Here is a 71,133-nt window from a genome sequence, read left to right as displayed (position 1 = left end):
TGTAGGGTACGAAACCACCTCAAAGTTATCCTTTCTGATCGATCTATTCAAGAGACCGTAGTAAAATAACACGAAGCTATTCTTTTCGTTCGATCTATCCTAGAGTTCGTACTAGAATAACACCTTAAGACACAAATCAACCAAAACCCTAATGTCACCTAGATACTCCAATGTCACCTCAAGTATCCGTGGGTATGATTATACGATATGCATCACACAATCTCAGATTCATCTATTCAACCAACACAAAGAACTTCAAAGAGTGCCCCAAAGTTTCTACCGGAGAGTCAAGACGAAAACGTGTGCCAGCTCCTATGCATAAGTTCACAAGGTCACTGAACCCGCAAGTTGATCACCAAAACATACATCAAGTAGATCACGTGAATATCCCATTGTCACCACAGATAAGCACATGCAAGACATACATCAAGTGTTCTCAAATCCTTAAAGACTCAATCCGATAAGATAACTCCGAAGGGAAAACTCAATCCATTACAAGAGAGTAGAGGGGGAGAAACATCATAAGATCCAACTATAATAGCAAAGCTCGCGATACATCAAGATCGTGCCAATTCAAGAACACGAGAGAGAGAGAGAGAAAGTGAGAGATCAAACATATAGCTACTGGTACATACCCTCAGCCCCGAGGGTGAACTACTCCCTCCTCGTCATGGAGACGGGATGATGAAGATGGCCACCGGTGAGGGATCCCCCCTCCGGCAGGGTGCCGGAACAGGGTCCCGATTGGTTTTTGGTGGCTACAGAGGCTTGCGGCGGCGGAACTCCCGATCTAGGTTTCTTTTCAGGGGTTTCTATATTTATAGGGATTTTTGGCGTCGGGAACAAGTCAGGGGGGTCTCCGAGGCGGCCACGAGGTAGGGGCACGCCCAGGGGGTAGGGCGCGCCCCCACCCTCGTGGGTGCCTCGGGACTCTTCTGGTCCATCTCCGATACTTCGTGGGCTTCTTCTGGTCCAAAAATAATCTCCGTGAAATTTCAGGTCAATTGGACTCCATTTGATATTCCTTTTCTGCGATACTCAAAAACAAGGAAAAACATAAACTAGCTGTGGGCTCTAGGTTAATAGGTTAGTCCCAAAAATCATATAAAATAGCATATAAATGCATATAAAACATCCTAGATGGATAATATAATAGCATGGAATAATCAAAAATTATAGATACGTTGGAGACGTATCAGAAGGTTATATTCGGACACCGGAATGGTTCCGAAGTGTATCGGGTATTTTCCGGAGTACCGTGGGGTCACCGGAACCCCCCGAGGGATTAATGGGCCATAATGGGCATTAGTGGAGAAGAGAGAGGGCCGGCCAGAGGTGGCGCCCCCCCTTGCCCAGTCCGAATTGGACAAGGGGAGGGGGCGGCGCCCCCCTCCTTCCTTCTCTTCTCTCCTCTTTCCCTTCTTCTCCTACTTGGACTAGGAAAGGGGGTGATTCCTACTTGGAGTAGGACTCCCCCTCCTTGTGCACGCCCCCTAGGGCCGACCGGCCTCCTCCTCCCCCCCTTTATATACGGGGGAGGGGGGCACCCCATAGACACACAAGTTGATCTTTAGCCATGTGCGGTGCCCCCGTCCACAGTTTTACACCTCGGTCATATTGTCGTAGTGCTTAGGCGAAGCCCTGCGCCGGTAACTTCATCATCACCGTCACCACGCCATCGTGCTGAAGAAACTCTCCCTTGGCCTCAGCTGGATCAAGAGTTCGAGGGACGTCACCGAGCTGAATGTGTGCAGATCACGGAGGTGCCGTGCGTTCGGTACTTGGATCGGTTGGATCGCGAAGACATTCGACTACATCAACCGCGTTACTAAACACTTCCGCCTTCGGTCTACGAGGGTATGTGGACACACTCTCCCCGCTCGTTGCTATGCTTCTCCTAGATAGATCTTGCGTGATCGTAGGAAAATTTTGAAATACTACGTTCCCCAACAATTGGTTCCTACATATTCTACGAAGATTGATACGTCTCCAATGTATCTACTTTACCTAACGCTTTTCCCTCTTGTTTTGGACTCTAATTTGCATGATTTGAATGAAAGTAACCCGGACTGACGTTGTTTTTGTGCAGAAATAAAAGTTCTTGGAATGGAACGAAACTTTGCGAGGAATTTTTATTTGATAAATAAGAATTTCTGGAGCCAAGACCTACCGGAGAGGGGCCCCTGGGTGGGCACAACCCACCAGGGCGCGCCCCCCTCTCCTGGCGCGCCCAGGTAGGTTGTCCCCACCTGGTGGCCACGCAGACCCTGAAACCGATGCTATAAAATCCTATTTTCCAGAAAAAAATCAGTGAGAAAGAATTATCACGATTCATGAGACGGAGCTGCTGTCACCTCCTGTTCTTCATCGGGAGGCCAGATCTGGAGTCCGTTTGGGGCTCCGGAGAGGGGGATCTTCGTTCTTCATCATCACCAACCCTTCTCCATCGCCAATTCCATGATGCTCCCCACCGAGAGTGAGTAATTCCTTCGTAGGCTCGCTGGTCGGTGAGGAGTTGGATGAGATTCATCATGTAATCGAGTTAGTTTTGTTAGGGCTTGATCCCTAGTATCCACTATGTTCTTAGATTGATGTTGCTATGACTTTGCTATGCTTAATGCTTGTCACTTTGGGCCCGGGTGCCATGAACTCAGATCTGAACCGTTTATGTTATCATAATTATATCCATGTTTTAGATCTGATCTTGCAAGTTATAGTCACCTACTACGTGTTATGATTCGGCAACCCTGGAGTGACAATAACCGGGCCCACTCCCGGTGATGACCATAGTTTGAGGAGTTCATGTATTCCCTATTTGTTAATGCTTTGTTCTGGTTCTCTATTAAAAGGAGGCCTTAATATCCCTTAGTTTCCAATATGGACCCCGCTGCCACGGGAGGGTAGGACAAAAGATGTCAGGCAAGTTCTTTCCATAAGCACGTATGACTATTTACGGAATACATGCCTACATTATATTGACGAAGTGGAGCTAGTGCCGCATCGCCCTAGGTTATAACTGTTGAAAGATCGTGGATGTCGCCTAGAGGGGGGGTGAATAGGCGCTTTAAAATAATTACGGTTGAGGCTTGAACAAATGCGGAATAAACCTAGCGGTTAATTTGTCAAGCACAAAACCTACAACAACTAGGCTCACCTATGTGCACCAACAACTTATGCTAAGCAAGAAAAACTACTTAGGTGATAGCAAGATATATGACAAGAAAAAATATGGCTATCACAAAGTAAAGTGCATAAGTAAAGGGCTCGGGTAAGAGATAACCGAGGCACGCAGAGACGACGATGTATCCCGAAGTTCACACCCTTGCAGATGCTAATCTCCGTTTGGAGCGGTGTGGAGGCACAATGCTCCCCAAGAAGCCACTAGGGCCACCGTAATCTCCTCATGCCCTCGCACAATGCAAGATGCCGTGATTCCACTAAGGGACCCTTGAGGGCGGTCACCGAACCCGTACAAATGGCAACCCTTGGGGCGGTCACCGAACCCGTACACTTTGGCAACCCTTGGGGGCGGTCACCGGAACCCGTCAAATTGCTCGGGGCGATCCCACAACCTAATTGGAGACCCCGACGCTTGCCTAGAGTTTTACACCACAATGATTGAGCTCCGAACACCACCAACCGTCTAGGGCGCCCAAGCACCCAAGAGTAACAAGCTCAAGGGTACCAAGCACCCAAGAGTAATAAGCTTCTCAACTTGTAACTTCCATGTATCACCGTGGAGAACTCAAACCGATGCACCAAATGCAATGGCAAGGGCACACGGAGTGCCCAAGTCCTTCTCTCTCAAATCCCACCGAAGCAACTAATGCTAGGGAGGAAAATGAGAGGAAGAACAAGAAGGAGAACACCAATAACTCCAAGATCTAGATCCAAGGGGTTCCCCTCACATAGAGGAGAAAGTGATTGGTGGAAATGTGGATCTAGATCTCCTCTCTCTTTTCCCTCAAAAACTAGCAAGAATCCATGGAGGGATTGAGAGTTAGCAAGCTCGAAGAAGGTCAACAATGGGGGAAGAACACGAGCTCAAAGGATAAGGTTCATTGGGGAAGAAGACCCCCTTTTATAGGAGGGGGAAAATCCAACCGTTAAGTGCTCAGCCCGCACACGAGCGGTACTACCGCTCCACGAGCGGTACCACCGCTCGGGCGGAAGAAGCAGTGAAAAGGAGCAACAAAACAAGAACCTTGGGGCGGTAGTACCGCCGATAAGCGGTACTACCGCTCACCCCAGCGGTACTACCACTGGAGGAGCAGAACACGGGACAAAAGGAGGCAAGACAGAGCAGAGTACGGTGGCAGTAGTGCAGTAGCGGTACTACCGCTCGACCGGAGCGGTACTACCGCTTATAGGCGGAACTACCATGCCTTACTGCCGCGCGACTATCGCTGAACCCGACACGAAAAGAGCAGACCCAAAATCGAGGCGGTAGTAGAGCGGTACTGGAGCGATACAACCGCTTGACGCTACAAGCGGTACTACCGCTGCCACCGCGGTACTACCGCAGGGAGAAAAACAGAACTGCCAAAACTTCTTCATATGAGCTCCGAATTGAGCAAACTCAAGCTTGTTGGATACAAGACAACCGAGTAGCATCAAAACATCAAAACAACAAACTCAAGGTTATAGTAAGAAGAGGCAGGGGAGGTATGCCAACAAATAGAGGAGTGAAACCTCCAACCGAGAAGAACCGGCATAACCTCCAACATCGAAAACATCATAGAAGATGCGAGTGAACTCCGTTTTCGATGAACTCGAGCTTGTCATCAAGATGACCATAAGCTCCAAAACTCACAAAGAGAAGAACCAAACAAGAACCAATAAAGATGATGCAAGGATGCAATGGTTTGAGCTCTCTATGAATGATACGATCAAGCTACTCATCGAGAGCCCCCCTTGATAGTACGGCAATCGATCCTATAACCCGGTCTCCCAACTACCATCATGAGACCGGTAAAATAGAAAACCTATCAAGAGCAAACCTTTGCCTTGCACATGGTCCACTTGAGCTAGATGATGACGATCTTGACTCCCTCAAGATGGACCACCTTTCTTGATTGTGTTGGCTCGATGAAGACTAGTTGATTGCTCCCCCATACTCCACTATGGGTGAGCCACCCTTCCGCACATCTTCACAAGTCCATTGTCACCACAATGGCTTCAAGCATTTGATCTCTTCGTGATGCTTTACTTGAACTTGCCCGCTTCACTTGAACTTGCACACCACAACCTAACCCCACAAATAACTCTCACGAAGACCATGGGTTAGTACACAAAGCGTAATTGACAATGCTTACCATACCATGGGATCGCTTGATCCCTCGGTACATCTTGTGCACTTTGTGTGTTGATCAACTTGATTCACTCTTGACTTAGTCTTGATCAACCTTGACTCTTTCCAACTCTCTTCATTTGGATGATGTCTTGAAGGTAAACATGAATGATCACACAATCTTCTTCTTCAAGACATTCTCACATGACCAATCTTTGGATAATTCCTTAATAACACCTTGGTCACCACATAAACTCCTTGAAACCAACACATGGACTCAAGAAATGCCTATGGACAGATCCTTCAAATATAACTCAAGGCAACCATTAGTCCATAGAGATTGTCATCAATTACCAAAACCAAACATGGGGGCACCGCATGTTCTTTCAACTGTCTCATGATGAATATCATCCAACAAGTCACCGATCCAATGCCTATGAATTTATCTTATATTGTTTCTGCTAAGTTACTACTGCTATCATCACTGTTACACTTGCTACAAAATTATTGCTATCACTGTTACTGTTACCGTTGCTACTGTTACTATTATCAAAACTATCAAACTACTTTGCTACTGATCACTTTGTTGTAGATAATTAATCTCCATGTGTGGTTGAATTGACAACTCGGCTGCTAATACCTTCAAATATTCTTTGGATCCCCTTGTGTCGAATATATAAATTTGGGTTGAATACTCTACCCTTGAAAACTGTTGCGATCCCCTATACTTGTGGGTTATCAAAGATCTTTATCGGTCGAACCTTTATGACAACATACGTAATTCCCTTTGTCTGTTGGCATGTTACTTGCCCGAGATTCGATCATCGGTATCTTCATACCTAGTTCAATCTTATTACTGGCAAGTCTCTTTACTCGTACCATAATACATCATCTCGTAACTAACTCCTTAGTCACTTTGCTTGCAAGCTTCTTGTGATGTGTATTACCGAGAGGGCCCAGAGATACCTCTCCGGTACAGGAGTGACAAATCCCAATCTCAATCCATGCCAACTCAGCAGACACCTTCGGAAATACGTGTAAGCATCTTTATAATCACCTAGTTACGTTGTGATGTTTGATAGCACACAAGGTATTCCTCCGGTATCCGGGAGTTGCATGATCTCATGGTCGAAGGAGTATGTATTTGACATTATGAAAGCAGTAGCAATAAACTGAACGATCATGTGCCAAGCTAACAGATGGGTCTTGTCCATCACATCATTCTCCTAGTGATGTGATCCCGTTATCAAGTGACAACACATGTCCATGGTTAGGAAACCTTAAACATCTTTGATCAACGAGCTAGTCTAGTAGAGGCTCACTAGGGACATGGTATATGTTTATGTATCCACACATGTATTTAAGTTTCCAATCAATACAACTGTAGCATGAATAATAAAACTTTATCATGAATAAGGAAATATAATAATAACAACTTTATATTATTGCCTCTAGGGCATATTTCCACCACTTCCTCCAACTCCCGCCACTCTGCCTCCAACAGGTACTGCGTGGCCTCCTCGTCGGCCGCGCCCACTCACACGGTCGGGCATGACACGTACACGGGCACCATGGCCGTCCACGATCACGACTGCCCTAGCGCACTCGACGGTGCTAGTGGCGGTGGGGGCGCGTTGGCTTCCACTCCGCGGTCGACTCGGCCATCGCCTGCGCAAGGTCAGGCCACCTGGCCATCTCATGGAGCTCGGACTCCTCGTAGGCCCTTCTTGTGGCCTCCTCGAGGGCACCAATGTAGGAGGACTCCTCTCCTGGCCCTCCTCCTTCACCACCACCGGCGGTGGTGGAGCGCGTGCACTGGGCGCACCCAAAGCTCGACTGGCGGCGCAAGTCGTGCTCGGTGAGTCCACCACGTAGTCTGGGTGGCGGCGGCTAGGGTTGGTGTAAGGCGGCTAGGGGCGAGAGGAAGAAGAGAAGTGGACAGGATGGCCCCGCACAGCACGTGTGGCATTAAAAAGGACGTGTGTGCACTGTTCTTCGTGGCTAACATGCGGGCCCGAGCGCACACATGCAATTTAATATAACTGGTGGGCGGTGGACACCAAGCGGACGAGTGGTGCTTCCATCTCATGTCCGTGTGCATGCAAATCGGGCCCAAATTTAGGGCAGAAAATGTGTCACACGGACACCGAGCAGACAAAATTTGGGTATGCATTCGCGCATTGGGCCATGGTCTTTGGCCTCAGGGACCCAAACGGACCAAAGCAAAAGAAATGGGTCGTTGCGCTGGAGTTTCCTAAGGACGCATTTGGTTGCCTGCATCCACCCCAACTAGGCCCGCGCAAGAAAATTTGGACATGTTTGGTTGGATGTGAAAGCACAAGTGCTCCCCGGGTGGTTTTGGTAATTAATGTCAACATATCTCTTGTTGGACTAATGTTTTCATCTAGTGTATCTCAAACAAGTTCAACAGATGGAGTGGCGTGGACAAGAGGATGTGGAACCCCCTCAAGATGCTAAGGACAAAGGATTGGCTCAAGCTCAAAAGCTCAAGACTCTACATTTTACTTTTAGTGATCCAAGATCACATTGAGTCCATAGGAAAGCCAATACTATTAAAAGGGGATGAGTCCATAGGAAACCCCCTCAATATCGCTTAATGGCTTGCTTGCTCAAAGTGCTTAGTGATATGCTCCAAAGCCCTCAACCACTTTCTCATATCCACATATGTCCCAAACCAAAAGTCAAACTCGGCCCTACCGAAACTTTCTATCCGGCGCCACCGAGTTCAGTTGACATAGCCACTGCCAGAAACCCTAATCAATTCGGTCTCACTGATGGGATCCCGGTCTCACCGAGATGGGCTTGCAAACTCTCTGGATCCTGTTGCATTAAATTCGGTCTTACCGAGTTCTGTAATCGGTCTCACCGAGTTTGCTTGACCAACTCTCTGTTTCGCTTATTACCCAAATCGGTCCCACCGAGTTTGTGTAATCGGTCAAACCGAGATGAGGTTTTTCCCTAACCCTAGCACATCGGTCCCACCGAGTTGATCATGTCGGTCCCACCGAAATTCCTAATGGTCACATTATGAACTGAATCGGTCCGACCGAGTTTCATTATTCGGTCCCACCGAGTTTGGTGATTTGTGTGTAACGGTTAGATTTTGTGTGGAGGCTATATATACCCCTCCACCCACTCTTCATTCGTAGAGAGAGCCATCAGAACATGCCTACACTTCCAACATACATTTTCTGAGAGAGAACCACCTACACTTGTGTTGAGGTCAAGATATTCCATTCCAACCACATAAATCTTGATCTCTAGCCTTCCCCAAGTTGCTTTCCACTCAAATCATATTTCCACCAAATCCAATCCTATGAGAGAGAGTTGAGTGTTGGGGAGACTATCATTTGAAGCACAAGAGCAAGGAGTTCATCATCATCACACCATCTATTACCTTTTGGAGAGTGGTGTCTCCTAGATTGGTTAGGTGTCACTTGGGAGCCTCCGTCAAGATTGTGGAGTTGAACCAAGGAGTTTGTACGGGCAAGGAGATCGCCTACTTCGTGAAGATCTACCCTAGTGAGGCAAGTCCTTCGTGGGCGATGGCCATGATGGGATAGACAAGGTTGCTTCTTCGTGGACCCTTCGTGGGTGGAGCCCTCCGTGGACTCGCGCAGCCGTTACCCTCCATGGGTTGAAGTCTCCATCAACGTGGATGTACGATAGCACCACCTATCGGAACCACGCCAAAAATCTCCGTGTCTCCAATTGCGTTTGCACACTCCAATCCCATCCCTTTACATTCTTGCAACTTGCATGCTTTACTTTCTGCTGCTCATATACTCTTGTCATGCTTGCTTGATATGTATTGTGAATGTTTAAACTTGTGCTAAAACTCCACCTCAACTCAAAGAAATTAAAAAATGTAACTTTTCTTGATTAGAGTCTATTCACCCCCCCCCCCCTCTAGACACCTCTTCTCGATCCTTTCAGGATGGGTCGCATCAAAATGTTGGCCCACACAAACCTTAAAGCACCTCTGGGGCTGGCTCTAGGGGAACGACTGAATCGGACATTTTTTCAGAGCCAAAACCGAATGATGTAACTCGTGGCATGTGGGGCGGCGGAGGCTGCACACGAGGAGGCGGTCTCGAGAAGTCATGTTGTTTCCCGAAGCGGCAACATAATTACCTTCACCTTCCCTCACCTCTCTCTCTCCACTCTCCCCACTCTAACACCGGCGATGACGAGCAGCGGAGCGACGAACTGCATGGTAAGCACCGACATCGATCACCGGCTTCACCAGTGCACCGGTAGGACTTCGCAATCTCGGTAAGCCCTTGCCCTCTCTTTGGATTTACCACATTTGATTCGCGCTTTAGATTGGATTTCCAGACTCAATTTGAGCGTTAGGGAGAGGATTGAATACAAGGGTGTTGGGGGATTGGATTTGCGCGCTCGATTCGACATAGCACGAATGGATTCTAGGGTTCATACGATGATTGTGAGTGCAAGGGGGTTGGGGAATGGGGGTAAATCAACCTTAGAAGCACCTAAACATCCTAGACACGGCGACCTTGGTGGCTCTTCGAGCGGCAAGGATCCATAGCCTTCTTGTTGTCGTCCACCACTAGCTCCACCATATCATCCACAGTCTCCTCCTCATCATCTTCGTCCAGGGCAATGGGCCTTGCACGGTCACCTGGCGCTGACACCCTGACCACCAGCTCCACCGCCTTGTGGTCGTCCTCCAGCACCAGCACGGTGGCCGGCTGATCTTGACGAGCCTTGTACTTGGCCCATCTGGCTCTCTGACGAGCATTGCCGGACTCGGCCTGATCCATGGCCCAGTGTAGTATGTCCACTAACATAGCGCCTTTGATTGGGCCAGATACCATTGTCTTCAACTCCTCCGCCGCCTTCAACACCACTGCGTCTGCCTCCTTATGCATGTCCTCGATGTTGGTGAACTTAGAGCACACCTCCATGGCATTGGCGAACTTAGTGCGGTCATCGAGCGAGCAACCAAGGAAGAAATACCTTCATCCAATGCCCAAGGGGAAGGGGTTCATGGCGATGAAGAGGTGGTGAGACAGAGATGTGGAAGATGAGTGACAGTGAGAGACATAGAGGGTTAACTGAGTGCGGTGGTGGGCAAATATAAGCGCTTTGGACTATGTGGGTGGGACGAATGAGTGGTGAACATCCTTTGAAGTTCGTGTTGTTCATAATGCAGATCGAGACGGAGAACTTGAAGGACAAGGAGGTGGTGGCGCTCGGAGACAAGGGCAAGGAGGTGGTGCTGGCCTTAGACAAGGGGCAAGGAGTTGGTGTCGCCCTTAGACTATGACGTGGTGGTGGAGGAGCCCCCAACGTCAAGCACAGGAACTATGCCCATTACCATGAGGAGGTAGGACCAACCCACTTTTGCAAGGTGATCCTTGCACCGAAGCTCGAGTGCCTGCCGATGCCTCTGGGCTTCACGAAGCACTTCCCCACCGTCCCTTGGGGGTTCAAGCTCAACGAGCACCGGCTGCACCTAGAGGGTGATGGTCCGGGTGATCAACGACCGGGTCACCTTGATCAGGGTTGGGCCCCCTTCGCCACTGTTCACCAGATCAAGATCGGCTACATGATCACGTTCAAGCTGCTGACTCCTGACACCCTGAAGGTGATCGTCTTCAGCAAAGACAGTGTTGACGTGGTGACCAAGCGCAAGAAGCACAACCACGCCTTCGCCGTGAGTGTCTAGAAAGCTCTCTGTTGCCTGGATTGTTGTGTTTATCGTTGAACAGTTTTACTTATGTTCCGCTTGTTAAAGACTAGTTGTTTAAGATTCGTACTAAGTTAAACTGGTTGGTATGCTATCTATTTTGGTTATGTCCTTCCTGCCGTGCTAATAACCTCGCCACCTCCACGAGGAGATTACTAGACAATATGTGTTGCATGTAACCAAACAACTTGACTTGCGTTTCCGCCTAAACAAGCCCGCAACCAAACAGCTTGCCTTACGATTCGTCGCACTCAGGCTAGAGAGTATGCAGGCAACCAAACAATGTGTAGATGCTGTTTTTTAGCCTGTTTTTTATCAACCAAGCCCAACTGAAACAAGCAAAAAAGACACCCTAAGAGACTCAACTACAGCACCATAGCGTTGGTCCAAGCCACCATAGCGTTGATCCAAGCTCCCCAACCCCTCCAGAGTGGCATGCGGAGAAGGGGACCCGTGGCCTCATCGGCAGGAGCGGTGGCGGCTGCCTAGGGTTTGAGAGGGAGGCCGCTGGGTCTAGTTACTATTCTATGCATCTCTGATAGCAGTAATCTCAGGTTTTCTTTAATCTAGAGCTTTGTTGGACCAAAACTTTTCTGGAACATAAGCCATCTCAGGTGAGTTCTTCAGCCATACATGACGAGATTAAAGTATAAGAGATGTGATATATGTATATACGAGGCATCAAGCCCATTTGAGTCAAGAAAAACCAACAAAAATGAAACTGAGGATTAGCAAAAGGTGCAAAGGTACGTGGAGGAAAAGCAAGAAAAAAGAGAGGCTATTCAAACTTGCAATTTGGCACTTCATAATGCACTCAGTTATGTTGTGTCGTCATCAAAACAGAAATGAGCCAAATAACAGTAGCTATACATTTAATACACAGACCGAGGAACTATAAGATAACTCGAGGAAAAAATAGCACCAAACATATCACCACAAGCTAGTTCGAAAAGGGCGTAACAACATATGTTTACAACGTAGACAGAACAACAAGGACAGAGACAGGTAGACAGCAGCAGACTTCATAAAGTAATCAACAATTTATACAGCTTGAAATTTCTTCCACAATAATGCACCCTTCTGTTGGAAGCTTGATAGCCTCTTCACCGCCTCCATTCTGTTTTGATTCCTCTATCTGCAGATAGTAGGACGAAAGAAGCGGAATTTAAGTAACGAAGAGCAAAACAGAATGTTTAGGTTTCAGAAATCAACAATTTATACAGCTTGAAATTTCTTCCAAACATGTAGTTCCAACTTATAAGCTGCAAAATCTAAAGTAATCAGATGCATACAGATAGCCATTCCAACATCAGCAACCATACATATGAAGATAGCTAATGCGTTGAGTAGCCATTGCCATCCCTTTATGATGACATATATCACTTTTTAGCGCATCATTGGTGTTGGCTACCAAAGGATTTATGTCGTAGTTTGGGTGACGGTTTTATACCTGGTTATGTAATGTTTGATTTTGCTCTTGATTAACTAGTTTGTCGCTATTGTTGTCACATATGGCGCAAAATACTGTAATGACTAATAATTTGGGTATGTGAATTGTAGGATGCAGAGGGTGGGGTATTCGCTGACATTATCTAGAAAAGGTATCTATCACTTCTAAGAGCATCCCTATTTTGAACTGATTTTTGTGTGTGCGTAAATTATGTTTTTCAGGGGAATTCAAATGGGGAATAAAACGTACTGTTTGCAGCAGAAGGAAGAGACTGACGGCGAGTGAAGGCATTCTTGTCCACTGGTAGATCAGAGTCTAATCTGGGTGGTCCTCGCAATTTCGCCTTTAACGATTCTGTTGGAGCCATATAGCTTGGCTTCCTTGATGGAACTGGAGTATTCTTGGTTCCACTCTCAGGGTATTCTGAATTAGAGAACGAAGACCTTCTCTTGGTTTTAAGGCTTCCATTAGGCAGAGGTTCTTCCTTGGACCTAGTCGCTTCTTTCCTTTCTATAATATCATATCCGTTATCAAGGTTCTGCAGTGGCATGACTTCATCTGCTTGAGCGACAGTAGTGGGTTCATTAACTTTGTCCCCTAAGAATGATGCTTCTAAATCATATTTTATGTCAGGTACCAACTTATCTATATTTGAATTTTCCAAAAGATTGCCACTGTGAGAATCTTGAGTTTCAAGGGGAAACAGAGCCTCACGTGTACTCTCTAGTGCTTTCTCGCATTCGCTGTCTTGATGGTCAGAGATACCGTTCAGTTTGCTGGATTTTTTTGAGGGTTCAGCCATGGAACCAAGTATCTTCAGCTCATCAGCTATGGAATTAGGTACCTTCGACACATCAGCCTTGGTAGATATCTTAGAGGCTTCAGCCATGGAGTTAGCTGCCTTCTTAAGGTTCCTTTTAACCTTCTCAAGTTCAGATAACTGGCTGTCTGGTACTGAATCAGCAGGTGAGCCATTGAATTTCCGTGGGTTTCTTTTCCATTTTTCAGGTTCAACGGTATTTGCCTGAGTCTCAACAGTGGCAGTAGAAGACTTCCGAACATTGCGCTTTAACTTTGCTGAGTGAGTTTCCATGGCATAACTGGCCCTCCTTACTTGTGGTTTCCCGTCAGTAACTATTTTTGGTTTGGAGACAGGCTTCCAGATGCAGCTTATTGTCCATCTCTCCAGCCAGTTGTGGGCTGAATTGGGGTTCGTCTCGTCATACTGAACGTGAAGAGCTTGTACCAAAACTGGTGAATACAGAAGCTATAAATATGCAAAAATGAGTTAGAACAACTCTGAAATATAAATAGAAACTAAGCTTGCTGTCATGACATGCATTTCTTAGATAAGAATGAGCAGTATCAAGACTTTCTTCCTGACCAACAATTATTTTTCTCAAAATAATTGCATACCTTTCGAACATATGGATGCGAAGATAGCTTCTCCTTCCATGCATCCGATGACTTGTCACCCTAATAACAACAAATAGATGTTTAGATTCTTCTGCCATACTAGCTACCAAACAGTAAAAAATGCACAAGGGGAATACAGAGTTTACGTTTTAGACTTTGAGCAATCACCTTCCGAGGAAAAGAGAGAGGAAGCATAAAAAAATACAATTACATGTTCAACATATACAATTTGTGCTGTAGTTCTGCAGAATAGTCCTATGACTTATTTTCAGTGATGGGCAACTTTTTAATTTTAAATTCCCGAAGAAAGAAAATGCATGTCTAGTGAGCAATTTCTATGTTTTCTATTGTTGGTACTTCTGTGTATTACCAAATTGTGTTGAATATCACAAATGTGGGGATGTTATTTAGTGGTCAGCATATCAACAGTGACAGTGAAGGCTCTGCTGAAACCAATAAGGAATTTTCTGGTAAATAAAACACCCAGGAAGAAGCGTTATAGGATAGATACACAGCTATTTTTCTATCATGTAAGGAATAACCTAAGAAAATATGTGTCAATCATGAAGTAATGATATGGAACAGAGTCTGTTGAGTTGCACTAGGACCAAGTGAACAAAGCCTGTTGGGGTCCAAAGCAGCCAGGGAGAAAATTCTACAACGACTTCAGAAAACAAGTCCATTAACCTAAGAAGAAAAATCTAGAGGTAAAAGGGCAAGTTGTCATTACTATCCACGCCAATATAATAATACACTGAACTTGCTCATAACTATGAAAATAATGCAGAACGAGATGCAGAAAGGTACACAATTAACACTATTTTCTTGCTATTTGTAGTAATCCAAGTACAGAATGTGTACTAAACACTAAGTTTTGTATGCTGGGGACTGGTTGAAGGCCACTTTGCTGCTTGATATTCAGGCACGCACTATTTTGTGCAATACATGATTTATGAAAAATATAGTGTGCCAGACTTCACAGCTACTTTCATGGTAGCAAGCATTTACTGTCCACAACAGAGGTTAACTGGGTAAAAAAAAATTGAACAGAAACTGGGTAAAAAGGGAACAGGTCTCACCCCATACTTATGTTGGCCAAACTTCACGGCTAATTGCATGGCAGCACTAGAAATTCTAACATTTCTTCCACGAACTAGAGCTTGAAACTTCACAATCAACCACGTTGCATGAAGGGTTGAAACAGCCTGCCTCCTTACAAGATGCCCTCGAATCAGTGCCTGAAGTCTGATGATACCTTTTAATGCACGGAAGGCCCTGCGTGCCTGCACCACAAGTTCACAACCGTTCCAACATTAGCACTGTGCTGCTGCAACTAAATGAAAATTAATATGTTTGCTGCAGCAGAGAATGGATGATCCCCAGTACACCCAGATAAGATAAACTAAACCATGTATGCCTTTCCAGATGCGCAGGATTCAAAATGCATTTTTTTTGTAACAATAATTAATGTAGGGAGTCGGGACACATTATTGCAGAGGGTGCTTTCTATAGTGTCCTGAAGAAAATTGTGAAGGTGTTAAAAGTAGCAGAAGCTATTAATTGTTTGATAGAGATCAGCCAATAAGCCCATCAAACTTTTTATCACGTTTGAATTTCTCTTCGTGAGGCTGACTATTCTTGTTTCCTTTTCTGTTTTTTTTATGAGCCACTACAGCACTACATAAAAGGTTTAGAAGCTAGGAGCAACACTTGCAGAGTTTTGCAGTCAGCAGACGCATCACCAAGATGGCATGAACTGTACAAATACTGTATGAATCAGTTGATAAAAAAAAGTGCTTAGCACTTACCAGGTAACCTCGAAAAGCGGCTTGCGCCTTCACTGCTGCTAGTTCTTCTCTCAGTTTCTCTGGACTAATTTGCGTGTCGGACCCAACTCTAACCATGTTTTCGATTGCCCTCCCGTTTGGCAAGTTGGAAATTTCCGACACATTGTGGGAGCTAACAAGTACCGGCTCCGAGATGAGGGGAGAATTATCAGAGGATTCAGGCTCCTTCCCAGCAGTGTATCCGTTGCTGTTTGCAGCCTTCTAAATTTCAGGGAAGTGATACGATTAACTTAACTAGTCATCAAAAGTAGAAGAGAAACACAATATGCACTTGAAAGCAACCCGAGAACAGGAATAAAGCAGACGAAAGCAAGAGGAACATGAAAGGCAATGCATCTAATGTTTCTTCAGAGTGCAATCCAGTTAAGGAGCCGTACAGACTAATAAAAGTTTGATGTCCTAATACATGTATTGCCTTCAAGACCATTATTGTGGAAGAGCTAGTTAGGATTTTCTTTCAAGCTAAAATAGAAGAATGCATCGATAAACCCAAAATTGGACCAGAAAAATATACAACTAGTAACATATGTAAAAGCTAACTTCAATGAATATGTAAAAAAAAAGTTTCTGCGAATTGCGTAAATCAACTGTCAAGCCCTTAGGCTGGTCATAGTGGGGGTAACTTAGGTAGTAACATAGCGCACTCCAAAAAAATGTTGCTTATGTGGCAAAAAGTTAATGAGATGTGGTAACATAATATGTTACTGTAACATAGCGCTTCCCAAAACAAGATGAGTCTACAAGCTAATAAATGAAGCCATCTATGACACTACTATTATGTTACTTTGCACTATAGAGGTAGTAACTTAGACTAGTATCATGTGCATGACACTAACATAAGTTACTCCCCACTATGACCAGCCTTAGGAAAACTAGCTCTTAATTAACAAGATGTGTGCATTATTAAAGTTCTTACTGCTGGAAGATCCTTTGGCTTGGTAGAATTGGATTTTGTTGATTTCTTCCCGAGGAGCACGGACTTTATCCACTTGGCCGGGGACTTCCCCATAGCAGCCTACTAAAACTGCTCAAACACCGGAAATTCTGGACCTGCAGTAGAGCAAGTCGTCAGCACACAGATCCAAACACCACACCGCTCTTTTTAATCTTGGAAAAAAACCATAGGGGGCACGCCGAAGTAGCCGTAACCAGTAAACGTTACACTGGAAATCTTGTAAAAAAAAGCAGGGACACACAGTGAAGGAAGACGACGATGTCTGGAATGCCACGGCAGGAAAAGCGCAAAGGCGAGCAAGCAAGGCCCAAACCGGCAGGAGAAACCACCAAAAGCCAGCCCGAGCGGAGCGCACGGATCTGAAGAAGCAGCAAGCACAAGCCCAGCAACTCCACGAAAAGCGGCAGCCACGACCAACACAACACAGGCAGTTGGCGCAGAACGCCGGCGGTCTCGCGCGCGAGCACGCAGAGGAAACACGGGCATAATGCGGCACGAGGATTCCGCGGAAACAAAAGGAAAATGCAGCACGGGAATGGCGCGAGCGACGCACGAACCTGGGCTGGACTGGGCGGGGCGTCGGCGCTCTCCCGGCAGATTGCTCACCTTCCCTGTCCCGCTACCCCCCTATCCGCGCCAACCATCACGCCTCCATTGCGGGACGCAGACGCTCGCGGCCGAAGGAGAGCGCTCCTCCTGCTGTTTGTTCTCTTCTGTGGCGTGGAGCAGAGGGGAGAGAGAGGGAGGTTCTGGCGCAAAAGGGGAGCCGGAGAGAAGAGGAAAGGAGCAGAGGGCGAGCGACTGACAGACAGACTGAGACGGTGCGCGGGGCCCGCACCGCAACGAAATGCACCGTCGCCTCACCTGCAGCTGCAGGTACGTACATATCCGCAAGCTGACATGTGGGGCCACCCACGCAGTTGGGTACCGGGCTGGTGGGGCCAGCATGCCTCCAGGACGAGATGTCAGTGAAGCGTCGAGTTTAGTGTTTGGAGTTTAGAGCGGTTGGTTGAATAAAAAGTTGCTGCTGCAAACTGGCACGGCCTCCGCTTTTCCAGTTTTCGTGGCGTGATGAGCTGGCTGTCCCTCTGCGGTACGTGCGTGCGTCCGTGCGAGCCGATGGTGGTGCGGGACCGGATACGTCCGGGACCTCTCGTCAGTGCAGGTGTGCGTCCGGGAGCCGGTGTTAAAAGTGTGGAAGCGGGTCCAGTGGGGTTTAGCATCTTCTTTTGCGCTATGCTGACCCTACTGACGGATAATACTGCGCCGTGATTCAGAATTCCCATCGAAAATATGCACTGAATCATGGCAATTTCAATATGACGCCGGTCAACCAAACAATAGCCTTGCCCTTGCATGACCAAAAGCCAAGCACCTAAGAGCAACTCCAACACACGAATCCAAATGGACGTTCGTTTCATTCGTTTGGAGGTGACAATGCGGCTGTGTTCGTCTGAACTTGTGGATGCGCTGGCCGTGCGTCCAACGCACGGCCGCATCTGGTCCCTGTGCATGCAATCTGAAAACAACAGAGGATGCTTTCACGTCAGTTTATGCCGTCTGGCAACAAAACTAGTGGCCTACAGAATGGTCACCCTTCAGTTTCGTGTCGGCAACAAAACCAGCGGCCGGCACATTAGCCAGCCTTCAAAATGGACATGTTTTTTACGCCGGCAACAAAGCCAACGGCTGGCACACTAGCCAGCCTTCAAAATGGACAAGTTTTTGGGGCCGTCAACAAAGCCAGCGGCCGGCACAGCAGTCAGCCTTCAAAATGAACGGCCATAGTCCACATCCGCAGTCTCACCTAGTTCACGCCTTCGCGGCCGAACATCTCCTTCTACCGGTTTGCGAACCAAAGCCTTCTCCGGTGACATGTTGTTCTTGTCGACGCTCATGATTGTTGTAGAAGAATAGTTTTGCAATACACGTTGTATTGATGGGGTGCTGGTGCACATATATATGAGTACAGGGTAGGCCTCAACCTCAACTATACATGACTAGGAGGGCCACAACACGTAATACATGCAACACAAAATACATACTCAACACGGCCCCCCCCCCCCCCCGCAGTCGAAGCGTCGCCAGAGACACAGAGACTGGACAGAAACTCCTCGAACACGGGAGTGGGCAATCCCTTAGTCGTCACATCAGCAAACTATTGCGACGTCGGAACGCGGAGAACCCGAACACGGCCAAGGGCAACCTGCTCGCGCACGAAGTGAATATCGAGCTCAATATGCTTCGTACGTCGATGGTGCACTGGGTTGGCGGAGAGGTAAGCCGCACTGACGTTATCGCAATAGACAAGAGTAGTCTTGTGAACGTCACAAAGCAACTCCTGGAGCAGCTCGCGGATCCAAAAGCACTCGGCCATGGCGTTAGCCACGGCCCAATACTCTGCCTCGGCGCTGGAGCGGGAGACTGTGGGCTGCCGCTTCGATGACCAAGAGATCAACGAGGGCCCAAGGTAGACGCAATAGCCGGACATGGAACGGCGAGTGTCGGGGCAGCTAGCCCAGCCGGCATCCGAGTAGGCCACGAGGTCGGTGGAGGCGGAGGGCATCAAGGTGAGTCCTAAGGACATGGTGTCGTGTATGTAATGGAGAATACACTTCACCAAAGTCCAATGGGAGTCACGCGGAGCGTGCATGTGGAGGCTCACCTGCTGGACAGCGTACTGCAGGTCGGGTCGAGTAAGTGTCAGGTACTGTAAAGCACCAACGATGGGGCGATAGAACGCTGCATCGGACGCGAGAGACCCCACCAGAGCAGAGACCTTCGCCTTCATGTCGACGGGGGTGGGCGCCGGCTTGCAGTTAAGCATCTCGGCATGCTCCAGAAGCTCGTGGGCGTACTTCTGCTGATGCAGAAAGAAGCCGTCAGTCCGTCGGACCACCTCGATGCTGAGGAAGTAGTGCAGAGGCCCCAAGTCCTTGAGGGCGAACTCATCACGAAGACGAGCGGTCAGCCGCTGAAGGAGATTTGGGGCGGACGCCGTGAGGATGATGTCGTCGACGTAGAGCAGCGGATATGCAGTGGCAGCTCCCTGATGATACACAAAGAGAGAGGCATCGGAGCGAGTGGACCGAAATCCCAGAGAGTGCAGGAAGGTTGCGATACGCTGGTACCAAGCCCGAGGCGTCTGCTTCAACCCGTAAAGAGAACGGGAGAGCAGGCACATAAAGTCTGGGTGCTCGGCATCGACGAAGCCAGTGGGCTGCTCACAGAACACCTGCTCGGCAAGATGGTCGTGCAAGAAGGCGTTGGAGACATCCAACTGGTGCACAGGCTGTTGGGGAATGTAGTATTTCAAAAAAAATCCTACGATCATGCAAGATCTATCTAAGAGAAGCATAGAAACGAGCGGGAAGAGTGTGTCTACGTACCCTCGTAGACCGAAAGTGGAAGCGTTTAGTAACACGGTTGATGTAGTCGAACGTCTTCGCGATCCAACCGATCCAAGTACCGAACGCACGGCACCTCCGCGATCTGCACACGTTCAGCTCGGTGACGTCCCTCGAACTCTAGATCCAGCTGAGGTCGAGGGAGAGTTTCATCAGCACGACGGCGTGTTGACGGTGATGATGAAGTTACCGACGCAGGGCTTCACCTAAGCACTACGACGATATGACTGAGGTGTGTAACTGTGGAGGGGGGCACCGCACACGGCTAAGACAATTGTCTGTTGTGTCTTTGGGCTGCCCCCTACCCCCATATATAAAGGAGGGGAGGAGGAGGCCGGCCAACAAGGGGCGCACCCAAGGGGGGGATTCCTACTCCTAGTAGGAGTAGATTTCCCCTTTTCCTAGTCCAAGTAGGAGAAGAAGGAAGGAGAGGAAGAAGAGAAGGAAAGGGGGGGCCGGCCCCCTAGCCCTAGTCCAATTCGGTTTGGGCTAGGGGGGCGCGCGCCACACCTTGGCCTGCCTCCTCTCTTCCACCACTAGGCCCATGAGGCCCGTTAACTTCCCGGGGGGGTCCGGTAACCCCCGGTACTCCGAAACTTATCCGAAACGACCCGAACCATTCCGGTGTCCGAATGTAGCCTTCCAATATATAAATCTTTATGTCTCGACCATTTTGAGACTCCTCGTCATGTCCGTGATCTCATCCAGGACTCCGAACAACCTTCGGTACATCAAATCACATAAACTCATAAGACGAATCATCATCAAACGTTAAGCGTGCGGACCCTGCGGGTTTGAGAACTATGTAGACATGACCGAGACACATCTCTGGTCAATAACTAATGGCGGAACCTGGATGGTCATATTGGCTCCTACATATTCTATGAAGATCTTTATCGGTCAAACCGCACAACAACATACGTTGTTCCCTTTGTCATCGGTATGTTACTTGCCCGAGATTCGATCGTCGGTATCATCATACCTAGTTCAATCTCTTTACCGAAAATTCTCTTTACTCGTTCCGTAATGCATCATCCCGCAACTAACTCATTAGTCACATTACTTGCAAGGCTTATAGTGATGTGCATTACCGAGAGGGCCCAGAGATACCTCTCCGACAATCGGAGTGACAAATCCTAATCTCGATCTATGCCAACTCAATAACCACCATCGGAGACACCTGTAGAGCATCTTTATAATCAGCCAGTTACGTTGTGACGTTTGATAGCACACTAAGTGTTTCCTCCGGTGTTCGGGAGTTGCATAATCTCATAGTCATAGGAACATGTATAAGTCATGAAGAAAGCAATAGCAATAAACTAAACGATCATAGTGCTAAGATAACGTATGGGTCTTGTCCATCACATCATTCTCTAATAATGTGATCCCGTTCATCAAATGACAACACATGTCTATGGCTAGGAAACTTAACCATCTTTGATTAATGAGCTAGTCTAGTAGAGGCATACTAGGGACACTCTGTTTGTCTATGTATTCACACATGTACTAAGTTTCCGGTTAATACAATTCTAGCATGAATAATAAACATTTATCATGATATAAGGAAATATAAATAATAACTTTATTATTGCCTCTAGGGCATATTTCCTTCATTCTCCCACTTGCACTAGAGTCAATAATCTAGTTCACATCGTCATGTGATTTAATACCAATAGTTCACATCTTTATGTGATTAGTTCACATCGCCATGTGACTAATACCCAAAGGGTCTTACTAGAGTCAATAATCTAGTTCACATCGGTGTGTGATTAACACCCAAAGAGTACTAAGGTGTGATCATGTTTTGCTTGTGAGAGAATCTTAGTCAATGGGTCTGTCAAGCCGTATGTATTTTGCAAATTTTCTATGTCTAGAATGCTCTGCATGGAGCTACTCTAGCTAATTGCTCCCACTTTCAATATGTATCCAGATTGAGACTCAGAGTCATCCGGGTCGGTGTAAAAGCTTGCATCAACGCAACTCTTTATGACAAACTCTTTATCACCTCCATAACCGAGAAATATCTCCTTAGTCTTCTAAGGATAATTTTGAACGTTGTCAAGTGATCCACTCCTGGATCAATATCGTACCCCCTTGCCAAATTCATGGCAAGGTACACAATAGGTTTGGTACACAGCATAGCATACTTTATAAAACCTATGGCTGAGGCATAGGGAGTGACTTTCATTCTCTTTCTATTTTCTGCTGTGGTTGTGGTTTGAGTCTTACTCAACTTTACACCTTGCAATACAGGCAAGAACTCCTTCTTTGACTGGTCCATTTTGAACTACTTCAAAATCTTGTCAAGGTACGTACTCATTGAAAAAAATTTATCAAGCGTCTTGATCTATCTCTATAGATCTTGATGCTTAATATGTAAGCAGCTTCACCGAGGTCTTTCTTTGAAAAAAATCCTTTCAAACACTCCTTTATGCTTTCCAGAAATTCTACATTATTTCCGATCTATAATATGTCATTCACATATATTTATCAGAAATGTTGTAGTGCTCCCACTCACTTTATTGTAAATACAGGCTTCACCGCAAGTCTGTATAAAACTATATGCTTTGATCATACTATCAAAGCGTATATTCCAACTCCGAGATGCTTGCACCAGTCCATAAATGGATCGCTGGAGCTTGCACACTTTGTTAGCACCTCTTGGATTGACAAAACCAAAACCTTCTGGTTGCATCATATACAACTCTTCTTTAAGATATCCATTAAGGAATGCAATTTTGACATACATTTACCAAATTTCATAATCATAAAATGCGGCAATTGCTAACATGATTCGGACGGACTTAAGCATCGCTACGGGTGAGAAGGTCTCATCGTAGTCAACTCCTTGAACTTGTCGAAAACCTTTCGCAACAACTCCTTGAAGATCCATTTATTCTCTATGGCTTGCCGATCATCGGGCAAGTCAAACAAAGTCCACACTTTGTTCTCATACATGGATCCCATCTCAGATTTCATGGCCTCAAGCCATTTCGCGGAATCTAGGCTCATCGTCGCTTCCTCATAATTCGTAGGTTCGTCATGGTCCGGTAACATGACTTCCAGAATAGGATTACCATATCACTCTGGTGTGGACCTTACTCTGGTTGACCTACGAGGTTTGGTAGTAACTTGATCAGAAGTTTTATGATCATCATCATTAGCTTCCTCACTAATTGGTGTAGGAATGACTGGAACTGGTTTATGTGATGAACTACTTTCCAATAGGGGAGCAGGTACAAGTACCTCATCAAGTACTACTTTCCTCCCACTCACTTCTTTCGAAAGAAACTCCTTCTCTAGAAAGGATCCATTCTTAGCAACAAATATCTTGCCTTTGAATCTGTGATAGAAGGTGTACCCAACAGTTTCCTTTGGGTATCCTATGAAGACACATTTCTTCGATTTGGGTTCGAGCTTATCAGGTTGAAGCTTTTTCACATAAGCATCGCAGCCCCAAACTTTAAGAAACGACAGTTTTTGGTTTCTTGCCAAACCATAGTTCATACGGTGTCGTCTCAACGGATTTAGATGGTGCCCTATTTAATGTGAATGCAGTTGTCTCTAATGCATAACCCAAAAACGATAGTGGTAAATCGGTAAGAGACATCATAGATCGCACCATATCTAATAAAGTACGGTTCGACGTTCGGACACACCATTACGCTGTGGTGTTCAAGGTGGCATGAGTTGTGAAACTATTCCACATTGTCTTAAATGAAGACCAAACTCGTAACTCAAATATTCGCCTCTGCGATCAGATCATATAAACTTTATTTTCTTGTTACGATGATTCTCCACTTCACTCCGAAATTCTTTGAACTTTTCAAACGTTTCAGACTTGTGTTTCATTAAGTAGATATACTCATATCTGCGCAAATCATCTGTGAAGGTTAGAAAATAACGATACCCGCCGCGAGCCTCAACACTCATCGGACCGCATACATCGGTATGTATTATTTCCAATAAGTCAGTGGCTCGCTCCATTTTTCCGGAGAACGGAGTCTTAGTCATCTTGCCCGTGAGGCACGGTTCGCAAGCATCAAGCGATTCATAATCAAGTGATTCCAAAAGCCCATCAGCATGGAGTTTCTTCATGCGCTTTACACCAATATGGCCTAAACGATAGTGCCACAAATATGTTGCACTATCCTTATCAACTTTGCATCTTTTGGCATCAATATTATGAATATGTGTATCACTACGATCGAGATTCAATAAACCATTCATCTTGGGTGTATGACCACAGAAGGTTTTATTCATGTAAATAGAATAACAATTATTCTTTGACTTAAATGAATAACCGTATTGCAATAAACATGATCCAATCATACTATGCTCAACGCAAACACCAAATAACATTTATTTTAGGTTCAACACTAATCCCGAAGGTAAAGGGAGTGTGCGATGGTGATCTTATCAACCTTGGAATTACTTCCAACACACATCGTCACCTCGCCCTCAACTAGTCTATGTTCATTTTGTAACTCCTGTTTCAAGTTACTAATCATAGCAATTGAACCAGTATCAAATACCCAGGGGCTACTATGAACACTAGTAAGTACACATCAATAACATGTATATCATATATGCTTTTGTTCACTTTGCCATCCTTCTTATCCACCAAGTATTTGGGGCAGTTCCGCTTCCAGTGACCATTTCCTTTGCAGTAGAAGCACTCAGTTTTAGGCTTGGGTCTAGCTTTGGGCTTCTTCATGGGAGTGGTAATTTGCTTGCCATTCTTCTTGAAGTTCCCTTTCTTTCCCTCGCCCTTTTACTTGAAACTAGTGGTCTTGTCAACCATCAACATTTGATGCTTTTCTTGATTTCTACCTTCGTCGATTTCAGCATCACGAAGAGCTCGGGAATCTTTTTCGTCATCCCTTGCATATTATAGTTCATCACAAAGTTCCAGTAACTTGGTGATAGTGACTAGAGAATTCTATCAATCACTATTTTATCTGGAAGATTAACTCCCACTTGATTCAAGCGATTGTAGTACTCAGACAATCTGAGCACATGCTCACTGGTTGAGCTATTCTCCTCCATCTTGTAGGAAAAGTACTTGTAAGAGGTCTCATACCTCTCGACTCGGGCATGAGTCTGAAATACCAATTTCAGCTCTTGGAACATCTTATATGCTCTGTGGCGTTCAAAACGTTTTTGAAGTCCCGGTTCTACATCGTAAAGCATGGCGCACTAAACTATCAAGTAGTTATCATACCGAGCTTGCCAAACGTTCATAACGTCTGTTATCTGCTCCTGCAATAGGTCTGTCACCTAGCGGTGCATCAAGGACATAATTCTTCTATGCAGCAATTAGGACAATCTCAGATCACGGACCAAGTCCGCATCATTGCTACTATCATCTTTTAACTTATTTTTCTCTAGGAACATAACAAAAATAAACGGGAGCTACATCGCAAGCTATTGATCTACAACATAGATATGCAAATACTATCAGGACTAAGTTCATGATAAATTAAAGTTCAATTAATCATATTACTTAAGAACTCCCACTTAGATAGACATCCCTCTAGTCATCTAAATGATCACGTGATCCATATCAACTAAACCATGTCCGATTATCACGTGAGATGGAGAAGTTTTCAATGGTGAACATCACTATGTTGATCATATCTACTATATGATTCACGCTCGACCTTCGGTCTCAGTGTTCCAAGGCCATATCTGCATATGCTAGGCTCGTCAAGTTTAACCCGAGTATTCTGCGTGTGCAAAACTGGCTTGCACCCGTTGTATGTGAACGTAGAGCTTATCACACCCGATCATCACGTGGTGTCTCAGCACGAAGAACTGTCGCAATGGTGCATACTCAGGGAGAACACTTATACCTTGAAATTTTTAGTGAGAGATCATCTTATGATGCTACCGCCGTACTAAGCAAAATAAGGTGCATAAAGATAAACATCACATGCAATCAAAATAAGTGATATATATGATATGGCCATCATCATCTTGTGCTTTTGATCTCCATCTTCAAAGCACTGTCATGATCACCATCATCGCCGACTTGACACCTTGATCTCCATCGAAGCATCGTTGTCGTCTCGCCAACTATTGCTTTGTACGACTATCGCTACCGCTTAGTGATAGAGTAAAGCAATTACATGGAGATTGAATCTCATACAACAATTTATATATCATCACGTCTTGACCATATCACATCACAGCAAGCCCTGCAAAAACAAGTTAGACGTCCTCTACTTTGTTGTTGCAAATTTTACGTGGCTGCTACGGGCTTCTAGTAAGAACCACCCTTACCTACGCATCAAAATCACAACGATTTTTCGTCAAGTGTGCTGTTTTAACCTTCAACAAGGACCGGGCGTAGTCAAACTCGATTCAACTAAAGCTGAAGAAACAAACACCCACTAGCCACCTGTGTGCGAAGCACGACGGTAGAACCAGTCTCATGAACGCGGTCATGTAATGTCGGTCTAGGCCGCTTCATCCAACAATACCGCCGAATCAAAGTATCACATGCTGGTAAGCAGTATGACTATTATCGCCCACAACTCTTTGTGTTCTACTCGTGCATATAAAATCTACGTATAGACCTGGCTCGGATACCACTGTTGGGGAACGTAGTATTTCAAAAAAAAAATTGTACGATCACGCAAGATCTATCTAAGAGAAGCATAGCAACGAGCGGGAAGAGTTTGTCCACGTATCCTCGTAGACCGAAAGCGGAAGTGTTTAGTAACACGGTTGATGTGGTCGAACGTCTTCGCGATCCAACTGATCCAAGTACCGGACGCATGGCACCTCCGCGATCTACACACGTTCAGCTTGGTGACGTACCTCGAACTCTAGATCCAGCTGAGGCCAAGGGAGAGTTTCGTCAGCACGACGACGTGTTGACGGTGATGATGAAGTTACCGACGCAGGGCTTCGCCTAAGCACTACGACGATATGACCGAGGTGTGTAACTGTGGAGGGGGGCACCGCACACGGCTAAGACAATTGTCTGTTGTGTCTTTGGGGTGCCCCCTGCCCCCGTATATAAAGGAGGGGATGAGGAGGCCGACCAACAAGGGGCGCATCCAAGGGGGGGATTCCTACTCCTAGTAGGAGTAGGTTTCCCCTTTTCCTAGTCCAAGTAGGAGAAGAAGGAAGGAGAAGAAGAAGAGAAGGAAAGGGGGGCCGCCCCCCTAGCCCTAGTCCAATTCGGTCTGGGCTAGGGGGGGGGCGTGCCACACCTTGGCCTGCCTCCTCTCTTCCACCACTAGGCCCATGAGGCCCACTAACTTCCCGGGGGGGGGGGTTCCGGTAACCCCCGGTACTCCAAAACTTATCCGAAACGACCCGAACCATTCCGGTGTCCGAATGTAGCCTTCCAATATATGAATCTTTATGTCTCGACCATTTCGAGACTCCTCGTCATGTCTGTGATCTCAGATCTCATCCGGGACTCTGAACAACCTTCGATACATCAAATCACATAAACTCATAATACGAATCGCCATCGAACGTTAAGCGTGCGGACCCTACGGGTTCGAGAACTATGTAGACATGACCGAGACACATCTCCAGTCAATAACCAATAGCGGAACCTGGATGCTCATATTGGCCCCTACATATTCTACGAAAATCTTTATCGGTCAAACCGCACAACAACATACGTTGTTCCCTTTGTCATCGGTATGTTACTTGCCCGAGATTCTATCGTCGGTATCATCATACCTAGTTCAATCTCATTACCGACAAGTCTCTTTACTCATTCCGTAATGCATCATCCCGCAATTAACTCATTAGTCACATTACTTGCAAGGCTTATAGTGATGTGCATTACCGAGAGGGCCCAGAGATACCTCTCCGACAATTGGAGTGACAAATCCTAATCTCGATCTATGCCAACTCAACAAACACCATCGGAGACACCTGTAGAGCATCTTTATAATCACCCAGTTACGTTGTGATGTTTGATAGCACACTAAGTGTTCTTCTGGTGTTCGGGAGTTGCATAATCTCATAGTCATAGGAACATGTATAAGTCATGAAGAAAGCAATAGCAATAAACTAAACGATCATAGTGCTAAGCTAACGGATGGGTCTTGTCCATCACATCATTCTCTAATGATGTGATCCCATTCATCAAATGACAACACATGTCTATGGCTAGGAAACTTAACCATCTTTGATTAACGAGCTAGTCTAGTAGAGGCATACTTGGGACACTCTATTTGTCTATGTATTCACACATGTACTAAGTTTCCGGTTAATACAATTCTAGCATGAATAATAAACATTTATCATGATATAGGGAAATATAAATAACAACTTTATTATTGCCTCTAGGGCATATTTCCTTCACAGGCCAGGCGAGCGAGACCACCAACTAGAGCACGGCGCGGATCGTGCCCGGTTTAACAACTGGTGCGAAGGTGTCGGTGAAGTCCACGCCCGCGCGCTGCCGAAATCCACGAACCACCTACCGAACCTTGTAGCATTTGAGATAACCGTTCGGGCGGGTCTTGTGGCGAAACACCCACTTGCTAGTGATGATGTTGGCACGAGGGGGGCGCGAAACAAGCTGCCACATGCGGTTGCGCTATAGGGCGTCGAACTCCTCCTGCATCGCGGCTAGACAATGGGGATCCCGAAGGGCAGTGCGAGCGGAGGTGGGGATGGGTGATGCGTCGACGTCGAGGTGGCGCAGACATACTCATCGGAGGAGTAGCGCGTGCTCGGCCGAAGCACGCCGGCCCAGGCACGGGTCGTCACACCGAGAGATGGGGCAGCGGGGCCTGCGGCAGCGGCGGGTTGTTGGGGAACGTAGTAATTCAAAAAAAATCTACGATCACGCCAGATCTATGTAGGAGATGCATAGCAACGAGAGGGGGAGAGTGTGTCGACGTACCTTCGTAGACCGAAAGCGGAAGCGTTTAGTAACGCGGTTGATGTAGACGAACGTCTTTACGATCCAACCGATCCAAGTACCGAACGTACGGCACCTCCGTGTTCAGCACACATTCAGCACGACGACGTCCCTCGAGCTCTTGATCCAGTAGAGGGTCGAGGGAGAGTTCCGTCAGCACGACGGCATGGCGACGGTGTTGGTGATGTGATCCGCGTAGGGCTTCGCCTAAGCACTACGACAATATGACCGAGGTGGTAAACTGTGGAGGGGGCACCGCACACGGCTAAGAAACAACTGCTGTGCTTTGGGGTGCCCCCGCCCCCGTATATAAAGGAGGAGAGGGAGGAGGCCGGCCCCCTTGGAGGGAGACAGGCTCTGGGGAGGGAGTCGAAAAACCGGGCGGTGGCGGCAGAAGGCGCCGTGCCGGGGGGGCCTCCGGGGGCGCCGCCGCGCATCGCTCCAAGAAGGGGGCGCAGGGGTCGGCGCCGAAGGAGCCCAAGCCGGAGAAACCTGAAAAAAGGGAACACCGTCTTGACAAAGTACACGTGCCTCAAGGTGTACACATGATGAGTGACAGGATCATAGCACAGGTAACCTTTGTTGTTAGGAGGGTAGCCAAGGAAGACGCATGGGACGGAACGTGGTTCGAGTTTGTGTGGCGTGGTGGACGCTGTGCTAGGATAACAGAGACACCCAAAGATGCGGAGATCGTCATAGGATGGTGGTGTACCGAAGAGAAGGTGGTGAGAAGCGTAGTTCCACCGAGGATGACACGGAAGAATGTTAACTAGAAGAGTGGCGGTGGCGAGAGCAGCGGGCCAAAACCGAGCGGGCACGTTATAGTGAAAGAGTAACGTGCAAACGCAGTCATTAAGAGTGCAGAGAATGCGCATGGCGCGGTTGTTCTGCTGTGAAGTGTAAGGACAAGTCATACGAAAGGTGGTGCCGTGAGAGGCGAGAAGTGTGCGGAGAGCGACGTTGTCTAACTCTTTTCCGTTATCAGTCTAGAGTGCAAGTATGGGGCTACCGAACTGGGTGGTGACATAGGAATAAAAGGCGGTGAGTGTGGCTAAAGCATCGGATTTACAACGAAGAGGAAAAGTCCACACATAATAAGAATAATCATCTAAAATCACCAAGTAGTATAGATAGCCCGTGTTACTCGCAACGGGAGACGTCCAAACATCACTATGAAGTAACTGAAATGGAAAAGTGGAAACTGAAGTAGACGCACTAAAGGGAAGATGAACATGCTTTCCCAAACGACAAGCCTCACAAGTATGCTCGTCGAGCTTATTACATGAGAAAGAAAAACTCCTAAGAATCTGACGCAAAACAACGGGGTTGGGGTGTCCCAAGCGAGCATGCCAAAGGTCGACACCGGTGGCGAGGGCGACGGGTGTGGAGGTGGAGGCGCCGGCGTGCACGGGATAAAGCTCATCAGGGCTATCACATCGGTGAAGCACCATCCGGGTACGGGCGTCCTTCACAGAAAAGCCAACACCGTCAAATTCAACAATAAGTGGATTCTCACGAGTAAGACGATGAACGGAAACTAAACTAGTGACTAATAAGTCAAGTAAGACAAGGACATTAGACATAGTGGTAGGGGTGGAACTAGAAGGAAAACTAGTGCTACCTACATGAGTGATAGATAAAGAAGAACCGTTGCCAACAGTGATACGAGTGGGAGTGTTAACTAAAGTGGAAGATGATAGGTTACCGGGATGAGCTGTCATGTGCGCAGTAGCACCTGAGTCCATGTACCAGTCGCCTCCACCGCCATAGTTACTCGGCAACGGTGCCGAGTGTAGGGCGGCCAGGAGGGCGAGGTCCCACGGTGCAGGTAACGGCGGTGGCGGCTGGCCTCCATAGGGCGGCGCCTGGGCGGGCGCGCCGTAGCCACCGAGGGGTGGCGGCGCGAGCGGAGTACCGTAGGGCTGGTATGGGGCGCCGATGAACGCCTAGTGGCCCGAGGGATGGGGACCAAGGAGACCCGGTGCAGGGGCCCGCGGGACGGGCATGTGATAGGCGTGGATGACGCCCGTCCATGGGTTCTGCCCGGCGGCCCACGGCGGGGGCGGCTGCTGGTAGCGGGGCGCCCCCTGCGCCCTGCGCCTACTGCTGGTAGCGGCCCCCGCCGCCCCGCCGGTTGCACCGGCCCCCGCCACCTTGCGGCTGCTGGGGAGGCGCAGGGGGCACGGGCGGTGCGGGCGGTAGCGGGCAGTAGCCGGTGGGCGCGGGCGGTGCGGGCGACAGCGGGTAGTAGCCGGTGGGCGCGGACGGGGCGCGGCCGGAGGAGCAGGGCCGCCGCGGGTGGTGCCAGCGGCGAGGGCGGTGTGCTGGACCCGCTGCTTCAGCTTCGTCATCCGGCGCTCCTCAAGTTTGAGGTACGCGACGACGCGCTGGAAAGTGGGCTGCGGCAGCAGGGTGAGGTTGGACGCCTCATTGCCGAAGTCCTCGTTAAGGCCGGTGGTGAGGGTGCTCAGCATGAGGTCGTCAGAGACCTTAGCGCCGACGCGAAGCTCGTCGGCGAGCATCTTGAGCCTCATGCAGTACTCATCGATGGTGGAGTTGTCCTGGTGACAGCCGAAGAACTCCTGCTGCAAGAAAACAAGGCGTTGAAGTTTGTTGTCGGTGCAGAGCGCGTTGATCATGGCCCACACGTCGCAGGCGTCGTCATCCTCGGCGATAACTGTGTGGAAGATGTCCTTTGAGACGGTCTGGTAGAACCATCGGATGATCGTGGCCTCAATGGCGGACCACTCCGGATCGCTGCGCATGTACGCGTTGTCCACGGAACCGTCGATGTGCTCGGTGAGATAGTACTCGTGGAAGATGAGGTTGAAGTAGGTCTTCCACGCGTAGTATGACGTGCTGGAGCTGTCGAGACGGACAGGGATCCGAGCCTCGATGTTGAGGTCATGGATGGCGGCGGCGGAGGGGTCGGGGCCGTGGAAGGGGTTCGACGAGCGGGTCGTGGAGGAGCCGGGCGAAGACATGACGGCACGGCGGTGGTGAAGGGTGACGGCTAGGGTTAGGGTTTTGTGGAGGAGGGGAAGAAGAGGGCGGCAGCGACGGGGAGATGCGGCTGCAGCGGGTGGTGCGGCGGCTGCGGTGGGTGAGGGCAGCAGTGGCAGGAAGGCGGCGACACGGCACGGGAGATGGCGCGGGCGGCACGCGGCAGAGTGGTGGCGCGGCGCGGGAGGAGGGTGGCGCGTGGCGGGGGTAGCGGAAGCGGGCGTCACGGGAAGGAGAGGCACGTCGGCGGTGGGGTGCGGCAGAGGTGGGGAGCGGCGGTGGCGGCGACGACCCGGAGGAGTGGCGCGGCGGCGGCGGCTTCGCCCTAGATCAGGACCTTCAGATATGATACCATGTAGATGAATAGTTTTGCAATACACGTTGTATTGATGGGGTGCTAGTGCACGTATATATAAGTATATGATATGCCTCAACCTCAACTATACATGACTAGGAGGTGGGCCAGAACACGTAATACATGCAATACAAAATACATACTCAACAATTGTGAGTGCCACCTCTTTTGCTTTGGTGTCCGCATTGGTGGCCTCGATCTCGAGCTTCTTGAGTTGTACGGCCTCCTCGATGTCAAGCCTCCTCCTCTTCGCGACCTCCTCCATGTCAAGCTTCTTCTTTTGGAGCTCTAGGTATATCTTCATTTGCTCCTCCTCTCCTCCCTCGCTTCCTTTTGGCTCATAATGTTCTCCAAAGTTCTTTGCAAGGCAATGAAAGATGCATCACACTTCTCGTCGGCCTTGGAACTTGCCTTGCCCCTCGGCCTCTTGAGCAAGTCGCCCTCATCAGCTACAACCGCCTTCCCTCCTTTCTTCTTACGAGCGGCATATTGGTCTTTGAACTTGGGGCAATCTTTGATGAGCGACCAACAATGCGTGAGAGTAAACGACTTGTTCTTGTGCCGGGCCTTGAAGGCTTCCAAAGATTGGAAGGCCTACACAATCAAAGATGTCGCCACAATTGTAACATGGAAGGACACAAGATGCATGCAACATATAAATGGCATGCTAAGAAGAAAGGACACAAGACGAAAAAACGAGAGGTTCATACAAAGTCACCAAGGCCTAAGCTGCTCACGGGACGGGCTTTGACGCTCTCAAGCGCGGCACAGTACTTGTTGTTGCACTCTTGTGGAATGAATCCCCATCTCTTTTGGATTGAATTGATGTCGCGGGTGCTCGCAAATTAGTAGGGGGCAAACTTCCTTCGCTCATGAAAGGTCTTGTGAACTCTTGACCAAAAGGCGGATCCTTTTTGCTCGACACCTTTCATTGGATCTTGGCCAGTCTCCACCCAACTCTCGCAAATCAAAGTGTCCTCCTCTTGGGTGTATGATCCCGTGCGAATGCTCCTCCTCTTCTTTTGTGCTTTAGCCCTTTGGGTGAGCTCATCGATGAACAAGGGCTCCTTCGCAATGTCGACCTCTTCCTCATCCTCACAATACAAGTCATCATCTTCATGCCATGAGTTGCCATGGTCGTCCTCATCTTCATCATGGTCGGCGAATTAAGTGTCACCATAATGGCCGCGGCCGTCTTGGCTTTGGGTCGCTTCAGGATCGAAAGCTTGGCCTTGCCCGTCGACGTGGAAGGCCTCACCGTGGCCCCCGAAGATGATGTTCTCCATGAACGCCGCGTAGTCAGGGTCATTGACCGTCGGCGTCGGCAGTGGCATTTTGTCAAACAGCCTGCGGGCGCCGGCCATGTTGGCCGAAGGGATTGACCGGAGCTGCTTCCTTTGCGCCCGTCTGACGGCTAGCCGACGCCACTGTACCCAGCGACACGTTGAGTTCGATGACGCCTGCGGGCGTGGGCGGAGCGACCACGCTGCAGTCCGACGACGTGGAGAAACTTGTCTGCCCATGGCCATGTAGCGGCGACACACGATACCCTGGCGTCTCGGGTGTGAAGGACGAGCTCGGGGACCGGTGCTGCGGAGGACGAACGGCCGACGATCCTGTGCTGGCCGCGGTCATGGCAGCGACCGAGTGAATGGCCGGCGGGGGTCGGCATAACCCTAACATGAGGGCGTGCGCCTTGGCAATGATGGACTCCTTGTCGTCGACTTCGGCCTGGTGCTACGCAGCGGCGGCCTCCACCATGGACAAAGGTGGCGGCATAGTCGGCAGCGGCCTTCTTCTCCGCCACCTTTGTCCGCCGGTTCTTCCTCTTGGCCGATTCAGCGTCGAGCTTTGCGACCTTCGCCAGCGTGATCTCCTACCGCGGCTTCTTGGTAGTCTTCTTCTTCGCAGCGGGGCGCGCGGCCGTGGTGAGGTCGCCGGCCATGGTGTAGGGGGGGAGGGGCACGGGAGGGTTTTGGGTGAAATGGAGCGAAAATGGGCGGGCGTGTCCCCGACGGACGGCCAGGGAAGGACAAGGGCACGCCCGTTCGTTTCTTCGCAAGCGCAACCAAAATTTGGGCCGGAAATGGGTCGAAAGCGGACCGAAAACGAACATTGGTCCATTTGCTCCCGCGCGTTGGGCTGCATGTTCTATCCGTTTATCCTCAAACGGACGCGGCCGGACCATGGGGTCGCCCTAACTGCACGTACGCCATCTTCCCTACTCTCTTTTATTAGTGTCTCGTCTAAGCGTGCTACTTAAAAGAAAGAAATGAACTAGTTTAAGCTTTGCATCGGTCGGGTGGTGATGCAGAGGGCAGGCGCATTGCTCCGCTCCGCTGCAACAGACACATCTCCGGTTCGGTACCACTATCAGCCAGCCATTAACATAAGCACGCACGGCCGGAAGCAGATAAGGAGCAGATGGCCATCTACAGCAATTGGTATCCGCCACGACAGTGCGTGCGGTCGGTGGCGCGTGCACTTCCTGCCCTCCGGACATGTTAACGATAAAAATGGCCCGCCTCAATCAGGACGAGTGGCGCTGTGCAATGTGCCATGTCCAGTCACCATCACTTCCTTCCACGCCAAAAGACACGACGTCCCAAAGGCCAAAGCCAAGCATCTCTCTCCCCTTCTTTGCAGCGTCCCGTTCCCAAGTACGGCAGAGTGGAGGAAGCACGGAACGGGCAAACAGGCCGGACCTAGAAAGAGAGGTTAAGAGCATCTCCAGCCGCGTCCACAACAGGCCTATCTAGGCGATTTTTTAACGCCGGCGGGCGAAAATCGACCCAGTCGCATCTCAGAAGTCCGTTTTTGCCGGGTTTGGCTGAAATAACAGCCGGCACACCCAAGCCGAACCTGGCGCGCTCGGGGGCGCCTTAGGCCGCCGGCACAAGCGAAAAGGGGCGTGGGGCCGCTCCGTCGGCGAGAGGAGGCCTTTTTCCCGCCGTTTCTTCCCGCTTCCCCCCGGCTTCCCTATCATTCTGTCCATTCTTCCCGTCAATCTCCTCTTCCACCCCTCTCAGCCGGCCGCTATGCCGCCGAAGAAGTACGTGGTCCCCCGCGCCGCGACGGGTGCCACCGCCGCCGTCGCCCAGCCGAAGCAGAGGAAGCCGAGGGTGCCTCCGTCCAAGCCCCCGGGCATGTCCAACGCCGACTGGAGGGCGGAAGTTCAGCGCCGGGAGGCTGTCACCACCGACCGGCGGAACAGGACCAACGCCAAGAAGGCCCAGGACAGCGCGACCCTCGCGGCTGTGGCGGCGGCGGAGCAGGCGGAGCGCTCGTCCGAACAAGCCGAGGCGGCTCGCGTGGGGATGATGAATCCACCCGGCGGCCACGCCCCGTGCGCGCCCTGGAGCCAGCAAAGCGTCGGTTCTCCGGCCGGCTTCTCGTCATCGCCGCAACCCTGGGGCTGCACACCGTCGCCGGGCTACGCCGACGGTGACGCGCACGGCGGGTTCAACCCCAACATCACCTTCCCCCATGGTCACCCGGCACAGCGGACGCCCTCGCCCGCCTTTGCCGGCGTGCAATACCCTCCGTACACCTACTCACCGCCGGCCTATGCATCCTCCCCGACGCCCCCACTCCGCCGTGGCGCGCTGCTCTTCTCCTAAGCCTCCACGTCGCATCTCAGCGACACTGACGCGACCGAAGCCGACATGGATGACATTATCACGGCCGGCTCGGCCGCTGCCGCCGTGTCCCCCAGGTTCACTACCCAGGACGACACAATGGACCTCAACGGCGACATGGACGGCAAGCTCGACTACGGCGAGGAGGAGCCGGAGGAGGAGGAGGAGGAGTCGGCGCCTGCTCCGGCGAGGAAACGGAAGAAGAAGAAGGGGACGGCCAGGTGATGTCTACTACAGAACCTTCTTCTTGTAGACGTTGTTGGGCCTCCAAGTGCAGAAGTTTGTAAGACAGTAACAAATTTCCCTCAAGTGGGTGACCTAAGGTTTATCAATCCGTGGGAGGCGTAGGATGAAGATGGTCTCTCTCAAGCAATCCTGCAACCAAATAACAAAGAGTCTCTTGTGTCCCCAACACACCCAATACAATGGTAAATTGTATAGGTGCACTAGTTCGGCGAAGAGATGGTGATACAAGTGCAATATGGATGGTAGATATGAGTATTTGTAATCTGAAAATATAAAAACAGCAAGGTAACAAGTGGTAAAAGTGAGTGTAAACGGTATTGCAATGCGTTGAAACAAGGCCTAAGGTTCATACTTTCACTAGTGCAAATTCTCTCAACAACAATAACATAATTGGATCATATAACTATCCCTCAACATGCAACAAAGAGTCACTCCAAAGTCACTAATAGCGGAGAACAAACGAAGAGATTATGGTAGGGTACGAAACCACCTCAAAGTTATTCTTTCCGATCGATCTATTCAAGAGTCTATAGTAAAATAACACGAAGCTATTCTTTCCGTTCAATCTATCATAGAGTTCGTACTAGAATAACACCTTAAGACACAAATCAACCAAAACCCTAATGTCACCTAGATACTCCAATGTCACCTCAAGTATCCGTGGGTATGATTATACGACATGCATCACACAATCTCAGATTCATCTATTCAACCAACACAAAGAACTTCAAAGAGTGCCCCAAAGTTTCTATCGGAGAGTCAAGACGAAAACGTGTGCCAACCCCTATGCATAGGTTCATGGGCGGAACCCGCAAGTTGATCACCAAAACATACATCAAGTGGATCACGTGATATCCCATTGTCAGCACAGATAAGCACGGCAAGACATACATCAAGTGTTCTCAAGTCCTTAAAGACTCAATCCGATAAGATAACTTCAAAGGGAAAACTCAATCCATTACAAGAGAGTAGAGGGGGAGAAACATCATAAGATCCAACTATAATAGCAAAGCTCGCGATACATCAAGATCGTATCACCTCAAGAACACGAGAGAGAGAGATCAAACACATAGCTACTGGTACATACCCTTAGCCCCGAGGGTGAACTACTCCCTCCTCGTCATGGAGAGCGCCGGGATGATGAAGATGGCCACCGGTGAGGGATCCCCCCCTCCGGCAGGGTGCCGGAACAGGGTCCCGATTGGTTTTTGGTGGCTTCAGAGGCTTGCGGCGGCGGAACTCCCGATCTATTCTGTTCCCCGATGGTTTTAGGGTATATGGATATATATAGGCAAAAGAAGTCGGTCAGGGAAGCCACGAGGGGCCCACGAGGGTGGAGGGCGCGCCCAGGGGGGTGGGCGCGCCCCCCTGCCTCGTGCCTTCCTCGTTGCTTCCCTTACGTGCACTCAAAGTCCCCTGGATTGCTTCCGTTCCAAAAATAACTCTCCCGAAGGTTTCATTCCGTTTGGACTCCGTTTGATATTCCTTTTCTGCGAAACACTGAAACAAGGGAAAAAACATAAACTGGCACTGGGCTCTGGGTTAATAAGTTAGTCTCAAAAATAATATAAAAGTGCATAGTAAAGCCCATTAAACATCCAAGATGGATAATATAATAGCATGAATACTTCATAAATTATAGATACGTTGGAGACGTATCAGCATCCCCAAGCTTAATTCCTACTCGTCCTCGAGTAGGTAAATGATAAAAGAAAGAATTTATGAAGTGTGAATGCTAGCAGGTGCATAAGTTTGATCAATGATAATTTCAATCACCTTTTCTAGCATCATTATATGTCATAACAATAGCTCAACTCATAGAACTTTGCATGATCAAGTAACAAACTATTCACATGTTAAAGTATAGATCATAAACTTTCTTGAAAACTAACAATCCGTGTTATTAGTCATCAAACAATTACAATTCATCTTATTTTCAGGAAGAGTCTATGTCAGAGCTTTGATTTAGCAAACTCCACATACTCAACTATCATTTAGTCTTGCACAATTGCTAACACTCACGCAATATTTATGGTTCAAAGTTTTAATCAGACACAGAGAAAGATAGGGGCTTATAGATTCGCCTCCCAACCTTTTACCTCAAGGGTAATGTCAACAATAATAGTTCATGATGCCTTACATCCAATTGGATATATATATCAGAATCTTTCCAACACGAGGTGCTTGCCAAAGGATAAAATGAAAAAAGGAAAGGTGAAGATCACCATGACTCTTGCATAAAAGTAAAAGATAGGCCCTTCGCAGAGGGAAGCAGAGGTTGCCATGCGCTTTTATAGTTGGATGCACAAAATCTTAATGCGAGGGAACGTCACTTTATATTGCCACTTGTGATAGGGACCTTTATTATGCAGTCCGTCGCTTTTATTCCTTCCATATCACAAGATCGTATAAAGCTTATTTTCTCCACACTAAAAGATCATACATATTTAGAGAGCAATTTTTATTGCATGCACCGATGACAACTTACTTGAAGGATCTTACTCAATCCATAGGTAGGTATGGTGGACTCTCATGGCAATACTGGTTTAAGGGATGTTTGGAAGCACAAGTAGTATCTCTACTTCATGCAAGGAATTTGGCTAGCATGAGGGGGAAAGGCAAGCTCAACGCGTTGGGCGATCCATGACAATATACTTTATTTCGGATATAAGAAAACATAACCCATTACGTTGTCTTCCTTCTCCAACATCAATCTTTTAGCATGTCATATTTTAATGAGTGCTCACAATTGCAAAAGATGTCCAAGATAGTATATTTATATGTGAAACCTCTCTTCCTTCAATATTCTTTCATGAATTGTTCAAGTGACCAATACTATGTTTGCTAACCTTCAATGAATTTACCACCTCTACTTCTTATATGTAAAGTCATTACTCCCCATGGGATAAGCATATGAAACATATATAATTTTAGATTTATGATATTCAATTCATTCAACCATTTACTCATAGGATATAAGTGAAGCACACGAGTAAATGATAAACTACTCCCAAAAGATATAAGTGAAGATTAATGAGTAGTTAAATAATTATGTAGCTTTGTGAAGACTCTATCTCATTTAAGAATTTCAGATCTTGGTATTTTATTCAAACAGCAAGCAAAACAAAAGAAAATAAAATGATGCTCCAAGCAAAACACATATCATGTGGTGAATAAAAATATAGCTCCAAGTAAAGTTACCGATGAACGAAGACGAAAGAGGGGATGCCTTCCGGGGCATCCCCAAGCTTAGGCTCTTGGTTATCCTTGAATATTACCTTGGGGTGCCTTGGGCATCCCCAAGCTTAGGCTCTTGCCACTCCTTATTCCATAGTCCATCGAATCTTTACCCAAAACTTGAAAACTTCACAACACAAAACTTAACAGAAAACTCGTAAGCTCCGTTAGTATAAGAAAATAAATCACCACTTAGGTACTGTAATGAACTCATTATTTATTTATATTGGTGTTAAACCTACTGTATTACAACTTCTCTATGGTTTATAAACTATTTTACTAGCCATAGATTCATCAAAATAAGCAAACAACACATAGAAAACGGAATCTGTCAAAAACAGAACAGTCTGTAGTAATCTGTATCAAACGTATACTTCTGGAACTCCAAAAATTCTAAACTAAATTGGTGGACCTGAGGAATTTGTCTAGTAATCATCTGCAAAAATAATCAACTAAATAGCACTCTCCAGTAAAAAGTTTTAGCTAATCTCGTGAGCGCTAAAGTTTCTGTTTTTTACAGCATGATCATAAAGACTTCACCCAAGTCTTCCCGAGGGTTCTACTTGGAAAAAACACTAATTAAAACACAAAACCACATCTAAACAGAAGCTAGATGGATTATTTATTACTAAACAGAACCAAAAAGAAAAAAAAACTAAAATAAAATTGGGTTGCCTCCCAACAAGCGCTAACGTTTAACGCCCCTAGCTAGGCATGATGATTTCAATGATGCTCACGTAAAAGATAAGAATTGAAACATAAAGAGAGCATCATGAAGAATATGACTAGCACATTTAAGTCTAACCCACTTCCTATGCATAGGGATTTTGTGATCAGACAATTTATTGGAGCAAGAATCAACTAGCATAGGAAGGCAAAACAAGCATGACTTCAAAAATTTCAACACATAGAGAGGAAACTTGATATTATTGCAATATGTAGAAGCATATGATCCTATCTCATAATAATTTTCAGTAGCATCATGAATGAATTCAACAATATAACCAGCACCTAAAGCATTCTTTTCATGATCTACAAGCATAGAAATTTTATTACTCTCCACATAAGCAAAATTCTTCTCATTCTGAATAGTGGGAATATCATAAGAGACTTGAATACTATAAATTGTTTCCACATTAAAGGAGCAATGTACAGAATAATCATAATCATGACAAGTTTTATAAATATAATCATCACTACTTTTTATAGCATAAGTTTTATCACAATAATCATCATAAGTAGCAACTTTGTTCTCATCATAATCGATTGAAACCTCTTCCAAGATAGTGGACTCATCACTAAATAAAGTCATGAACTCTCCAAATCCACTTTCATAAATATTATATGATTCAACATCCTCCAAAATAGTGGGATCATTACTTCCTAAAGTTGACACTCTTCCAAACCCACTTTCATCAATATAATCATCATAGGTAGAAGGCATGCTATCATCATAACAACTTTGCATCTCAAAACTTGGGAGGCTAAAAATATCATCTTCATTAAACGTAGCATCCCCAAGCTTGGGACAAACATTAATTTCAGCAAATATATTCTCAAATATGTCATCCTCATCAAACATAGCTTCCCCAAGCTTGGGCCTTTTCATATCATAAGCATAATCATTCTCATCATTAATAGTATGGATAGCACCAATAGTATAGCAATTATCATCATCACAATGAGTAGTAGGAGCAACATCATTTGGGAGGGATACCTTTTTACCTTTGCTTCTCCGTTTTTTCTTTTTATTCTTCACATCATGTGAGGGTTTATCCCTTTTTTTAGCTCCTTATTAATGAGATTGGTTGAATAGAAAGCTCCTCCTCGTTACCTGATTCATCATAAGAAATAATAGGAGGATATTGGGAAGTCTCTTCCCTTTCATTAGTATTCTCTTCATCTTCTATTTTTTTCTTTTCTTTATGTAATCGGCAATATAAGGATTTTCAATGCAATTCACCGCACAATACATATAAATTTCTTCTAGATCAATATCGAGGAATTTCTCGAGGTTATATTCTGGAATAATCTTAGTTTGACGTTTCATTTCTTCATAACCCAAAAGCAAACTAAGTTCACTATAATGTGTAAGGGAAATCAAGTCATCACAATTTTTGGACACGATTCGATCATGAAACAATTTGCATTTGATATTCAAATGACCATGTTCATTGCAAAGTTCACAAGTATGGCTAAGATATTTTAAATTTTCAGCACTAACATTTAGCCTTTCTTGTAACCATTTAATTTCTAAATGCTTATGCCTCTTGCAATATCTATCTTCCCTATTTGGTGTGTACTTGCAAACCCAATGCACTCCACAAAAATTGACATGTTTATAGGAGATATTTTCATCATAACTAGTGCAATCATCATTAGTACTATGGATATTCAAGGAGTTCATACTAAGAACATTGCAATCATGCTCATCATTCAAAGATTTAGTGCCAAACATTTTAATGCATTCTTCTTCTAACACTTTGGCACAATTTTCCTTCCCATCATACTCACGAAAGATATTAAAAAGATGAAGCGTATAAGGTAAACTCAATTCCATTTTTTGTAGTTTTCTTTTATAAACTAAACTAGTGATAAAATAAGAAACAAAAAGATTCGATTGCAAGATCTAAAGATATACCTTCAAGCACTCACCTCCCCGGCAACGGTGCCAGAAAAGAGCTTGATGTCTACTACACAACCTTCTTCTTGTAGACGTTGTTGGGCCTCCAAGTGCAGAGGTTTGTAGGACAGTAACAAATTTCCCTCAAGTGGGTGACCTAAGGTTTATCAATCCGTGGGAGGCGTAGGATGAAGATGGTCTCTCTCAAGCAACCCTGCAACCAAATAACAAAGAGTCTCTTGTGTCCCCAACACACCCAATACAATGGTAAATTGTATAGGTGCACTAGTTCGGCGAAGAGATGGTGATACAAGTGCAATATGGATGGTAGATATGAGTATTTGTAATCTGAAAATATAAAAACAGCAAGGTAACAAGTTGTAAAAGTGAGTGTAAACGGTATTGCAATGCATTGAAACAAGGCCTAGGGTTCATACTTTCACTAGTGCAAGTTCTCTCAACAATAATAACATAATTGGATCATATAACTATCCCTCAACATGCAACAAAGAGTCACTCCAAAGTCACTAATAGCGGAGAACAAACGAAGAGATTATGGTAGGGTACGAAACCACCTCAAAGTTATTCTTTTTGATCGATCTATTCAAGAGTCTATAGTAAAATAACACGAAGCTATTCTTTCCGTTCAATCTATCATAGAGTTCGTACTAGAATAACACCTTAAGACACAAATCAACCAAAACCCTAATGTCACCTAGATACTCCAATGTCACCTCAAGTATCCGTGGGTATGATTATACGATATGCATCACACAATCTCAGATTCATCTATTCAAACCAACACAAAGTACTTCAAAGAGTGCCCCAAAGTTTCTACCGGAGAGTCAAGACGAAAACGTGTGCCAACCTCTATGCATAGGTTCATGGGCGGAACCCGCAAGTTGATCACCAAAACATACATCAAGTGGATCACGTGATATCCCATTGTCAGCACAGATAAGCATGGCAAGACATACATCAAGTGTTCTCAAATCCTTAAAGACTCAATCTGATAAGATAACTTCAAAGGGAAAACTCAATCCATTACAAGAGAGTAGAGGGGGAGAAACATCATAAGATCCAACTATAATAGCAAAGCTTGCGATACATCAAGATCGTATCACCTCAAGAACACGAGAGAGAGAGATCAAACACATAGCTACTGGTACATACCCTCAGCCCCGAGGGTGAACTACTCCCTCCTCGTCATGGAGAGCGCCGGGATGATGAAGATGGCCACCGGTGAGGGATCCCCCCCTCCGGCAGGGTGCCGGAACAGGGTCCCGATTGGTTTTTGGTGGCTTCAGAGGCTTGCGGCGGCGGAACTCCCGATCTATTCTGATCCCCGATGGTTTTAGGGTATATGGATATATATAGGCAAAAGAAGTCGGTCAGGGAAGCCACGAGGGGCCCACGAGGGTGGAGGGCGCGCCCATGGGGGTGGGCGCGCCCCCTGCCTCGTGCCTTCCTTGCTGCTTCCCTTACATGCCCTCCAAGTCCCCTGGATTGCTTCCGTTCCAAAAATAACTCTCCCGAAGGTTTCATTCCGTTTGGACTCCGTTTGATATTCCTTTTCTGCGAAACACTGAAACAAGGGAAAAAACAGAAACTGGCACCGGGCTCTTGGTTAATAAGTTAGTCCCAACAATAATATAAAAGTGCATAGTAAAGCCCATTAAACATCCAAGATGGATAATATAATAGCATGAATTCTTCATAAATTATAGATACGTTGGAGACGTATCACCAGGAGCGGCGAGCCGCGCATCAAGTGGGCGTCCAAGGAGCAGGAGTGTCTCGCCGAAGCGTGGAAAGTCGTTTGCCTCGACCCGATCACCGGCACGAACCAGAGCATCGAGACGTATTGGGAGCTTGCGAGCGCATCAAGGCCGAGTTCGACGAGCGCAAGCTCGTCGACCCCTACTTCAAAGGCGTCTACATGCAGCGCGGGTCGAAGGCAATGGCGAACCATTGGGGCTCATCCAATCGGCGTGCAACAAATGGCATGGGATCGTTGAGGAGATCGCGGCTCGCCTGGAGAGCGGCGCCAGCATTGAGGATCAGGTATGGCATGCCGGTCTCCCACTTCTTTTTGTTGTGCGCGCCCGCCAACTGTTTGTTCGTCGGCGCAGCTGCTGCGGATGTTCACCATGTATCGCCAGGACAGCAACGACCAAGATTTATGTACCTCCACGTCTTCAAGCGGATCGAGAAGTGCGAGAAGTGGGCGGATGTCCGGCGCACCCTCGCCAAAGCCAAGGAGACCTACAAGCCGGACGTGCCGACGCTGGGCGCGGGTGTCGGTGTCAAAACCGGCCGATCTTGGGTAGGGGGTCTTGAACTGTGCGTCTGAGGATCGAAGGTAACAAGAGGCAGGGGACACGATGTTTACCCAGGTTCGGGCCCTCTTAATGGAGGTAATACCCTACTTCCTGCTTGATTGACTTTGATGAGTATAGGGGTTACAAGAGTCGATCTACCTCGAGATCGTAATGGCTAAACCCTAGGTGTCTAGCCTGTATGATTATGATTGTCTCTACGGACTAAACCCTCTGTTTATATAGACATCGGAGGGGCCTAGCGTTGTACAAAGTTGGTTTACAGGGAAAGGAAACTATAAATCTGAACGCCAAGCTTGCCATCCACGCAAAGGAGAGTCCCATCCGGACACGGGGGAAGGCCTCCTATCTTGTATCTTCACGGCCCACCAGTCCGGCCCATGTCACATAGCCCGGACGCCCGGAGACCCCCTAATCCAGGACTCCCTAAGTATCCCCTGAACCAGGCTTCAATGACGATGTGTCCGGCGCGCAGATTGTCTTCGGCATTGCAAGGCGGGTTCCTCCTCCGAATATTTCAAAGCAGTTGAACAAAAGAACTATATCCGGCTCTGTATAACAGTTACAACCCCCAACCACAGAGGCGAAATACTTAAACAAAATAAGTTATGTCCACTGACAGTTTTTTCTGCGAGACGTTACGTCTGGCCTTATCATTATTTTGAACCGTTTCGTGGCCTCCCGCTTCGCATTTCGAGGCGCAACCTCCATTGGCTCGTCTTGTCAAAGCAGGGATCGTGTCCCCTTATTGCGAGATTCTCATCAATACGGGTTTGGATATTCCAACTGTGTTGTTCACACGACGCCTTGGGAATAGGCGAGTTTTAAGGCATGTGAGGGGGCGCTTGATATTCACTGCCTTTATAAGAGGATAAGGACCCATCTTTTACCCCACGCCTTCTTCCTCAGCCCTTCCATCCTCGAGCTCCAGCGCCCAAGTTTTGATCTTTTCCGTAGCCACCAAACACTCCCAGCCATGGCCGGATCCGGCTCGCAGGGCAAGTGGATGGCTTCCTCCGTCACGGAGAGGAACGTCAAGGAACTCAGGGAAGCGGGGTACTTGGCCGCGAACATAGCGCATCGGCTCCCTGCCAAAAAGCAGATCATCCCTACTCCGAAGCCCAATGAGAGGGTGGTGTTTATCCCCCACTTTCTCTGCGGACTAGGGTTTCCTCTCCACCCTTTCGTCTGCGGCCTCATGTTCTATTATGGGCTAGATTTCCACGATCTAGCCCCAAATTCCTTTCTTCACATTTCGGCGTTCATCGTCGTGTGCGAGGTGCTCCTCCGCATTCCCCCCACTTCGGCCTATGGCTTAAGATCTTCAATGTGAAGCCGAAAGTGGTCGATGGGCAACATGCAGACTGCGGCGGCGCCATGGTGAGCAAGCTCCCTAACGTCACCTGGCCCAAGGGGCCTTTGTGGAGACCATGAAGGGATGGCAACAGGAGTGGTTCTATATCACGGAACCTCGCGACACCACATGGGCCGCCACTCCCGAGTTTAAATCCGGGCCTCCTATGCGGCTTGCATCGTGGATTAACAAGGGCCTGGATTGGGCGTCGTCCGACGAGGTGATGATGCTGCAGAAGCGCATCAAGAATATGATAGAGAAGAACACCACTCTTGCTGATGTGGTCCAGGTGATGCTTTTTCGCCGGATTCTCCCCTGCCAGCGTCGGCCTCTCCACATGTGGAAGTTCAGTCCGGCTGGCCCTCGGACCCTGCAGCGATTCTTCGACACAATGCACGAAGATATCTGGAAGCTGCTTTTCAAGGCCCAGAAGTCATGGACGGAAACGACCGCAGACATCGGCCTCGACTGCGCTCATCCGGCCACTCCAGTAAGTTTTTATGATTTCCGAACCTAACTTCAATTTGTAACCTCAAGGGGTATGCTGAGCATTCCATTCTTCCCTCAGGGCTGGACAAAGAAGGCGGAGCGGATCCGATGTCCGGCTCCGCTACCCGAAGACCCAGCCATTCCTCTGCTAATGAGGATGCTGGTCCCGACGCCATACCAGGCGCCGAAGAAGAAGGCCAAGAAGAAGGGCAAGGAGGCCAGAAGTGGCCTTCGCCATAAAGGTACTTCGAACGCGGTGTCCGGAGATACCGAAGCTCCTCTCCTCCCACGAGGGAGATGGAGACGAAGAGGAGGAGGAGGAAGAGAGCAATTATCCCCTCAAGGAGAAGAAGAAGAGGGCGGCCTCCGCCGACCTAGAGGCGGAGGCATCCAAAAGGGGAAAGATATCCCTCTCGGATGGCTCGGACTCGGATGCCGAAGCCAATCCCCAGTGGGGCCCCAAGGCGAAGCCCCTGGCCGAATCGTAAGTATTCCAAGATACTATGAATATGCCCGACCTTTTACAAATTGTAGGATAACATATCATTTATGTATTTCAGTCCGGCCCGTGATCTCCCCCAACAATCATCATCTTCGGGGAACTCTTTGGCGCCGAAGATGATGGAGAGCGAAAGGCCTCCGTGAGCCTCCCCGCCACATGTCACAGATGACACCGAGGTGTTATCCCAACGGACCTCTCCGGGCCAGGGAGAGGTGCGGAAGGCCGCTGATACGGTGCCAGAGGGTAATGCCTCGGCTGCCGAGAACATGGGGGCACAGACCCCATGGAAACTGACGACGGGGGGCCGAACCAGTCCGGTCCCCAGCCGAATACCATTCCGGAGACCCACATGACTCCGGAATCGAACGAGCAGCCCCCTTTGAAGGAGGGGGGAGGCCGACTCCGCCGGCGTCCTCCATCAATCCGGAGGCGCCGGACACTTTGAGGGAAGCACTTCGCGGCGCCTCCCGTCTTGGAGGAGCACCGTACCCTGATGAGTACGGTGGTTGAAAAGGTTCAGTCCGCCAAAAGCGGGCTGAACGAAGCTTTTACCAGCCTGTTAACAGGCTTTGAGGTATGCGATGTAATATTCTTTGAAACTTTTGCATCTGCAAAATATATGCCTGTGTATAGATAGTAGCCCCTGAGACTCTGTTTGACTTTTTAAAAAAGAGGCCGGATAGAGGAACAAATATTCGCCGGAGATAATATACTTATCTATTTTGATAAACAGGCTTCACTGTTAGCGGCTTCCACCCAGGCCGCTGAAGTTTCCAAACTCACGCGAAAGCTGAAGCTGGCTGACGATGAGATTGACCGCGTTAACAAGCGGTTCGATGAGGCGCAAGGTATACTTTTTAAAAGATCCCTTACAAGCCTGAATTGTAATGCAAACTCGGAGTGTAAGCTCATGTGCTGCTATGTGTATGACTGTAGGCAGCGCGACCGAGGTCGAGGCCCTCAAGAGTGCCCTTGCCGAAGCCAAGGAGGAGGCGAAGGCGAGCAAAGCGGCCGCAGACAAAGCGACTGCGGATTTAAAGGCCGAACAGGTCGCCCGCCGCCAGTATGACGAGAGGGTGACCGAGGTGGAGCGAGAGCTCAAGGATGCCGCCGACCAGTGTGAGTCCTTAGAGGAGCAGAATAAGGCCCAGGCAACCGAACTCGCCAAGGCTCTCCAAGAGGCCAAGGAGGCGCGGACCGAGTCCCGGGCGGCTCGCGAGGAGATCAAGCAAGCCGAACAAATAGCGGCTGGTAAGCCTTTTCTTTTACAAAGTATATTTGGCGGTTGCTACCTCTTGAGCATGTGTTGGTTTTCCCTTGAAGAGGAAAGGGTGATGCAGCAAAGTAGCGTAAGTATTTCCCTCAGTTTTGAGAACCAAGGTATCAATCCAGTAGGAGACAACGCACAAGTCACCTAGTACCTGCACAAACAATCAAGAACCTTGCAACCAACGCGATAAAGGGGTTGTCAATCCCTTCACGGTCACTCGCAAAAGTGAGATCTAATAAAGATAGTAAAGTAAATATTTTTGGTATTTTTGTTGTATAGATTGGAAAGTAAAGATTGCAAAATAGTAAACGAGATGCGATGTAAATAAAAGAGATGCAATATAATAAGAAAGAGACCCAGGGGCCATAGGTTTCACTAGTGACTTCTCTCAAGATAGCAGGTATTACGGTGGGTGAACAAATTACTGTCGAGGAATTGATAGAAAAGCGCATAGTTATGAAGATATCTAAGGCAGTGATCATGAATATAGGCATCACGTCCGTGTCAAGTAGATCAAAACGATTCTGCATCTACTACTATTACTCCACACATCGACCGCTATCCAGCATGCATCTAGAGTATTAAGTTCATAAGAACAGAGTAACGCATTAAGCAAGATGACATGATGTAGAGGGATAAACTCAAGCAATATGATATAAACCTTGTCTTTTTATCCTCGATGGCAACAATACAATACGTGTCTTGCTGCCCCTACTGTCACTGGGAAAGGACACCGCAAGATTGAACCCAAAGCTAAGCACTTCTCACATTGCAAAAAAAAAATCAATCTAGTAGGCCAAACTAAACAGATAATTCGAAGAGACTTGCAAAGATATCAAATCATGCATATAAGAATTTAGAGAAGAACCAAATAATATTCATAGATAATCTTGTTCATAAATCCATAATTCATCGGATCTCGGCAAACACACCGCAAAAGAGTATTACATCGAATAGATCTCCAAGAACATCGAGGAGAACTTTGTATTGAGAATCAAAGAGAGAGAAGAAGCCATCTAGCTAATAACTATGGACCCGAAGGTCTATGGTAAACTACTCACGCTTCATCGGAGAGGCCATGGTGTTGATGTAGAAGCCCTCCGTGATCGATTCCCCCTCCGGCAGATCGCCGGAAAAGGCCCCAAGATGGGATCTCACAGGTACAGAAGGTTGCGGCGGTGGAAAAGTGGTTTCGTGGCTCTCTGCGATGTTTCTAGGGTATAAGAGTATATATAGGTGAAAGAAGTACGTCGGTGGAGCTACGAGGGGCCCACGAGGGTGGGGGGCGCGCCTACCCCCCTGGGCGCGCCCTCCTGCCTCGTGGAGTTCCAGACTTCGACTCCAAGTCTTCTGGATTGCTTTCGGTCCAAGAAAGATCATCGCGAAGGTTTCATTCCGTTTGGACTCCATTTGGTATTCCTTTTCTGCGAAACTCTAAAATAGGCAAAAAAACAGAAACTGGCACTGGGCCTTCGGTTAATAGGTTAGTTCCAAAAATAATATAAAATAGCATATTAAAGCACGTTAAACATCCAAAACAGATAATATAATAGCATGAAACAATCAAAAATTATAGATACATTGGAGACGTATCAGCGTCGGAGATATGTTTTGCTAAATCGACCATGGAGTGCTCCAGACGCCTTTGCGGATCTCCCACGGAGTGCTGCCGACGCCACACAACATTTCCGGGCCCAAGAAGGGAACACGACGAAGAAGCTCTTCTGGTCGCAGTACCTGGCGCCGGAGCGGCCAGCGCTGCTAAACAACCAGATGATGCAGCTGGCGGAGCTGCATAGGATGTCTGGTTTGGCCATGAAGGACATCATAGTCCGGCTATGGCCGGCCGGACCCATTCCTAGCAGCTACTTCGGCCTGGTCAAGCGGCTCGGCGACGCCTTGCCCCGAGTTAAGGCTGTGAAGCGCTCGGCGTGCATAGAAGGTGCGCGAATGGCCTTTGCCCGTGTCAAGATGCACTGGGCGAAGATAAAGGCCGCCATCGTGGCAGTTGAGGGTCCGCCTGGAGGCAAGGACCATCGCAACAAGCCGGAGCGCTATTTTGAAGACGTCCTAGAGGGTGCCCGTTTCATAGAGGGTCAATGCTCGAAGGACATTATATTCGAGTGAATGTATCCGAATTACCCAGACATTGTATTATAAACCAAGGCTTTGTAATATATTTATGTCTTTTATCTTAAAGTGTTTTTCCTCCTGTGCGGCCGTTTTTATAACTGAGAGTTTGCCAGTCGTCGGCTTCATCCCCCACGTAGATACTACGGGGGTGTTCGGAATAGCACATGACCACACATGACCCAACGTCTTGGTCCGTAAAGGAGGTGTCAGTGCGGCGAACCAGGCAATCGGACTATGCGGCTTTATCACTCTCACTTAGCCATAGGAGTTTGACAATGGGACTGTAAGATAGCCCCTGGTGCGTATGCGGCTATCGGAACTTGGATGCCTTAAGCGCGTGACTGGAAAGAGCCAGTCCTTAGTGTAATACGGAAGAAATTGCTAGAGATTTAGTAAGTCGCTGAATTGCTGACCAGCTCTCGCCGATCATGACAGTAAGTTTTTGGCTTTCTCTACTGAGGTGCTTGACCGGGAGAACCAGAAACACAATCACAGTAGTTCTCCCTTTACTACCTTAGCCGAACAAGCGGAACGTAAGGTAGCAAACACAGGAGCCGGGCAACCCAACTATTGACCAAAGATATGATTTGGAGCCGATGCATATAATGCAGTATTCGGGACGCTGAAGTCTACTCTGAGAGTGTTCAGACTTTCTGTTTTCGAAAATATATATGGCTGAATAGAGCCCCTGGCGATTTAAGTCGTGCCGAGGTGGATATGCCAATCTGACGTAAAGGGGGAAGACAGATTAAGAAATAAGCCAATACCGAACAAGGTTGGGCGAAACTGTTTCCATTATAGTTTGATTGGTACGTCAAAACGTATTTTTACAGAAGATGCCATAAGCATCAAGGCTATTTTACATGCCGAGAACAAGGGAAAACTGTATACAGGTCCTAAAAAGGAAAGATGATCTTGAAGATCATTTGGACACTCTGCCGCACGTGTGCGCCGCTTTTTGCCTTGGTGTATGATCCTTTGAGAGGATCAACAATCGAGTATACATAAGGGGCCTGAAAAGGGGCCCTTGGTACCATCGGAAAGTGATGTGGGTTGTAAAGAACCTAAAAAATAAAAATAAGAAGAAAAAGGTGAAAAAATATGAAGGTCCGGATAGGGTCGAGCCGTACCGTGGACTTTATTTTTAGTATGCCTCCGTCCTTGCCCATGGCATCTTTAGTGCGTAGTTATGTACGCGCGGTACGTATGCCGCTATAAGGTTGGGGCTTCGACGGAGGCCGAATTGCTAATCTAGCTCTGGACGAGCCGGACTGCCATTCTGCAGGGTAGACCAGACTCGTTTGACAGTGTCCGAGGGCTTGACTGCCGATTTAGTATTCGGCTCAATAAGGCCACCCTATACTTCGGCTGCAAGGGCCGTGGTATGCTCCTCAGTACGGAGGGAGCGCTCCATGTTTCCATTAACTGTAATAACGCCGCGGGGTCCAGGCATTTTGAGCTTTAAGTAAGCATAATGCGGGACCGCATTGAAGCGGGCGAAGGCGGTTCTCTCGAGCAGTGCGTGATAACCACTGCGGAAAGGGACGACGTCGAAGATCAAGTCTTCGCTTGGGAAGTTGTTTGGCGAACCGAAGACCACTTCCAATGTTATTGAGCCCGTGCAGCGGGCTTCTACACAAGGTATTACTCCTTTAAAGGTGGTTTAGTGGGCTTGATTCTTGATGGATCGATGCCCATTTTGCAAACAGTGTCCTGATAAAGCAGGTTAAGGCTGCTACCGCCGTCCATAAGGACTCGCGTGAGATGGAATCCGTCGATAATTGGATCGAGGACCAATGCTGCCGAACCTCCATGACGGATACTGGTCGGATGGTCTTTACGATCGAAAGTGATCGGACAGGTTGACCATGGGTTGAATTTTGGGGCGACTGGCTCTATGGCATAGACGTCCCTTAGTGCGCGCTTGCGCTCCCTCGCTGGGCAGCCCTTTCCCCTTGTGTTCGGTGTTTAGCTTACCGGCCTGTTTAAAGACCCAACAATTTCTGTTGGTATGATTAGCAGGCTTGTCACGGGTGTCATGAATCTGGCAAGGCCGATCGAGTATTCTGTCCAAACTAGATGGACTATCTTTATTTCCTTTGAATGGCTTCTTCCGCTGACCGGGTTTAGAGCCACTGAACCCGGCGTTGACCGCCGTGTCTTCGGTATCTTCATTGTTGCTTCGACGCTTGTGTTTGTTGCGTCGTGGCTTGCCGTTGCCATCTCTGGTTTCGGACGTACCAGGGTTACTGGTGTTGTTGCTTCTACGAGCTAACCAGCTATCTTCTCCCGCGCAAAAGCGGGTCATGAGTGCGGTGAGAGCTGCCATAGACTTCGGTTTTTCTTGGCCGAGGTGTCGGGTGAGCCACTCATCACGGACGCCGTGTTTAAAAGCCACAAGGGCTTCGGCGTCCGGACAATCGACAATTTGGTTCTTTTTAATTAAGAACCTGGTCCAGAGTTTCCGGGCTGACTCTCCGGGTTGCTGGACTATGTGACTGAGGTCATCGGCATCTGGGGGTCGAACATAGGTACCTTGGAAGTTGTCTCTAAAGGCATCTTCCAAATCTTCCCAGCTACCAATGGAGTTTTCTGGGAGGCTGTTTAGCCAGTGCCGAGCTGGTCCCTTTAATTTTAGCGGGAGGTACTTGATGGCGTGGAGATCATCACCAAGAGACATGTGGATATGGAGAAGAAAATCTTCAATCCATACCGCGGGATCTGTCGTTCCATCATATGATTCAATGTTCACGATTTTAAACCCTTCTAGGAACTGGTGCTCCATTACCTCATCAGTGAAGCATAAGGGGTATGCGGCACCTCTGTATCGGGCGACGTCACGATGTAGTTTGGATGAAGTCCGTATGCGGTTTTCGGCTCGGGGTGAGGTTGTGCTTGTCACGCCAGGCCTGATGACCGCCTTCTCGTGTTGGAGCGCGCCCCCTTGATTCATAGATTGATCTGGTCTGACCGGCTCTATTGTCCAGGTCCTTACGTAGGTCGTAGGTGTGCCCCGTAGCTGCTACCTCCTTGCCTCTACGGCGGGGAGGTGCGGGCTGATGTTCGGTGTAAGTAGCCGCTCTGTCCCGCCCACGTGGTGGTCGGTCAGGTTCGTCAGCAGCTTTATACTTTGGCGGTATTGGCTCAAGAGCCTCGTCGTCAAATTGTGGTAGTAGCTTGCGCTTCGGGTAGCTCTTTGTTGGGCGTTCGAGGCCGTATTCTTTGGCTGCCAGGACTTTAGTCCATCTGTTGTTGAGCGTATCCTGTTCGGCTTGAAGCTGCTGCTGCTACTTTTTCAGGCTTCTCGCTATTGCGATTAGCTGGCACTTGAAGCGCTCTTGCTCGAGGGGTTCCTCTGGCACGATGAAATCTTCGTCGCCGAGGCTCACATCATCCTTGGAGAGTGGTAGATAATTACTATCCTCTGAATCCTCATTGCCGACTGGCTCGTCGGGGTTGACTTGCCCCTCCACCTGATCATCCTGTTCGGATGTGGGTTCAGCGAGGGCTTCAGGGTCTTCGGCGTTCTCCGGAGTGTTATTGTCTCCGGTGCCGGTATTACTATCTTTATCGCGACGCGATTTTGAGCGGCGCCGCTGACGTCGATGTTTTGGTGGTGCATTAGCAGGCTTGTCCTCAACCGGATCTTTCCTGTCGTCGTCGTCGTCCTCTTTGGGTGTGTCCACCATATACATGTCATATGTGGAGGTGGCCGTCCAACATCCGTTAAACGGCGGGTCCTGGCCTTGTTTGTCTCCGGCATCGTCGTCCATACCGTCGATGTCTTCGGAGGCGTAGTCGAGCACGTCGGTTAAGTCTTCGACAGTGGCTACGAAGTGGGTGGTGGGTGGGACGTAAAATTCCCCGCTTTCAGCCCCTAGTCTGGGCTGAGCGTAGTTCGGAAGTGATTCCTCTGTAATGGCGAGGGATCGCATTAGGTCCAGGGCCTCGTTCAAAAGCGAGGTTTGGATGGGGAAGCGAGAGTCCATGGAGCTAGGCGGGGCAGGGGCCTCCTGGCTATGCTCACCTGACGTGGACCTCGAGAGTTCAGAGCGGGTGTCCGGGGGTGAGTCCAGCCTTTCAATGACAAGGGGAGCCCGGTTTGACTCCGGGCTTGCCGATGACGCAGTCCCCCCCGGATCTTCGGCAGCGAGCTCCATAATTGCAGAGAGTCCAGCGGGCTCTAAACTCCCATCTTCGGACCCGGTAGTCTGCTCTGGATTTAAGGCCAGAGCGGTGGTTGGGGCCGCGAACCCTTCGAAGATCAAGTCTCCTCGAGTATCAGTGACATAGTTTAGGTTCCCGAAACTAATCTGATGACCAGGGGCATAGCTATCGATCTGCTCGAGGTGGCCAATCGAGTCGGCACGCAGAACGAAGCCGCCGAATACAAAAATCTGGTCGGGGAGGAAAGCTTCCCTGGAAACGACACCGTTGTAGATGATCGAACGAGCCATCGAACCTTCTGTCGACAGCACAGAGGAACTCTCAATGAAAGCACCAATGTCGGTGTCAAAACCGGCAGATCTCGGGTAGGGGGTCCCAAACTGTGCGTCTGAGGATCGAAGGTAACATGAGGCAGGGGACACGATATTTACCCAGGTTCGGGCCCTCTTAATGGAGGTAATACCCTACTTCCTGCTTGATTGACTTTGATGAGTATAGGGGTTACATGAGTCGATCTACCTCGAGATCGTAATGGCTAAACCCTAGGTGTCTAGCCTGTATGATTATGATTGTCTCTACGGACTAAACCCTCCGGTTTATATAGACACCGGAGGGGCCTAGGATTGTATAAAGTCGGTTTACAGGGAAAGAAAACTATACATCCGAACGCCAAGCTTGCCATCCACGCAAAGGAGAGTCCCATCCGGACACGGGGGAAGGCCTTCTATCTTGTATCTTCACGGCCCACCAGTCCGGCCCATGTCACATAGCCCGGACGCCCGGAGACCCCCTAATCTAGGACTCCCTCAGCGGGCGACGGGCACCCCGAAGGCAACAAAGGGGCCAAGAAGGGGAAACACGCCGACTCGGCTACCGCGCGAGTGCAGGAGTCCATTGAGCATTGCCTCGCCGACGCACAGGCCCGGGCCGCCCTGCGTGAAGAGAAGACCGAGGCGCGGTGGTCGGCGTTGATGACGAACAACGCCGTCAAGCTCGACCTACTCCGGACTAACGTCGCCGCGAAGAAGAGGAACACCGACTTGACTTTCCTAATGGGCGGGGCGGACATGCTCCAGAGCAACGAAGAGCAGCTCAAGGCGTGGTACCTGGCGGAGCGCGGCCTCATCCTGAACCAGCTGCGGTCGACGGCGCCGCCAACTCCCACGCCCACGCCGACGCCGCAGCCAAGCCCGAGCGATAATGCCTCCACGACGCCCAGCAGCACAGAAGCCGCACCGACGCCGCCCAGCACAGAAGCAGCTCCGACACCGCCAAGCCCGCGCACGCCGATCCCGCCGATGCCGGAGGCCGACCCCGCCCTTTGATGCGTTGCCCACGCGTCCTTTCTTATTTTTGTACGCCGAACTTTTCATCTGATCGCCGAACTGTGGCAAAGTGATCGACGAACTGGGCCGCTTATCGCCGGACTTGTGGCGTTTTTTTGTGAACGGGAATGACCAAGTTTGAATTTGCCACGATTTGGGGGCAGCGCCTGGGGACGTGGCTGGGAGCTAGATCGCCCCAGAAACCAATCTAGCACCGGTTCGCTTCCGGTCGGCTCTTTTTCGACGCCCTGAAAGGCGAACGGCTTGAGATGCTCTAACCAATCCAACCATTGCCCCCAACGATAATGCCGATGGATGGATCGACCAGGACCAGCCAACAACCACCAACCGCTCGCTCTCTGCTGCCGCTGGGAACCAGGTTGGGCCACCGCCCGCGCTGGCCGCCGGTACAGGGTGAACAGCGAATCATGCCGAGATGGGGTTGGATTTGACCTGTCTCGCGTCGCATGTAATTGCACAATAATGATCTACTGTGAGGGTTAGTATGGGATCGGGCCGTATAAGAGACACTCCAACCCCACAATTCATGGTGCGTTATTTTTCCAGTCTACAACGATGATTTTGCTGCGAATGATGCAACACGTGATTGTATAGTTCAACCGGTTTCCATGAAATAAAAACGATATTTTTTGTGACATATACTCGCACTTGCCATCGCGCTGCCGTCAGAAAAGCAAGCACGCCGTGTCACCGCGGCAGGTAGCTGTCTCGCGCTGGTACGGTAATGCGTAACGGATTCTATTATCCGGAGGCCGTTTCTCTCCACTGAAATGAATTTCTTAAGTACTTGACCTAACCAGAGATGAAAATAATCACAACTACTTTCCTTGAATAAAAGAGAAGAGGGAAAGAAAAAGATGGAGGAAAGCGAAGGGAGGGAATAAAGGGCGAGAACATGATCATCATAGACTCAATTATGCTCAGCAAAAGCTTTCGGCTGAACTCACGCAAGATATCTCGCCGTGAAATTAGCTGCCACCCACAAGAATGTGACGCCGATCAAAATGTAGTACTATCAAAGACTTCACATCCGGAAGCAACCAGAAGAGGGTGCAGTACTCAACTGCCAAATTAAATGCCCCGCCAGTTCTACAAAAATGGCGTCACAGCAGATTTTTGGTTGAGGTGGGGGAGAGGGAAAGAAACGGCAAGCCTACGACGCAGACCAAAATGTATTGTCTTTGTAGATGAGTTTGCATCTACATCAAGCAATTTGATGTGGAGATGTTGGTGGTATGCACTAACGACTAGCAATTCTTGAAAAGGATGGCACTACTACACGTTTAATCAATAAAAAAACAGATAGGCAGCTGTATATAAAACTAAAACAAACGCATGAGGAAACGTCAACGGGCAAAAACATTGAAGCCCCTCTCAGGGTCTGACCGTCATGATCGAAAGCCGAGACGACGCCGTCCTGCTGCCTACGGCAAGCAGCGCGGAACTGGGCATCGTGCCTAGCTGTTCATGTTCGGTACCACTAGAGGAATATGTGCCACGGCGCGCGGCTCTGTCGGCCTTTGCCCGCTTTAAGGTGCACTACAAAGCACGACACCTCACAGGCACGACTCCGGGCTTACCAGTGAACTACGTCCCAGCAGCATACTCGTGTAAATTCGGGATGGATCAATAGTAGCAGCAGCATTTATCAGTGAAACTGACAGCGTTACGCTTGAACGAGAGAGAAAGAAAAAAAAACAATGAAACTGAACGGCATCCTTGTCTACAACACAACAATGGAACGGTCTGAACTTGATCACGGTTTTGTGATTCATAAAATGCGAAGTTGGGAAGTTTCAAGGGGACATTCTTAGTGGTTGCGTTTCGCTTGCTAACCGGATAGATTAGGTTATTGATATTGACTGTATAACCCAGATATGAAGGTACTGGAAATAAAATATGAACGAGTTAATCAATTGCTTGTCCTTCAACAGTGCTATGACAATGTGGCTAACTAATGGCTCTGTCGCTCCAACAAGAAAGAGAGGCAATCATTTGCCTGGCTTTTGTGCATGGCTGAGAGAAGCATGGTATCGCCAAATTAAACTAGACATTTCAAGAGATTATAAATGATACTAATATGCAAAAAGAAAGCTCATGATTAAAGGTAAAGGCATTCCCTTTTCCATTTTAGTGAAGCGATTGGGCGTAGCTGTATAGTTTGTATTTCTGTAGCGCGTCCAACAGTCCTACGACTACCATATGATCAGTTGCCTCATTCTTATAATATTATAAGAATGAGGCACCCAGATTTGGGAGAAATAAACTTAGCAAGTTATAAAAATAAATAACTGGAGTTGAGTTGTTTGGTGCTCAGTCAACTAGAGAGTAGAGACTGGCAGTTTAGAACATGTTTCCATTGGTTTTAGCACCATCATGTTATATATGTTCAAATATTAATAACTGAAGAAGTCTAAAGATATTGATGCATTATGGGCTCGTGCAGTACTGCCTAACTGTCTATACATGAAACAAAACATTCCGAGTTATAATTCCTATTCCTACATCCAACACTTATCTGAAGATAAGAATATCTTAGTAACATAGATGTATCTGAAACTCCAAGGATGAAGGTGGGTGCGTAGTAAGAGGTTGAGCAGATACACTGTTAACACGATTGCGTAGAAAAATTAGTATGTACCATAATTTACTTTCAGTACTCTTTTCGTCCAACTCAAAAGCATTCCAAAAGTCCATAATGCTATCAAACAGAATAACATTTTGCCAACAGCACATTTAATCTTATCTTACAACTTGCTATTTTAAATATATACTCCCTCCGTTCCTAAATACTTGTCTTTCTAGGCATTTCAAATGACTATCACATACGGATGTATGTAGACATATTTTAGAGTGTAGATTCACTCATTTTACTCCGTATGTAGTCACTTGTTGAAATGCCTAGAAAGACAAGTATTTAGGAACGGAGGGAGTAGGATATAGGAGTAGCAATCCCAGACCAGAACAATCACATGAAATCGGGGTGTACCTCATCATCCACCACTACCTCAGTAGTGGGAGCACTTTCATCAAGGTCAGTCCAATGGAGCCCAGGACCCTCCTGATTTCTATCTTCAAAGAAGCTACTGTCCAAATACTTGCTGAACTTTGATCTTTGTGCTGCACAAAACAATAACGATTATTTCAACTCTCATTTTTTGCTCATGACAGGTGTAAGAAAGTGTGATCAGGACTTTTCATATGTTACCTTCAGCAGTAGAAGTTGCAGAGCAGACAGTTGGGCAAGTTGGACCTTGTTCCATTTGCTGCATCTTGGATAAAGAGGGGTTGATTGGCGGCTTGGGCCTCTTTCCAGCTACACCCAATTGGGCTTTTGGGGGCCTCTTCAAGGAAGGAGCTTTAGGTCTTTCCTGGGGTAGCTCAGTTGTCACTTCAATCCCTATACGTGTTTGTAAATTGCAGCATGAGAACAATTAGGCCATTACCATTCAAATAAAAAATAATTGGACTATGCATTGGAAATGAGGACATTCCATGCCTGGAAATGGGATGCTAATAAATTCTGAGGATAAATAGAGAGTATATTGCGATTTTCACCATCTAATTTGACAACATCTGCGCAAAACACCAGGGTTTTGGTTTTCTTTGCATATAACATGTAATGTATTGCAATATGCAACATTTTGTTTTGAAACAGAGCATGATCAAACCCATGCTACCATACACAGAGCCAGCCGTACACGGCCCATCACCCCACATCACCCGCTTATGTTGCATCAGCAGCCAGGCACAACGGTCACAGCCTCACAGGTATGAATGTATGATTAGGTCAGATTGGAAAAGCAGATGCAAAGTGCAATACATAGTCGACTTGCATTGTGTTATGTGCAAAGAGAAGCAAACCCAAATGCTTTGCACAAACAATATTACACTAGGTAATGGAAAATGCAATTTGCTAATGAATAAATATGAATGCAACTTAGGAAGCATACTACGCACGGTCTTATCCTGAATATAAAATGCAGCAACTCAAACATCTGGTTCCAGTTCCAGGAGAAATAATAACAAGCAATCAAGCATTTAAATGCAGGTTCATTGTACTAGGAACTTGTGACATGATTATTCTAGTGCTGGCATAGGTAATGTTGTATGAATTGCTCCAAAAACATCTAAATGCATGTCAATTTCAGATCACAGCCCAGTAGGCCCTACAGGTTTAGATGATTCCAGTCCAGGAAGGCCTCTGTAAATTAAACCTTAAATGATAAAGTGTACATTAGCAGATTCCGAGTATCCAAGCTTGAGAAGGATTAGTACCATCATCAAGAGAATCAGCAAAGCCGCTGCCGCCATGACGCTCCCCGGTGTCGTCCAGGTACTCGGACCAGTCCATCCGCTTCCTCTCCCTCGGGGGCTCGTCTTGCTCATCCCCGGCCGCCGGCGGGTCCCAGTCCGCCTCGCGCACCGGCGCGCCGCGGCCGCGTGCGAGGTTGGCGTCCTGGACGAAGCGGCGCAGCTCGGCGGCGCGGTAGCCGCGGGCGTGCACGCGGAGCACGGACTGGCGCCGGTTGCACACCGCGCACGCCCACTTGTTGCTGCTCTTCTTCTGCTGCTTCACCTGGGTCATCGAAGGGCAACACAAAAACGAAATCGGGTCAATGGTGGAACAAACAGGAGCGGAAATCGGCGGCGCCGGCTTGGTCGAGGCGCTCACCTGCATGGTGGAGCACTCCACGCACTGCAGGGCGAGGAAGAGCGTCGCCATGGCGGACCCAGGTTCTTTCTCGAGCGGGCCGGGGAAAGAGAGCCGAGAATGATTCGAAGAAGGTGGAGGCGGATCGGGGGGAAATTTTGCGTTTCTCCCGCTCTAATGGAGGTTCTGGCGCGGCAGGTGATGTTTTCGTTTTATTTATTTCATTCATTCGGTATAAGATTCTGCGTCATCCCCTCAGTTTTATTATTAATATCAACTGTTGATTTTGGATCGGACGGCTGAGAAAGGGCTCGGGGCTTCACGAGGAAAAGGTCCTGGAAGGCTCTACCGCGACGTGCAGCCGCTTCCTCCACTCGGTCCCCTCCCATGGCGACCGCTCTCCCAACCTCCGCTGCCGCCGCCACCGCCGCTGTTTGGATCTTCCAACCGACCCGATTCCCCCTCCCTGGAACCTCTCCCGTGCCTGCCCGCAAGCGTTCCGCTAGTCGCCGCCTCTCTGGCATCACCTGCTCTCCCGGGATTGCCAGCGTCGCCGGCGAAGCCACGTCCCCGGAGGACGCCGTCCGCATCGTGGCCGTCGTCGGCGACGGAAGCATCAGCCCGCTCAAGGATACGCCCTGGGACGAGGTTATGCGCCATACGGTAGGGCCTCGCTCTTAGCCCATCAGTTCGCCCCTCCCACCGTTCTGAAACGATCGCAGGGGGGAACATCGCTGCCTTGTGGGAGTTACTTTGGAATGTGAAGTGATTTTACTGATCTCCTACTGCGCACACTTTACAATTTTACATACAGTAAACGATTAGTACCATCTGTATGACCGTAACTGTCTGAACAGGAACGCCAGCTTCATTTTGGACACCTGCTAATGTTTGAACTAGTTGTTTTAGCCTCAATTGCTAATCTTGAATTCTTAAGCATATGAGTAGTATCATTATCTCGGTTCAAAATGCTTCAATTGTTTATTATTGAATCAATATGGAGTGCTACGGGTCAGATACATTTCTGTAGGTGACCATGAAATGTGCAATTTTTGCTTGCTGGCTTTTGCTAAAATCTGCAGGTTAATTTATATAATGAATCTCATAATATCAGTTTACTGCCTATAATCTTGTATCTTGTTTTTTATTAGGCTGATAGGTTGAAGTGGGTTGATGAAGGATTTGAAATGCTTGTATTCACTGACAAGTCGATTGACCATGATGATCTTAAGAAAGAGTTGTCTCGCTGTGATATGCTAGTCAATGTTGCAATAACTGGCCAGGAGTCTGTTCAGTGGCTTATACATAACAGTAAGAACATTCCAAATGTACTTTGTTTTCAGTCATCTCCGTCCTTAGTAAACAAGCTAGGAGGCACATCTGTTCAATACACTGGAGAGCAGGACTTCTTTGGCAAGCTAATCAATGTTGGAAAACCAAGTGGAACAGAGGAATCAGCTGAAGTCCTCAAGACGATATCCAATGCCTGGGAAAGGCACAACTCAGATGACATTAGGTTTTGCTTACTTGTTGTGGTTAATGCATACATAAGACCGGTGGCTATGCTGAAAAACCTTAGGGCAAAAGGTCTCTCTACCCTAGGCTGTATGATAACAAACTGTGGTCCTCAAATACTGAATTGTTTGTTTGATCCTGACTGTAGGAAAGCCATTCAGTGTCTGAATTCTTGCTCTCCAACCGACCAGGTCTGCAACTATCGCTGCATTGCATCGTACGAGAGTCCGCATCTAGAGGCCTTTTCCCTCTGTGTTTTGCAAAAGCACAACTGCCTTGAGCTCAATGCTGAGATCCCTAGTAAGCCCTCTGTAACCCCACTATCAATGTTCAGAGAACAAAAGCTTAGCCATGAAGTTGCAGAAGACCTGTTTGTCGGTTGGCTGGACGGCTTGGAGTGGAGCTGGAGAGTTGTAGCTGGACAGAATCCAGCATATGACCAATTCCCGTGCCAGTACCAATTATTCTACAGAGGGAAAGCTAAAGGTTCATTTTGGTATGAGCCAATTTTTCAAGTCAGAACCCTGGAAGGGAAGCTGGTTTGGAGGCGTAGAAAGTACAGAGTGAGAAGAGCTAGCACCCCTGGTACATTTTATTTCAGTGTGCTGGATAATGGTGTGGTTTCGAAAGAGTTTTGGACAGTTGTTGATGTTGCGGATGATTTCAGCTGGGGCCTGTTCCATTACCATGGAGCTGCTCAGGCTGCTGGACAATCATACACTGGAGCAGTGCTTGTTACCCCTGATGGGTCTTATCCTGGCGGGGACAACCCAAGATTGGACTCTGCTTTGGAGAAATGTGGTATCAAGAAATGGGAGCTGTATATGGTTGACAACTGCTCCTGCACGGGTGCGCCTTTGGGAACTCCCGTAGGTTCACGGCTGCATTACCAGATCGCTCCAGGAAAAGAAGCCGGTATTATGCAGAGAATATGATCAAGTGTTCACACAGCATGAAAGGGGCAATTCCTTTCCCAACCGATGTACATCAGTACATGTGCACCTCTACTTACAAAGATGTAAAGAACGACCGGCGGTATTGCCAAATGGATCTTATTTGTAATTGGGAGGTATATTTTCTTACTCTTGTATGTACTTGTCATATAATACCTCACCTTTTCTGCTCTCATCATCATGCCCAATCCTTAATAACTACAGCTACAGAACTAGTTCAATACAAATATTGTTAAGTAATACTCCCTCCGTCCCATAATATAAGAGCGTTTTTTACACTACTCCCTCCGTCCGCGAATAAGTGTACTTCTACCTTATGTTCTAAGTCGAAGTTTTATAATTTTGACCAACTTTATAGAAAAAAGTAGTAGCATATATGACATCAAAATTGATATATTATGAAAGTACATTTCAAAATGAATCTAGTGATACTAATTTAGTGTCGTAAATGTTTCTACATTTTCCTATAAAGTTGGTCAAATTTAAAACTTTGGCTTAAGACAAAAGCTAGATGTACACTTATTCGCGGACGGAGGGAGTACACTAGTGTCAAAAACGCTCTTATATTATGGGACGGATGGAGTATATAATACTCTTGTGTGTCTAAATTGTCAATTTTAGTTTTCTGCTTTTCTCATCATGACAGGTCGATGTTGGATGCAATGTTCAAGGGGCGTCTTCATCACTTGTATAAATCCTGGATCCTCATACATAGGACAGAAGGGTTCATACTGTGTCTGCTATGCCAGTCCCACTGTCCCCAATTCTCTGCTGGTTTTCCGTTTCGGTTGATGTACAATTATCTTGTGCAGTTACTCATAGAACTTGTACTCTGTAAACTTTTATAAGGCTTTTTAGATCACTAAAGTATATGATCTAAAAAGTCTTATAGTAGATTACGTGGCATCTGTTGTTGCAGTGCTTATATCTTTTGCCGCTTATTGTAAACTTGTAGTCAACATAAGCAAGCCAGTATCGTGTAGACAACCAAGTTGTTAATACATGTGTTGTTGCGATGTTTAAGCATCTTGAAGTGTTCCCATTTATGGCTGCTGGAGCATCTTGTGGATGTTCAGATAATTCAGTTCGGTGTATACAATTATGTTGGCGAAGCAAAAACGGTGTGCTTCACACAAGCAGAGCAAGCAAAGTCTCCTACGTCTGGTTGACCTGCTTTATACCCCCAATCCACAGGTTTCATTCAGATCTGATGCACTCCCTGTTTTTACCCCTGTGGCTTTCCTTGGGTGCCTACTGATTCCATGTTGAAATCCATCTCACTGCTACGTTAACTTCTGGTTTCTGCTGCATCATATTTCTGCACGTGCTAGTGTAAAGTCCGAGAAAAAAATTGCTGCAGTTTACGATTCAGTGTTGTAGTACCTTTTTATATGGATCATGTGACCACATTGACTTTGACTTTGACTCTGACCTCCAAGGTGGAGTGGTAGTCTATAAATTCCATCCAGATCCAGCCCTGCAAATGCAATTCGAGGCATTTGACAGACGGCAGTTGATTACAGCGGCAGCGCACAAGAATGGCGGGGCTGTATGAGAAACCGTCGGAGACGTACGCCAAGAAGCGGCCGCGGTACCCCAAGGAGTGGTTCTCCATGCTCGCCTCCCTCACCGCCGGCCACCACCGCGCCTGGGACGCTGGCTGCGGCAGCGGCCAGGCCTCCCTCAGCGTAAGCCTCCAACCCTTTAAGCCACGTCGTTTCATCTCAACTCTGAGTCGAGCGAGCACCTGAAAAGCGAAAATCCCCTCCGCAGATCGCGGAGCACTACGACAGCGTGGTCGCGACGGACGTGAGCGAGGGCCAGCTCCGCCACGCCATCGCGCACCCCAAGGTGCGGTACCTGCACACGCCGGAGGACCTCGCGGAGGACGACCTCGTCGCCCTGGTCGGCGGCGAGGGCTCCCTGGACCTGGTCATCGTGGCGACCGCGATCCACTGGTTCGACGTCCCGCTCTTCTACGCCGTGGTGAACCGCGTCCTCAGGAAGCCCGGCGGCGTCCTCGCCGTGTGGGGGTACAACTACGACATCCACCCGTTCGGGGACAAGCTGCACGGGGCGCTGTGCCCGGCCATGCGGCCGTACATGGACCCGAGGACGAGGCTGGCCATGGAGCGGTACCGCGACCTGCCGTTCCCGTTCGAGCCCGTCGGGGTGGGCCGCGAGGGCGAGCCGGCCGACGTCGACATGGAGGCGGAGATGACGCTGGAGGACCTGGCCGGGTTCGTGATGACCGGCTCCGTCGCGACCACGGCTGGGGAGAAAGGGGTGGACCTGGAGGCGCTGGTCAAGGGTGTGATGAAGGAGGTGGAAGAGGGGTGGGGGGATCGGCCGACGGTGCCCAGGAAGCTTGTGTTCAAGGCCTTCATGCTGGCCGGGAGGCCCAGGTGATAGATGAACTGCTGGGTGGTGAATTGGGATCGGTACCGTAGAGTAAAATAATAAAATGTGAAGTTTGCGACTTATTACTGCCTTCTTTTCAAAATACTTTAAAGCTCTAGATTTATCCTAAGTCAAATATCCTCAAGTTTCACTAAGTTGTCATTCGTAGTCTAAAAATCTTGATGTAATTTTTATTGAAAAATGTTATTTGGCTTACGTTCCTGGAAACATTATCCCAGCAAACTACCTAGGAGCCGTTGACATTCGGGGGCACGAATCTTAGCGCACATGGCCTGTCACCGCAATATCGAGTGGTAGTTCGCTCTTGACGAAAACCGCGTGAGGCGCCGCCGTGAACGTCATGGTCTATCCTCAATTCCTCACCTACTCCGCTCACTCCTTCCCCATTCACTTTCTCATTTAGTTCACACCGAGTGAGAGCGGAGAGCGAGAGAGAGGGTTCCGGTGATGTGGTCGCTCGCTGTCGATGACCGTGTTGGGACGGCGCCCGGCAACCACGCTATCGTCACCTCTTGGCTCTCACGCCCGGCTAGGCGCGCCTTCACGCAAAATCTCAACGAGGTCAGCGAGAGGTTCATGCTCAACCTCCACGAGATCGCAGTGGCGGCCGTGGACGACAACGAGCCCCCCTCCCCCGAGGCGGCATCTTAGTGTTGGGGAACGTAGCATGCAATTTCAAAAAAATTCTACGATCATGCGAGATCTATCTAGGAGATGCATAGCAACGAGAGGGGGAGAGCGTGTCTACGTACCCCCTACACCGAAAGCTGAAGCGTTATGTTAACGCGGTTGATGTAGTTGAACGTCTTCACGATCCAACTGATCCAAGTACCGAACGTACGACACCTCCGTGTTCAGCACACGTTCAGCTCGATGGCGTCCCTCGAACTCTTGATCCAGTAGTGGGCCGAGGGAGAGTTCCGTCAGCACGACGGCGTGGCGACGATGTTGGTGATGTGATGCGTGCAGGGCTTCGCCTAAGCACTACGACACTATAACCGGAGGAGTAAACTGTTGAGGGGGGCACCGCACACGGCTAAGAGAATTCTTGGTGTGCCTTTGGGGTGCCCCCCGCCCCCGTATATAAAGGAGAGGGGGAGGAGGCCGGCGGCCAGGAGGAGGCGCGCCAAGGGGGGGAGTCCTACTAGGACTCCACTCCTAGTAGGACCCCCCTTCCTTCCAACGGAGAGGGGAAAGGGGAAAGGGGGGAGAAGGAGAAGGAAAGGGGGGGGGGGTCGCGCCCCCACCCCTTGTCCAATTCGGATTGGGCAAGGGGGAGGCGCACGCCACCTCCCGTGGCCTGCCTCCTCTTCTCCACCATGGCCCATGAGGCCCATTAACTTTCCCGGGGGGTTCCGGTATCCTCCCGGTACTCCAAAAAATCCCCGATCTTCTTCAGAACCATTCCGGTGTCCGTATATAACCTTCCAATATATCAATCTTTACCTCTCGACGATTTCGAGACTCCTCGTCATGTCCGTGATCTCATTCAGCACTCCGAACAAACTTCGGTCACCAAAACACATAACTCATAATACAAATCGTCATCGAACGTTAAGCGTGCGGACTCTACGGGTTCGAGAACTATGTAGACATGACAGCGACACATCTTCGGTCAAATAACCAATAGCGGAACCGGGATGCTCATATTGACTCCTACATATTCTACGAAGATCTTTATCGGTCAAACCGCACAACAACATACGTTATTTCCTTTGTCATAGGTATGTTACTTGCCCGAGATTCGATCGTCGGTATCATCATACCTAGTTCAATCTCATTACGGGCAAGTCTCTTTACTCGTTCCGTAATGCATTATCCCGTAACTAACTCACTAGTCACATTGCTTGCAAGGCTTATAGTGATGTGCATTACTGAGAGGGCCCAGAGATACCTCTCCGATACACGGAGTGACAAATCCTAATCTTGATCTATGCCAACCCAACAAACACCTTCGGAGACACCTGTAGAGCATCTTTATAATCATACAGTTACGTTGTGACGTTTGATAGCACACAAGGTGTTCCTGCGGTATTCGGGAGTTGCATAATCTCATAGTCAGAGGAACATGTATAAGTCATGAAGAAAGCAATAGCAATAAAACTAAACGATCATAATGCTAAGCTAACGGATGGGTCTTGTCCATCACATCATTCTCTAATGATGTGATCCCGTTCATCAAATTACAACACATGTCTATGGTCAGGAAACATAACCATCTTTGATCAACGAGCTAGTCAAGTAGAGGCATACTAGGGACACTCTGTTTTGTCTATGTATTCACACATGTACTAAGTTTCCGGTTAATACAATTCTAGCATGAATAATAAACATTTTTCATGATATAAGAAAATATAAATAACAACTTTATTATTGCCTCTAGGGCATATTTCCTTCAGTCTCCCACTTGCACTAGAGCCAATAATCTAGATTACATAGTAATGATTCTAACACCCATGGAGTCTTGGTGCTGATCATGTTTTGCTCGTGGAAGAGGCTTAGTCAACGGGTCTGCAACACTCAGATCCGTATGTATTTTGCAAATCTCTATGTCTCCCTCCTTGACTTGATCGCGGATGGAATTGAAGCGTCTCTTGATGTGTTTGGTTCTCTTGTGAAATCTGGATTCCTTCGCCAAGGCTATTGCTCCAGTATTGTCACAAAAGATTTTCATTGGACCCGATGCACTAGGTATTAGACCTAGATCGGATATGAACTCCTTCATCCAGACTCCTTCATTTGCTGCTTCTGAAGCAGCTATGTACTCCGCTTCACATGTAGATCCCGCCACGACGCTCTGCTTGGAACTGCACCAACTGACAGCTCCACCATTCAATATAAATACGTATCCGGTTTGTGACTTAGAGTCATCCGGATCAGTGTCAAAGCTTGCATTGACGTAACCATTTACGACAAGCTCTTTGTCACCTCCATAAACGAGAAACACGTCCTTAGTCCTTTTCAGGTATTTCAGGATGTTCTTGATCGCTGTCCAGTGATCCACTCCTGGATTACTTTGGTACCTCCCTGCTAAACTTATAGCAAGGCACACATCAGGTCTGGTACACAACATTGCATACATGATAGAACCTATGGCTGAAGCATAGGGAATGACTTTCATTTTCTCTCTATCTTCTGCAGTGGTCGGGCATTGAGTCTGACTCAACTTCACACCTTGTAACACAGGCAAGAACCCTTTCTTTGACTGATCCATTTTGAACTTCATCAAAACTTTATCAAGGTATGTGCTTTGTGAAAGTCCAATTAAGCGTCTTGATATATCTCTATAGATCTTGATGCCCAATATATAAGCAACTTCACCAAGGTCTTTCATTGAAAAATTCTTATTCAAGTATCCTTTTATGCTATCCAGAAATTCTATATCATTTCCAATCAACAATATGTCATCCATATATAATATCAGATATGCTACGGACCTCCCACTCACTTTCTTGTAAATACAGGCTTCTCCAAAAGTATGTATAAAACCATATGCTTTGATCACACTATCAAAGCGTATATTCCAACTCCGAGATGCTTGCACCAGTCCATAAATGGATCGCTGGAGCTTGCACACTTTGTTAGCACCTTTAGGATCGACAAAACCTTCTGGTTGCATCATATACAACTCTTCTTTAAGAAATCCATTAAGGAATGCAGTTTTGACATCCATTTTCCAAATTTCATAATCATAAAATGCGGCAATTGCTAACATGATTTGGACAGACTTAATCATCGCTATGAGTGAGAAGGTCTCATCGTAGTCAACCCCTTGAACTTGTCGAAAACGTTTCGCAACAAGTCCAGCTTTGTAGACAGTAACATTACCGTCAGCGTCAGTCTTCTTCTTGAAGATCCATTTATTTTCTATGGCTTGCCGATCATCGGGCAAGTCAACCAAAGTACACACTTTGTTCTCATACATGGATCCCATCTCAGATTTCATGGCCTCAAGCCATTTCGTGGAATCTGGGCTCATCACCGCTTCCTCATAGTTCATATGTTAGTCATGGTCTAGTAACATGACTTCCAGAACAGGATTAGCATACCACTCTGGTGCGGAACGTACTCTGGTTGACCTACGAGGTTCGGTAGTAACTTGATCCGAAGTTTCATGATCATCATCATTAACTTCCTCAATAATTGGTGTAGGCATCACTGGAACTGACTTCTGTGATGAACTACTTTCCAATTCGTGAGAAGGTACAATTACCTCATCAAGTTCTACTTTCCTCCCACTCACTTCTTTCGAGAGAAACTCCTTCTCTAGAAAGGATCCATTCTTAGCAACGAATATCTTGCCTTCGGATCTGTGATAGAAGGTGTACCCAACAGTTTCCTTTGGGTATCCTATGAAGATGCATTTCTCCGATTTGGGTTCGAGCTTATCAGGTTGAAGCTTTTTCACATAAGCATCGCAACCCCAAACTTTAAGAAACGACAACTTAGGTTTCTTGCCAAACTACAGTTCATATGGTGTCATCTCAACGGATTTAGATGGTTCCCTATTTAACATGAATGCAGCCGTCTCTAAAGCATAACCCCAAAACGATAGTGGTAAATCGGTAAGAGAGATCATAGATCGCACCATATCTAATAAAGTACGGTTACGACGTTCGGACACACCATTACGCTGTGGTGTTCCAGGTGGCGTGAGTTGTGAAACTATTCCACATTGTTTCAAATGAAGACCAAACTCATAACTCAAATATTCACCTCCACGATCAGATCGTAGAAACTTTATTTTCTTGTTACGATGATTTTCTACTTCACTCTGAAATTCTTTGAACTTTTCAAATGTTTCAGACTTATGTTTCATTACGTAGATATACCCATATCTGCTCAAATCATATGTGAAAGTCAGAAAATAACGATACCCACCACGAGCCTCAACACTCATTGGACCGCATACATCAGTATGTATTATTTCCAATAAGTTAGTTGCTCGCTCCATTGTTCCGGAGAACGGAGTCTTAGTCATCTTGCCCATGAGGCATGGTTCGTAAGCATCAAGTGATTCCAAAAGCCTATGAGCATGGAGTTTCTTCATGCGCTTTACACCAATATGACCTAAACGGCAGTGCCACAAATAAATTGCACTATCATTATTAACTTTGCATCTTTTGGCTTCAATATTATGAATATGTGTATCACTACAATCGAGATTCAACAAAAATAGACCACTCATCAAGGGTGCATGACCATAAAAGATATTACTCATATAAATAGAACAACCATTATTCTCTGATTTAAATGAATAACCGTCTCGCATCAAACAAGATCCAGATATAATGTTCATGCTCAACGCTGGCACCAAATAAAAATTATTTAGGTCTAAAACTAATCCCGGAGGTAGATGTAGAGTAGCGTGCCGACGGCGATCACATCGACTTTGGAAGCATTTCCCACGCGCATCGTCACCTCGTCCTTAGCCAATCTTTGTTTAATCTGTAGCCCCTGTTTCGAGTTGCAAATATGAGCAACAGAACCAGTATCAAATACCCAGGCGCTACTACGAGCATTCACTGGTACAACGATGTGCTATACAAACGGTTTTTAACCCCTCTCCGCGACGGCATTTGGAACCGTCGCCAAGTGAATGTGGGCGATAGGGGGGGTCCTTCCTACACGACCCAGAAATCGTCGGGGATAGGCCCTCTTGGGACACCAAATGAGCTCGTGTGCGATCGGGTGAGGCTTCGAAACCCAATCATTTCCGTAACGGTGAATCCCAGAAAATCATTTCCGTAGGTATGTATGTCCCACATGGTGAATCCCAGAAAATCGTTTCCGTAGGTATGTACATCCCATACGGTGAATCCTAGAAAAACATTTTCGTAGGTATGTATATCACACACAGTTCTTTGTGTGGAAACGGTTGTGC

General features: G+C 47.8%; 4 protein-coding genes across 7 annotated transcripts; 2 read left to right on the top strand and 2 right to left on the bottom strand.

Moving 5' to 3' along the window:
- Positions 1-11,808: 11,808 nt before the first annotated feature.
- On the bottom strand, positions 11,809-17,549 carry LOC109757987 (protein IQ-DOMAIN 29). 2 transcript variants are annotated; one of them, XM_020316830.4, is made up of 7 exons: positions 17,253-17,549; positions 16,657-16,790; positions 15,702-15,941; positions 14,973-15,176; positions 13,894-13,953; positions 12,727-13,744; positions 11,809-12,162 (listed from the first exon to the last, which is right to left on the bottom strand). In XM_020316830.4, exons 2-7 carry the CDS (start codon positions 16,747-16,749, stop codon positions 12,131-12,133), a joined length of 1,647 nt encoding a protein of 548 aa, XP_020172419.1. In that variant the 5' UTR covers positions 16,750-16,790; positions 17,253-17,549; the 3' UTR covers positions 11,809-12,130. The 2 variants fall into 2 exon arrangements, with proteins under 2 accessions (XP_020172419.1, XP_020172420.1); XM_020316831.4 differs by having other exon boundaries at positions 15,702-15,938; positions 17,253-17,519.
- A 31,366-nt stretch (positions 17,550-48,915) lies between these two features.
- LOC109757983 (uncharacterized) lies at positions 48,916-60,622 on the bottom strand. Of its 3 annotated transcripts, none has more exons than XM_073510576.1 (5): positions 60,382-60,622; positions 59,985-60,285; positions 58,915-59,106; positions 58,696-58,826; positions 48,916-56,498 (listed from the first exon to the last, which is right to left on the bottom strand). In XM_073510576.1, the coding sequence occupies exons 1-5, from the start codon at positions 60,430-60,432 to the stop codon at positions 56,448-56,450; spliced, it is 726 nt and encodes a 241-aa protein (XP_073366677.1). In that variant the 5' UTR covers positions 60,433-60,622; the 3' UTR covers positions 48,916-56,447. The 3 variants fall into 3 exon arrangements, with proteins under 3 accessions (XP_073366677.1, XP_073366676.1, XP_073366678.1); XM_073510575.1 differs by lacking the exon at positions 48,916-56,498 and adding an exon at positions 56,505-58,311; XM_073510577.1 differs by lacking the exon at positions 48,916-56,498 and having other exon boundaries at positions 58,329-58,826.
- Positions 60,623-60,718: 96 nt separating this feature from the next.
- On the top strand, positions 60,719-63,851 carry LOC109757981 (violaxanthin de-epoxidase, chloroplastic). Its single transcript, XM_020316823.4, has 3 exons — positions 60,719-61,023; positions 61,512-62,944; positions 63,475-63,851. Exons 1-2 carry the CDS (start codon positions 60,748-60,750, stop codon positions 62,808-62,810), a joined length of 1,575 nt encoding a protein of 524 aa, XP_020172412.1. The 5' UTR covers positions 60,719-60,747; the 3' UTR covers positions 62,811-62,944; positions 63,475-63,851.
- A 225-nt stretch (positions 63,852-64,076) lies between these two features.
- Positions 64,077-65,456, top strand: LOC109757982 (uncharacterized). Its single transcript, XM_020316825.4, has 2 exons — positions 64,077-64,516; positions 64,602-65,456. The coding sequence occupies exons 1-2, from the start codon at positions 64,367-64,369 to the stop codon at positions 65,235-65,237; spliced, it is 786 nt and encodes a 261-aa protein (XP_020172414.1). The 5' UTR covers positions 64,077-64,366; the 3' UTR covers positions 65,238-65,456.
- Positions 65,457-71,133: the final 5,677 nt, after the last annotated feature.

The sequence above is a fragment of the Aegilops tauschii genome, chromosome 3 (assembly GCF_002575655.3).
Source record: "Aegilops tauschii subsp. strangulata cultivar AL8/78 chromosome 3, Aet v6.0, whole genome shotgun sequence".
NCBI lineage: Eukaryota > Viridiplantae > Streptophyta > Magnoliopsida > Poales > Poaceae > Aegilops > Aegilops tauschii.
This window is presented reverse-complemented; position numbering and strand designations above follow the sequence as displayed.

Coding starts and splice junctions, on each gene's coding strand:
- LOC109757987 (XM_020316830.4), bottom strand. CDS start 16,749: ATGGGGAAGTCCCCGGCCAAGTGGATAAAGTCCGTGCTCCTCGGGAAG. Junction 15,942..16,656: donor AGCCAAAGGATCTTCCAGCA/GTAAGAACTTTA, acceptor CCTGAAATTTAG/AAGGCTGCAAACAGCAACGG. Junction 13,745..13,893: donor CGCATCCATATGTTCGAAAG/GTATGCAATTAT, acceptor GCATATTTATAG/CTTCTGTATTCACCAGTTTT.
- LOC109757983 (XM_073510575.1), bottom strand. CDS start 60,432: ATGGCGACGCTCTTCCTCGCCCTGCAGTGCGTGGAGTGCTCCACCATG. Junction 59,107..59,984: donor TGCTGATTCTCTTGATGATG/GTACTAATCCTT, acceptor AAACACGTATAG/GGATTGAAGTGACAACTGAG. Junction 58,312..58,695: donor AGGTAGTGGTGGATGATGAG/GTACACCCCGAT, acceptor TCGTGTTAACAG/TGTATCTGCTCAACCTCTTA.
- LOC109757981 (XM_020316823.4), top strand. CDS start 60,748: ATGGCGACCGCTCTCCCAACCTCCGCTGCCGCCGCCACCGCCGCTGTT. Junction 61,024..61,511: donor ACGAGGTTATGCGCCATACG/GTAGGGCCTCGC, acceptor GTTTTTTATTAG/GCTGATAGGTTGAAGTGGGT.
- LOC109757982 (XM_020316825.4), top strand. CDS start 64,367: ATGGCGGGGCTGTATGAGAAACCGTCGGAGACGTACGCCAAGAAGCGG. Junction 64,517..64,601: donor GCGGCCAGGCCTCCCTCAGC/GTAAGCCTCCAA, acceptor TCCCCTCCGCAG/ATCGCGGAGCACTACGACAG.